Raw genomic sequence first — 72,089 nt, forward strand, 5'->3', positions numbered from 1 at the left:
TTCTTTCCAGCATTTTTTCATTCTTCATGTTTTCCTTGGCTGCATTCATCATTTGAAGTCGATGCATTCTTTTAGAGCTCCTGGGATTCAACCTCTTCGTGCATGTGGAATAGCCTTTATAAATTGTAGCTCATATTCAATTGAATCAATTTTCATGTTTTTGATGTTTAAATTATAACGGGTGAAAACAGACTCGTGGTTTTATTACATCTTTAATTAGTGATATAATTTACATGAAGTAACATGAAAGTTATTATCTTAACATTAAAACACTAACATTTTTAGCATGAACTTAATTTTACAATTAATGCAAATATTTGCATTTATATTTTAGTTTAATTATTCGTTTGTCTGAGTTGCAAAGTGTCAGTTGATGATGGCAAACGCATGGGCGACTGGATTTTGCAAGTGTTGTCATGGAAATGCCAGGTGAGGGACGAAATAGGGACGTTCGCAAACTGGCCCGGACAAATGTCCTCAGAACGTCCGTCAGCGAACGTTATAAAATGGACCAAATGCGAACGTCATCGGAATGTCCGTCAGCGAACGTTACAAAATGGACCAAATGCGAACGTTATCGGAATGTCCTTCAGCGAACGTTACAAAGCGGACCAAATGCGAACGTCATCGGAATGTCCGTCAGCGAACGTTACAAATGGGACCAAGTGCGGACGTCCTCCGAACGTCCGATCGGGAACGTTACAAAGCGGACCTAATGCGGACCTAAGGGGACGTTTGAAACGTCCGGGGGACGTCCCTTGTTTGCTGGGACGCTGTTCCTGCCCCTGTTCCTCACACAAATGCCTCTTTATACCCCTTATTGAGACTCACGTGCCGATCGCTGATCAACCCTCTCATTTCTCACAGCTGACACTCGTTTCTCAATCCACTTCTCCCGCGATCGGCCATCACGTGCAAAACCGGAACCGGCGTGGTGTTTCCCCGGAAGTGCTCCCCCGGGAGACAACGCGCCGAACCTTGGTTCCCGGCTTAGTCACCCGGTGACATTAATACATGAATAATAAACAAATGAACCTTATTGTAAAGTGTTACTATGAAATCAAAGATATAAATTCCTTACAATTTAGAGTTGGACATGGACTTAAGATTTCATTTCACTAGATGTATTTCCCCAAACTAATAACACTTGCTATGGCCATGGATAAAAACGATTGACATTGTCAGACTCAGAATGTGGCTGAAATCGAGTTATACTTTTATTATAGTTAAGCATAGCTCGTATGCTGCCGGAACTTTTACAGTATGGTAGGATAAATTTAACTTTTCCGTAATAGATTAACGTTACCTGCTGCTTGTGTAGTTTGAAGACTCTTGGCGAACTGCTGCGTATGTAGTGCTGCAAAGGAAACTCCCCCTACCACTTCACCTCTGCAAAATGCTCCCGCCAAAAAAAAATTGTATATAATATTTTTTTGTATTATTATTGTTAGTGGCAATGGTGTATACGTGTATTGATTGTTACATGTGCATGTATTTGTGATTTTCATCTGTTTTGTTATGATGTTTGTCCTCTAGGGGGCGAGTGTGTTTGTGTCTTCCTTTATTAGGGACTGATGGCCGGCACCTGTGGTTTCGTGTACGTTTGGCATAAGAAGTTCAAGCGGCCAACTCTGAGGGCGGGCGAGGTTCTCTGGCGGCGTTGTGTGCTCCCTTGTTGTGTCTGTTGTTGGTTTATTTTCCTGATTATTATGTCGATGTTGTGTGTTCGTAATAAATTCGCTATTGAGTTGACTTGAGTTGTGATGGCTTCATTGTGTTGCGGCTGCGGTCGTGAGGGGGTGAAAGGAAGGAGAGGTGGCTCTCCGATCAAAAATGTAAGTCCCTTCCTGAGTATATTACTGATCTTCGTAGAGTACGTGAATTGGCTAAAGAAAATCTTGATAAAGCGCAGGGTAAAATGAAGGTCTGGTATGATAAGAAAGCTAGAGCACGGAGTTTTAGTCCGGGTGACAAAGTGTTGGTTTTGATACCTGTGTTGGGAGGATCGCTGCAAGCTAGATATAGTGGTCCCTATGTAGTGGAAAAGAAACTGTCCGACCGTGATTATGTTATCCATGTCCCAGATCGCCGTAAAACTTCTAAAGTTTATCATATTAATATGATAAAGGCCTATCATTAGAGGAAGTCGAGTGTTGAGAGGTCTCGGAAATGTGGTTCTTCGAGCATAAAACCAGCTGAAATCACTGCTGTTCTTTGCTTGGCGGCACAGGAACCGTTGTGTGAAGAGGTGGGACCCTCTAGATGTGTGGTTTAAGGTCGTTTAAGAAATTCTGAAATGCTACTAACCTTGCCTAGTCAGCTTTCACACTTATCGGCAAGGCAACAAACTGACATCTTGGAATTGGTGAAGAACTTTCCGATACTGTTTAGTGACATCCCTAGTCAAACGTCTGTTATAGAGCACGATATAGATGTGGGACTTGAGACTCGACCTATTAAACAACATCCATATCGTGTTAATCCGACCAAAAGGTCAATCTTGAACAACGAAATTCAGTATATGCTAGAGAATCAAATTGCAGAGCCTAGTATCAGCCCCTGGAGTTCACCTTGTTTGTTGGTGGGGAAGTCTGATGGCAGCTATCGATTCTGCACTGACTACCGGCGGGTAAATGCTGTTACTAAGGCTGATTGTTATCCATTGCCAAGAGTAGATGACTGTGTAGATCGTGTAGGTTCAGGGAATATGTCTCAAAATTGGACTTGTTGAAGGGATACTGGCAGGTACCTTTGACAGAACGTGCTAAGGAGATTTCAGCGTTCGTAACTCCTGATGCGTTCCTTAATTATAGGGTAATGGCTTTCGGAATGAGAAACGCTCCTAGCACATTCCAGAGACTAGTCAACACCGTTTTGGCGGGTGTACCCGGTTGTGAAGCCTATCTAGACGATCTTGTTTTATACAGTTCTTCCTGGGATGAGCATGTGAACTTGCTTTCAGAGGTTTTTTCTCGCTTGGCAATTGCAAACCTCACGGTTAATCTAAGCAAATGTGAATTTGGTAAAGCCACCCTAGCTTATTTAGGTAAGGTGATTGGTGGCGGGCAGGTTCGTCCAGTTGCGGCGAAGGTTGCTGCAATTTGTGATTTCCCACCACCTGGCGACCGAAAACAGTTGCGACGACGTTTCCTCGGGATGGTCGGTTATTATCGAGCATTTTGCAGAAATTTTGCAACTGTGGTATCACCCCTTACTGATTTGTTAAGTCCTAAGCTTTTGTTTCGCTGGTCAGACTCGTGTCTGAGTGCTTTTGAGAATGTTAAGTCCTTGTTGATTTCAGCGCCTGTTTTGATGGCACCGGATCACTTAAGACCTTTTAGCCTCGCAGTGGATGCGAGTGACGTGGGTGCTGGAGCTGTCCTTCAGCAGAGGGGTTCTGATGAGGTGGAACACCCTGTGTGTTACTTCTCTAAGAAGTTCATTGCTGCCCAAAGGAATTACTCTACTATCGAAAAGGAAGCTTTAGCTTTAGTCCTTGCTATTTGTCATTTTGAGGTCTATTTGTCTGGGTTTCATCCGATTGCGGTGTACTGCGATCATAATCCTCTACTTTTCTTGAATTCAATGCGCAACACTAATCATCGTCTTATGCGTTGGAGTCTGACGTTACAACCATATGACCTCGATATTAAACATGTTCGAGGTAAGGATAATGTGGTGGCTGATGCCCTGTCCCGGGTGGGTTAGGGGCATAGACTTCGAAGGTGTTGAAAAGGTGATGGTTCACTTTTTGGGGGGGGTGAAAGTGTTACATGTGCATGTATTTGTGATTTTCATCTGTTTTGTTATGATGTTTGTCCTCTAGGGGGCGAGTGTGTTTGTGTCTTCCTTTATTAGGGACTGATGGCCGGCACCTGTGGTTTCGTGTACGTTTGGCATAAGAAGTTCAAGCGGCCAACTCTGAGGGCGGGCGAGGTTCTCTGGCGGCGTTGTGTGCTCCCTTGTTGTGTCTGTTGTTGGTTTATTTTCCTGATTATTATGTCGATGTTGTGTGTTCGTAATAAATTCGCTATTGAGTTGACTTGAGTTGTGATGGCTTCATTGTGTTGCGGCTGCGGTCGTAACATTGATATTTATTATAATATTTATAATAATAATAATTATTATTATTTACAATTATCAGAGAGGGGCACAATACATTTCGAGACAAAAAGGCTCATACACTTGGCGAGCACGCGCAATTTAATGCCACGAGACCGCAAGTCCACATGAAGTTTGCCATTTGGGATCCAGCCATAGTCCTTTCACACAACTTCCGTATTTTTGACCGGAAATACGCAATCGTCGTGGTAATCTTCTTCCTCACCAGTCAGGGCAACAGGTAAACAAATGGCGCAAGCAACGAGCAAGAGTTATTGTAGTGTACCGGGCTGTTCCCAAAAGCAGCCATATCTGTCGTTTCATTCCTTCCGTTGATGGTGAAGTTCGACGGAAATGGATTCAGGTTATCCGGCGGGATAAAGGACCAAACTTTACAATTAAAAAGGGGAGCATTTATGTCTGCAGAAGACACTTCACATCAGACGACTACGTTCTAAATTTAACTTTTGCATCGTCACTAAGCCTATTGTGGCTCGTGGTAAAAACAAACAAACAAAGAAAAAAGCAAACAAACATGAAAATAATTCTCGTTAGCAGTTTAATCAGCTCAAATAAATTAGGCTACTCAGATTTTAAAATGAGTCGAATAAAAGGATAAAGTCTTAAATGTGCCAAGTAAAACATCCAGGTTATTGTTCCCCCAAGTGTATTGTATTGTAACACACACCCAGCCATGAATTGTTCCCGTATTAATTTGATCTCAACAGTTATTTGGTGGATCACATCATATTGCGCTTTTGCGCTGCAACAGAGAGTTGCCCCTCCACACGGGGGAGAGCCAGGCCGCACTACTTACAGCACTGGGTGATAAGAGAAAGCAACCGGAGTTCAAACTGAACTTTGAGGAAGGTTCACGCTGCAATAAATGACAGCGCTTAATATAAATCACTTTGGTGGACTTTATCGTTTTGTTTAGATTTGTAATTAATTTGCAGTAGTGCATTTATTAAACTACCATTGTCCTGAGAGCACAGCTCAACCTTTCAAATAAAATCCACCTTCATTTCACTTCACACTGATTTTATTGTTCACTTGATTACCAAACGGATAGGCTATAGCATGTAATATTTGGCAAATCCGTTAGTGAAGTTGTGTAGACTCTCTGATCCATTTTCTCTTGCCTGGGTATGTTTTTCTGATGTGTTGACGCTTGACATGAACTCCGCTTCCGCAACGATTACGTATTTCCGGTTATTGTGTGAAAGGTCTATTCTCGTGGACTTTACGATCACAAGCATGCAGCGGCCATTCTAAGTCCAAAAGACCGTAAGTGCTTATGAAGTGTGCTATTTGGGTCAGGGCCATTTTGAAGGCTTTTTACCAATGCAAAATAATGGAAATGTATGAAAGCTTGTTTCCTTCACGGAATAGAACAATTTAAAAGATAATTGCAACTTTTTATCTCACAATTTTGACATTTTTTCTCAGAAATGAGAGTTATAATTAGATATAAACTCACAATTGCGAGAAATTAAGCGAGTTTTTTTTCTTCTCTAAATTTTGTTCCCGCAAGTGCGAGTTTATACACTCACCTAAAGGATTATTAGGAACACCTGTTCAATTTCTCATTAATGCAATTATCTAATCAACCAATCACATGGCATTTGCTTCAATGCATTTAGGGGTGTGGTCCTGGTCAAGACAATGGGCGTTTCTCAAAACCAAGAATGCAAAGAACGGACTTGTGTTCTTGGGGAGAATGCTCTAGCTAGTTGTTCTTGGAAGAATGAACTCACAAGGTGACGAGCACACAGAACACTGCTGACAGTTTGAGACGATGTGTTCTTGCTGGTATTGCGCAATAATACCCCCGCACAGATGCCGTCTGCAGTACCCAAACATAACGAGAATTATTTATTGACGATAACAGCCAGGCTGCAATGGTCTCTTGATTGTGTGGTAAAACGAGTCTGTGGTCGTTTCTCAATATGCGTTCTTGTCTGTACTTGTGTTCTTGTGGACTTGTGAAACATCATCAGTCACTGCCCAAGTACTGTTCCAATTCAAAGTTCACATCTAGCCAAGTCCAGTTCAAATCCCCGGATGTGTTCTTGATCCGCCCCGTTTACCGAGGATGCATCGAGAGGTGACTTGTGTGGACTTGAGACAGCCAGGTATCCCAGAATGCATCTCGCACCAACCAGCAAGCGTCAATAGCAGAGGAGAAAACCCGCGTAATATCAAAATACTACTTGTATTCTTGTGATAACGCAATGAAACATGCCAAATTGTGCTGACATATTTTGGCCAAGCTTGAACACATGCAAAAACAAAAGAGAACCTAAGAAATAATAATAACTGATTATGTTTCAGTAAATTGTTTCAGATTATGTTTTTCTATGAGCTTTTTGGTTTTCCTAATTTTTTTTTTGCATAGTAAACTAAAACCAGTAGCTGTATTTTGACTTTTTTTGCCAAATAATTTTGTCAGATAAATAGGCTGCCCTATGTTCTTGTTCTTCCCTCATATTTAAAACATTTTAAAAAAACTACACATTTTCCTCATATTTTCATGGTTTTATCGAACTTGTAGGGTCATTAAAAACAAATATGCCCTCTGGACATCACTTTTGGCCACTACTGTAGATGCAACACATAATGTACTATAAATTAATCAATATTAATCAATTCAGAAACATAATAAAGACCAATCAGAATTCAGTATGCAATGACTGTCGTTTTAATATTCAATCATGTAAGTCAATGGAAGATTTTTTTATTCAATTCAATTCAATTCAAATTTATTTGTATAGCGCTTTTCACAATACATATTGTTTCAAAGCAGCTTTACAGAAAGTGCATTTCAGAAATGTACATAGAAAAAACAGTTAGTTAATCATGTATTAATTTAGGGCATAACATATCGCCGGCATTGAGTCGTCTCTTCACAGGCGTCGAGTCGTCTCTTCAAAGGCATTTAGTCGTCTCATCGCAGGTGTTGGGGCATCTGAAGTCTCCGTGAGAGGCTGGATACAAACTGGAGCTGACGAACGCTATTTACCTCGGGACTAGCGTCCCGAGATAACAGCAGAAAAGCAGATGGGAAATAATTAGCATAACTGCTGTTCATAATATTAATGCATTCGATCTGATTCAACAGTGATATAAAATGTAAGCATTATGTAAATGCTTGGCTAAAGAGATGCGTCTTTAATCTAGTTTTAAACTGGGACAGCGAGTCTGAGCCTCGAACAATATCAGGAAGGCTATTCTAGAGTTTAGGAGCTAAATGTGAGAACGCCCTCCCTCCTTTAGTGGACTTAGATATCCTAGGAATGACCAGAAGCCTTGAATTTAGTGATCTTAAAGAACGCGATGGATTGTAGGGCGATATAAGGTCCATTAAATACACAGGAGCTAGACCATTTAGGGCTTTATAGGTCAGTAGTAATACTTTGTAATTGATACGGAACTTAATAGGTAACCAGTGTGATGATAAAATTAGTGTTATATGATCATATTTTCTTGACCTAGTAAGAACTCTAGCAGCTGCATTTTGCACTAACTGTAGCTTGTTTATTGAGGATGCAGGACAACCAGCTAATAAATCATTACAGTAATCTAATCTCGAGGTCATGAATGCATGAACTAACTTTTCTACATCAGAAACAGATAGCATGTTACGTAGCTTAGCAATGTTTCTAAGGTGGAAAAAGGCAGTTCTTGTAACATATGAAATATGATTTTCGAAAGACAAGTTGCGGTCTAGTATAACACCCAGGTATTTTACTGTAGTGGATAAAGTAACAGGACATCCTTCTAAATTAAAGTTGTATTGTAAGAGGTTTTGTGGGCAGTTTTTTGGACCAATAATACCTTTATCTGAATTTAATAGCAGGAAATTACTCGTCATCCAGCATTTTATGTAATCTTAAAATTCTTAAAGTTTACAAAAACAAAAATATAGCACACTTAAGACTATCTATAAAATAGAGCATGTATAAAGACTTTCTAGAAGCCTTCAGCAGAAACCGCAGAGAATGACATTCTATTCAAATATAAGATTGTTCTTGAACCTCCACATCATTTGCTTAACAGAAGACATGAGGGATTATTTATTTTTTAAAAAGCAAACAGAAGCTCACAATAGGATTGCCTCTTTTCTATATGGACCTACACTGCTCAGATAAAACACAAGGACAGAGTAGAATCACCAGAACCTCCCTGAGGCCCTGGGGAGCCCACTGCACTTCACATCGGCATCAAGGTTAACAATATCCCTGGATAAGTCTAGCAGGAGCAGGACAAATAACCCTATTACAGTAAAGTGGGAGACTGACACGAGGACACAAGCAGCAGAGTTCTCCTCCAGAGTTTATAGATTAGCTGAAACACTTTCTCTCTGCAAGGCTCCAGAAAAAAACTCTGGCTGTCAAATAACACAAAGGAAAGGATGAGGGATCAGTGGAAATTTATGCAGCAGCACAGCACGTCTGCAATTCATTTCGCATTATTGACAGATGGAATGAAAAAAACTAGATTACTACATTCTCCTGAAGAAAATGCAAACGATACTTAATCATGCAGAAGCCAGCGCCACAACACTAGGGTGGGTGGTTAGCAGGGCCTTTCAATGCGGTTACTAGGGGTTGTGGGTGGTCACCAGGGCACTGTAATATGGTTGATAGGGTGTTATGTGTGGTTATTTTAGTAATTTCATTCAATTCATTTACCCTAACCAAGTCAAAATAAAATGGATAACAAGTTTGCTTATTTCATTCATGGAGTGATTTTTTGAGCATGGTCACTATGACCTATGTTCTACAGTAAAAAAAGAGCATACAAATAAGTAAATGATAAAAAAACATTAAAAAAAAAAAACATGAGTAAGTGATGATATAATTGTATTCAGGTATATCCCTTTAAGCTGTGGAACTGTTTTTTTATGTTCACTTGCCATTTGTATTATTTTTAATGAATGGTTTAATTAATTAGTTCAAATTGATTGTATTTTTAACTCTATTTTTAAAAAAAATATATTTTTTAACATATTTCAGGTAGTTTCCAAGGCAGCATTTCTGCATTTGAAAGTTTTTCATCTAATATGTATACTTTATATCAGCTTTCGCTTTACACACACATTATATATTAGTGCTGTCAATTGATTAAAACATTTTAAACTACATTAAATTATGTTTTATTTAACAAGGTTCGGGAGGAGCAGGTGCAGATAATTAACCCAATCAGCACAAGTGGAGATCCAAGAATGGGTAATCAACTCAGGACAAGATAAATAACAGCAGAATCCACCTTTGTTCTTTGACAGTTTATCAGCATCCCACCTCCACCCCATCTCCTCACTTTTAGTTCCATCTCTAGTTCCATCTACTCTTACCAACGGGGGGAGTACTCTGGGTTTGGGCAGAAATTCCGAGCTCGGAGCCCTCCACCCGGACAGCACGCCAAGCAGCGTGGGAATTATACCGCGGCCATGGCCGCCGTTGCCCTACACTTTGGCCTTTATGCCCCGTGAAAAAAAAAAATCATCGTACGGCCACAGTGGCCTGTGTGCCCTGGCCCTGTCCAAGTTCCATGTATAAAGCGCCAGTGCGGCATAGTGGGCTTGCTTTGAATTACAGCGAGCCACCCAAGTAGTCTCTTAACTTCAATTAGTTCGTGGATGCGCGCAGGTGCAGTGTCATAATCACATCGATGATCTCACGCCTCAAAACAGCAGTGCAAGAAGCATGTAACGTCAGCACCAACAAGAACGACACTCAGGAAAGCATCGGCGCACTGAAGCGTTTTTTTTTAATAGTTCAAAGTTACTATAAGATTTAATGTTATTACCTTGACAAACTATACATAATTAAAAAGATATAAGACTCACGTTTCAGTATTTGACCACTATTGTATTCTGAGAAATTTATATTGACAGACAGTTATGTCTTAATTTGCGTCAGACGCTCCCATTCATAAAAAACTCCTGTGCTGTCAACATGACAGCGATTCACAAAACAACGTCCCTCACGGCTTTTAGCTCAAAAGTGTGCAGATTTGGAGAAATATTGATATATTCTCAGTTTACATCAGATTTCTATTGACAGGAATAATATTTTATTGAATTTATAGCCAAATGCGTCGATGTTATCATTATGAGCGCTGTATATTGATGTGCTGTGTTTTCAATTCATACCAGCAGCCTGAGGGCGCTCTACTGAACATTATAGTCCATATTTGAAACACATGAAGAAGAGCGTTCGACAATGCAGGAAATCTCAAATCCCCGACCACAAACAGAGCTAACAGATCGCTGTAACATGCAGATTATGTCGTTTTGAAGACAATAAACATTTTTGCAATGATATTTGACTTACCTGTGTTCTTCGAGCCATGTCAGGCATTTTCATAATAATAGATTATATGTATAATGTTATGCTAATCGATAGACTTTATCATCGTTGCATTATACATAAAATATTATATTTTCTGTCTGATTTTTTTTTATCTGAAGCCAAATCAGATCACAGAAGGTTATTTAGAACACTCGACTTGAGTTATAAAGTAAGTTTGGAGCACAAACATGGTTTTAATCTCATACATTTTCGTGTATTGATGGTCTGCTAAGCTAATAAATAAAGTCATATGACATGATCTTGAAAAACATTAACCTAAATACAGAGTTTTAGACATATCATCTTTAGATTTTAAGTATAACATGGTCAGACATGTGGCTTTAGCTGCAGTGCATTTCTAGATTGATACAATGCCAACTTCAATTTTATTTTCAAGAAGATGTTTCATTAAAAAAAATTCTCATAATTTCTGAATTCTCATGTTTCTGAATGCTTTTATTGGCATTTATGTTGTTTCTATTGTTGTGTGAGGGTGTATACTTTCTGGATGTAATGGCGCTCTCGCTCTCTCTCATAAATTTTTTTATTTTTTATTAAAAAAGTCATAATCCATGTCTTATTCCAAATTAAGATGTTATGGTATCAATCTGAATGGGAAAACCATCGAATTGTACTCAATGGCCTTTGTGCCCTGTCATATGGCCTTGGTGCCCCTAAAAAAAAAGAAAAGGTGGAGGTCAAATGGCCTTGCCCCTAAAATTACATAATTCCCACCCTGACGCCAAGTACGCATAACCTTTACCATAATAATTATATGTAGATGTGAACTCGTGAATCAAACTGTAACGTGCTTGGTTGTAGCAATGACTCACTCAACGAAGGAATATACAGGAACACGGTTTAATGGAAATCTTCACAGGAAACACGTAGAAAGAAACACAGGAAACACAAATAAACTCAAGATGACCAAACTCATGATTCTGTCCTCTAGTCCGTGAGTTCTCTAGTTCTGAGACAGGATCATGGCAGACCCATGTTTGTGTACAACACATGGTCTTTGGTTTGGGCCATGTGCTTGTGTGTCTCGTTACTTTACCCCGCCTCCTTGTTATCCTCATTTGTCATGATTGTCTAGTTAGCATCACCTGTTCCCTTTATTGGTTCTCCTATTTAGTCTCCTTGTGTTTGCTGTCTTGTGTCGGTTCATTGTGATCCTTACCTCTGTGTGATCATTGTGAGTTTTGAGACCTTGTGATTTCCTGTGAGTTTCCTGTTCCAGAGTATTGTCTAGTTATTCTTTGTGTTTTGTCTACATTTTGCCCCCTCGTGGGTTTTGTTTTCCCTGTTTGTTAGTAAATAAACTATTTGTTATACATCCTGTTTGCGTTTGGGTTCACCCGTATTTATCGTGACACAAACATGTGACACAAACATTTTTCTGTGATTAATCACAGTTAAATTCACTCAAGTTTTTATAAGTTTTTAATATGTTTTATAATGTAATAATTTCACACTTAATCTCCAAATTAATGTAGAAGCAACAGTATATTTTAAATACTTGTTTAATGACATCTTTTTTTATGAATGAAGGCCAGTATCACTGATACTAATACATCTACTGATGTCTTGATGAAAATGATTCCAATGATTCCAGTGATTCCCTCCCACCTTAGTGTCTCTTAGTGCATCTTTACACTCCCCGACAGTGAGCACAGCTTGTTTGGCTCTGGACCTCCAGTTTGTTGAAAAAGCTTCCTCCCACTTTGGTTTATCTGAGGCTGAGTTCTTGTTCAACACCTCTTTCCATCTTGTTGCAGCTCTCCAAACCCAGGCAATGACCCGGATCAGCCTGGTCAGGCTGCTGAATTTCTTGATGTCAATCAGATTGGTTACCGCAGAGCCGCTTGGTAATCTTTGGATCTGAGTCTTAGGTTCATCTAGGTTATTTTGCTGTGCCTCACTCTTGTCTATCTTGGCCTGCGCTCCTGTCAGTGCTGCCGAGAAAGCTTTTCCCTGAAGTTTGTTTTTGCCTTTTTTGGTATATGTGGCGACTTCTTTGGCTGACTTATGTGGCCATTCCACAGGTTGTCGCAGAAACACTGGTCCATTCTGCCACATGGAATCTTCCTGGAGGTCTTCTGGGGCTGCCCCTCTTGTTATAGCATCATCAATGTTCAGGTATCCCGGGATCCACCACCAGTCTTCGACTGATGTGGATTTTTGGATCTCCCCAACTCTATTTGCGAAAAAAGTTTGATATCCATAGTTGTCTCTCTGGATTGCACCCAGCACAGTTTGACTATCCAGCAGATGGAGCCATCGTTCAATTTCTATCCGACTGTGCTTCTCAACATAATTTCTCAGTCGTGCTGCATAGACAGCACCGCAGATTTCAGCTTTTACTGGTTCTCCCTTTTGGTCCAATGGTGTGAGTTTTGCCTTAGACTGAACCAATCTGACTTGGATGCCTTGCTCGGTCTCCCATCTGAAATGCACTATGGCTCCATAGCTCTTGTCACTTCCATCAGAGAATGTTATTCCCCAAGGTTTTCCAATCCAGTTGACTGGTGTGAGGCTTCTGTGGAAAGTGATTTAGCCAAGATGTGTGTATTCCTCAAAGAATTGGATGGCTTCTTCCCTCAATTTTTCTGACAAAGGTTTGTCCCAAGTGTCTCGGGTCAGAGTTTTGCCTCCAGCTTCCTGAAATGCCTTTCTGACAAGAATGGCACCCTTCTGTTTGGCAGGTGTGACGAGGCCTATTGGGTCATACAAGCTAGCTACTTGGCTCAGCAGTTCTCTTCTCGTCAGTGGGTTTGGAGTTTTCTCTCTCACCTCTTTATCAAGGAGTTTTTGGCCAACTCTCATTCTATTTTTCCTCTTTGAAAAATTGATTGAAGTCATGAGGTACAGTTTATCCTCTTCAACAAGGTATCCAACTCCAAGAGCTTTATTATCTCCTTCCCTCATCTAGTTTGGAAGAATAAGTACTGTGCTTGACTCCGCTCTTTGTTCTCCTGGTACGATCTCCTGCCTCCCACTTTGACTTGACCGGACCGAGGGCTTGAGGAAGAACCCGCCTGCCTTCAGGATCTCTTCAACTCTTTCGATGTTCTGGTCCAGCTTTTGCAAGTCATTATGGGAAGTTAGGATGTCATCGACATAGGTATCCTCTTCAAGAATCCTACGTTCCTCCTCCAGGCGAGCGAACATGGGTAATTTGGCTGTCTCTCTCATGGCCAATTGTGCTATGCACCCTGCTGGTCGATCGCCAATGTTGACTTTGGTGATCACATACTCTTCAATCTCTTCCTCCTCAGTGTCTCTCCAGAGAAATCTGTGGGGGTGCATCTCCAGATGTACATTTTCCTGATGTCACCAAGGGCAGCATGGACGCCTCTTCTGAACCTGAGTAGTACTGCTCGGATGGGATTGAGGACATCAGGCCCTTTCAGCAGAAGGTCATTCATGCTGATCCCTTTAAACTTCTGGCTGCTGTTCCATACCAGTCGCACAGGTGTTGTGAGAAAGTGCGGATTTGGTGCCACCAAGTGGCTGACACACCATACTGGCCCTTTCCAGCTGGCAATGATCTCTTTAGCGAGTTTCTTCGCTGCTCTTCTCTCCACCATCTCATGGACTTGAGCAGTGTATGCTATTTTCCACTCTGGCTCTTTTTTGAGTCGTTTTTCTGTTCTCAAGAAGGTGGCTTCCACCCCACTCCTGTTGTTGGGAAGGGAACTTGGATCTTGAATCCACGGGTATCTTTTGCCCCAATGGGGCTTCTCACTGTGAGTATCTGCTTTGATGTAGGTGAGGCCCTTCTTTATGACTTCTAATTCTCTTTCTTCATTTAGAGTCATCTCCTTACCTCCTGGCTGGCAATTGCCGCACCGGCATCCTCCACACTTGGGTTCGCAGGCTGCTCCAATGCTGTCCCATTTCCACCAGTTTAGAAACTCTTTACCAGCTACTTTGGTTTCAGCTTTGAACTCTTGTGCTTCTGTGATCTCTTGATACCTCACTGCCGATGCTCTCATGGATCGAGCAAAATGCGTTTCAGATTTGTGCATCGCTATATCTATCTCTTCAAAAAGATCTGGATGCGCTCCACCAACAATCTTTCCCAATGGGCCTTCCCATAAGACAAGGTCTCCAATCACCTTCACTCTTTGCGGAGCAAGTCTTCCCTCACGGTGGCTTACCAGTAGCTCAATACTCTCCGGTCTCCCAGAGATGCTCACAAGTCTCTGAACTAGAGTCCAAGTCAAGTCTCAAGTCTCTGAACTAGAGTCCAAGTCAAGTCTCAAGTCTTTGAGCTAGAGTCCAAGTCAAGTCTCAAGTCTCTGAACTAGAGTCCAAGTCAAGTCTCAAGTCTCTTGTGGTTATAATAAGTGTTGCATCACGTACAGCGACCCATCCAGGCTGCTTAGAACACTTCATAGCTATATATAAGGAATTCAAAGCATGTAATGTTATTATGACTCCTTTATCTATTGGCATACAGTATCAGCTTTGATTTAGGTATATAATCAGTGTAAACAGGCTATTTCAACATGACAAAAACACCAAGAATGCTTTACTTTTAAGTTAATATCTGCATCTGTAAAAATTGAGGTTCTGAAGAAAAAGGACTCTCATGTCTGTTGCTGAATTATAATGAAAGGCCTTGGCTCCTATTGTGCTGGCTCTGTGGAGCTGGAGCCATAAGACCAAATATAGAAAATGTTATAGCCTACCTCACAGCACTAAAATTGACATAGTGCAAAACATCACAGTGTAGCTAAATGCAAAACACTATTGGAACCAAATGATGTGAAATACATGGTTCCTCATACGTTCATATATTTGTGGCGGCCCGCCACAATATCAACACTGGCTGACCGCCACACATTGATTTTCGATTTTTTATTTTATTTTTACTAAGCCTATTTAAAATCGTATTTGATTGCAGAGCGCCGTAGCGCATTCGCGCCGCACTACCTCTCGCACGTCCCTCTCTCTCTCTCTCTCTCTCTCTCTCTCTCTCTCGTTCACCCATACCTCTCGCGCTCTCTCTCCCTCATGGAACACCATGAGGTGCACGCGCGCAGATACCGCATATTTTGCATTGAGCGCTTCTTTTATTTGGCCTGTCTTGTTTGAAGTTTTTAAACCCAAAGCTTACGATAAATGGCACAGCAGCGGCCGGTGCAGTCGACATGTTTGTTTGTTGTCCTCTCATGTGTGGCCACGCGCACATAGTACATGTTATGTAGGCAGGTTTTAGGTAACGGGTCGGAGGGAGGGGAATAACAGAGAGCTCATCAGACGTTTCCTAAAAATAAACATTGTTCACGAGTCCCGCAGCTCGAGTCCGAGTCGAGTCTGAAGTCTTTCGAGGACGAATCTCAAGTCGAGTCTGAAGTCACTGTGTGTGCGACTTAAGTCGCACTCGAGTCCGAGTCTCAAACTCGAGTCCCCATCTCTGCGGTCTCCTCAGATCTCCTAAATTGACTTCTGGGAAGAACCTCTTGAGTTGCTCAGGCTTGATGACTCTGTGGATGTTGGCAATTTCATTCAAACCATAGCAGATAAGCTCATGAGCTCTCTCTGTGCCCATAGGTGTCTTGACCCTTACTCTAAGAAAGTATCTTCTAGTTTTAACATTCATGTTCATTCCTCCAACTCCATGAATAATTAAAGAAATGTGTTCACTTCGAAGATTTAATCTCCTGGCAGCTTTGTGGGTGATGTAGTTTGTATCTAAGGCTAAGTCGATCAGAGTTCCAACCTTTTCTCCTGAATTAGCAGTTACCTAAAGCAGCATTAGTATAACTGGCAATTCTTCTACAGCACTTGAATCAGTCACTCCAAACTGACTCTTCCCACCACAGTTTGTCTTCCCAGTGATGTTGGTGAACGCTTTCTTGAATTTCTCTGCCATCTCTGGGGAGAGCTTAGATACAAATTCCTCTTGCTCCTCTGTAAGCTTATGCCTTCACACATGGAATTGTCTTTTGTATGAGTCACTCCTCTTGAAATCTCCCTTCAGGCAAAGAAAGAAATGATGATCTCTTTTAGTCTCTGTTCCTGCACAGGTAAGTGTCTTTGCATTCATCATCTTCACCATGACAGACTAAACACCTTTTGCAGGCACCCAGCTTTTCTACAGCAGCCAACTTTTCCACAGGCTTCAGTCCTTTGAAACGCTTGCAAAAGAAGATGTTTTCCCCATGCTTTTCATCTCCACAGACAACACAGCCGCCTTTCCTTGTGGAACGTGTGGACGCATATCTTTCCATACAAGCATATTTCTTTTCTGGCTTTTCACTCACTCCCAACTGCTCTAACTTCTCTAGAATTTCTTCTTGTGTTTTCAGAAATTTTAGAAGATTCTCAAAGTGATTGTCCGGCATTACGCCATTTGCTGGGTTAACCATGAAGACAAGCCAATCTCTTTTCATGTTGTCAGGTAACTTTCTATTGATTTGATCACCAGAGGGTTGTTAATGGCTCTTGTGTTTCCAAGTTCTGTGAGGTCATCCAGGGCCTTCTCTATATTTTGGATTAAATCAATGACTTTTCTCGGCTGATTTGCTCTTAAAACGGGAATCTTCTCAAGATCTTCAATTATTTCCAAGGCAATTGTGGACTTGTTTCCATATCTATTCAAGCACTCGGAATATGTCTTCAGCAGTGTTGTAGGTAGACAAACGGAACTCTCTGCACATTCTGTCATCTATGCTGTCAAAGAGTTGGATCTTTTTTACTTCAACTGAGCCAGTTGGCTCCCCCTGCTTTTGCAGACTTTCCCAGTCTCTCCTCCATCGATGGAAATTCCTTTTACATCCACTGAATTTGGGTAAACTGGTTGGCTTTATTCTCAGTGTTGGTTGTGGAACTGGCATGGATATCTGGGGAACCCTCGCTTTGTCTCTTTCTTCTTCTGCTATTCTTTGTGCGATGATGAATTCCACCTTCCGTGCTTCAAGGTTGCTACTGCATCCTTTCAGATCCTTCACTCTAGCTTCCAGACTGGATTTTTCTGCTGCTGGAATCCACATCTCCCAAGCTGCTAGGCTAGTGATTACACCTTGGATTATTCCGTTTGCGCCATTGTAAGACTGGAAGAACTGGTTGAAGGAATCAACCTCACCACAGGTCTATAAGACAAAGGCCCTTGCTTGCAAATTAACCCTCTGGGGACCAGAAACGCGCTCACGCGTTTTGCTCCTTTTTTTTTTTTTTTAGCAATGCAAAATAAACTCAAACTGCTCTGTTAATTTTGATCTTTCATGTTCGTGTTATACATCAATCGATCCTGTTCAGTTTCTATTTTTTTTCTGTATACTCACAATAAAAATAAAGTGTTTTGCTTTTTGCCAAATAATGAAAAATTAACATGATGCGAGTTCTTCACTCTCTCTGTCAGCGAACTCCAATTTGAAACGCGTTCGGAAATGATCTGTAACTCCACGAAAATTCAGTCAAACAGGCAAACATACCCACGGGCATAAAGCTAGAGATCGCATCTTTTAAATGAAGTCATTTATATTAAAAACAAATATTCTCAGCTTCTGTAATCTGTATGAAAATAGAGCGATTCCAGTCGAGCTCATTACGAGCTCATTCACTTTAATTCGTTCACGCCTACTCCCGGAGCGCACTATTCACAAGATAATGTGTTAAGCCATCTATGGAAAACAGGTAAACGCCCCCAAGCAAATGCATTAAAGGCTTCAAGTTTCATCATTCAGTTCACCTGCGCGTTAGGAAGATGGCACGATACACCGGTGTAGAAGCTCTTCAGCTCGTCCTGGATGCTCGACGAAAAATCCACATTTTCATCAGAAGAAGAGCGCGACTCTGATGACGACCGTTTGATCGAGCCGTGGATAGAATTTCGTATGAGTAAGTATTTAGTCTTACTTCCATTAGTTGACAAGCAGTCTTACTTCCATTAGTTGACAAGCTATTCAATATAAACATGTAGCTTACATATTATACTGGGTGGACTATTTTCCACTTGCCATCCAGAGTATTGACATTTGATATATTCAACACGATCTAATGAAAGTGCATATCTATACCATGAATTTAATATCTCGTGTTAAAGAGAAAAATGTTTTTTGTTTTTTTTTAGTGCATGCTATGCACTGTAAACCCCAGTTAGGAAATTTGTATGTGTAAATGATATGTTTAGATCATTGTGTATGAAAGCTAGAATGTAGAAGTTATTTTAGAAAATAGGCCTACTAGATGTTTAGATTATATTTTGACTAGTTTAAATGCTGCCTCATTATTATCATTGACGATGCATGCTCGCAAATTAATGCTCCCAGTTAATGACTTGCGCAAATGTGTTTTGTTTGCGGTGTGCCTCTCCGGCAATGGCCCATTGACACGCATATTTATTGCACTCGCCTAAAATTATTTACATCAGTTATTCATTATAGACTAATGCTGCTATGGTTATATTTATGTAATAATATTCCTCAACTTAAAAAAAAAAAAAAAGGAATGTAGTTTCATCACTACCTCCGCCTGCAACTCGGAGTGCGCTGAGCAACACAGTCAGAAATCAGAAAGAAAGTACATATTTACCTACAATTTTACAGATGTTAGTTCAATTTTGTTTATACTTAGTGTTAATACAATATGAGCCTGTATGACTTCACAATTGCTTTGTTTATAGCCGACTGATTATTTATTTATTTTACTCACATTTGATTTGCTTAGAGCAAATTTAGAACATTTAGTTTCTCCATATAGAGGAATTACAATAAAACAGATTGAAAAACTTTTGAATCTCCTCTCATTCTTGGTTCAGGCTGCCTCACTTGATGGGCCATTAGCCATTGGGAGAGTGTCTGTCACACCCCTGGTCTGAATCTCATTAATATTGATAGGCCATTACCACCCCCTCGCATAAACCTCTTCTGACCAAAAAACTGTCATACAAAGTATGAATTCATGTTTTGCTTTATGTGAACTGTAAGGATTCAGGGCGGATCTAATCCGTGGGGAATTTGCATAAATTAATTAATAATTGGTAATTAATAATTATTCATACATGTTTGGATTAGATCAATCTTACATTGAATTTACTCTCCCTCTAAGGGAGGATCTGTCATTTTACCTGCATGCATACGTGTATCCTTGCATTTTAACTACAAGTTGATTGCATAGATCACGTTTTACAGACAGGTAAAATTTAATTAGCTCAATTGTCAGATTAATATTGGGGAAATCCCACATATCATCTTACTTCATAGGATTTCAGGAAACGCAATTCTCTGGCCAGAAGAACTGGGTTTTCTGCCCTATAAACACATACTCTTTAAAGTATGTTTAATTTATAAAGCCGTAGCTTGATCTATTCATTTCAGAGACCTGGAGTATGAGCAGGCACAGTAACATCAATCAAAATGAATATAATGGATTTAATAAAGGCATGACTACTTATGTATTTACTACGGTTACATGGGATATATGTATTTACAAACACATAGACAACAATGAACAATACAATAAGACATCAATGAACGAGAAATGCATAAAGTTTGGACAATGGATAACGTACACGCGTGAGCGAGTACGAGAGAGAGGAAAGGGGATGGAGAGAGAGAGAACAGAGAAATTGGGAGAATTTCATTGGCAGGAAGACATTCACCTCTCTGATAACAACACGAAACATCATCTTAAAACTTCTTAGAAGCTCTATAAAGAGATAATACCTGCAATCAACTTATGTTATGGTCTCTCTCTGTGTCGAAACATTCCTGTACGGCCCTGTCTGGCCGCGTGAGCTGAGTCCTTTGGGTGTGAGGAAGCGTCACGTGGGCTGCTTGGCGCGCGTGTTGAACGGAGGTTTACAGTCTTTGTTGTAACATTTCCAAAGGACTGGGCCAGGGTGAATCTGAATAACTAAATACCTTCGTGCTAAAATCCCAAAGCCTTTAGCCCCAAAAGGCCTGGAACTTGAAAAAACACACACAAACACACACACACACACACACACACACACACACACACACACACACTCCCCCACAAATGAAGCCTGCTCAGGACAGAGCGTGGTTTCCTGTTACGAGACACTTGTATGACTGACTTGGAATTTGATGTTCAAAGAGTAAGAAACTTCTTTTCTTTAAAAGACATTTAACCCGATATATTCTATGTGTTTTTATGTGTGTCCATTTGCCCATGTCACATTGTAATGACTATAATTTGTCCGTAACTTAAAAGTGAATTATAAATACCCTAGGTGTATTTTTAATTCACTTTTAAGTTACGGACAAATTATAGTCATTACAATGTGACATGGGCAAATGGACACACATAAAAACACATAGAATATATCGGGTTAAATGTCTTTTAAAGAAAAGAAGTTTCTTACTCTTTGAACATCAAATTCCAAGTCAGTCATACAAGTGTCTCGTAACAGGAAACCACGCTCTGTCCTGAGCAGGCTTCATTTGTGGGGGAGGTGTGTGTGTGTGTGTGTGTGTGTGTGTGTGTGTGTGTGTGTGTGTGTGTGTGTGTGTGTGTGTGTGTGTTTGTGTGTGTTTTTTCAAGTTCCAGGCCTTTTGGGGCTAAAGGCTTTGGGATTTTAGCACGAAGGTATTTAGTTATTCAGATTCACCCTGGCCCAGTCCTTACAGAACAATAAGGCAGGATGGTTTTCACATCATTTTGAAGCCAGAACTCGAAGCGACAACATCCATTAGTCAAAAGTCTTGTGGACACATATTTAGTATGTGTTTTGTGGTCTTATTTCAGCAACTTTCATTTTTATTTTTTTCAATAACCACGCATAAACATTATTCTCTTAAAAATACAAACATGTACATACATGTTGATCATATATTATGGTAGCCCCGTATGCGCTATATAGAGTGAATTTACACCTTTGCCATTAACATGTTTATAAATAACTGACAAAAGCACAAATGTTAGTGCTTGTCAAAACATCCCAAGGGCCCCAAAAACACCCTGGTCCCCTAAGAGTTAACATCTGAACACCTCTCACACACACACTCCCGCATCCCCCACTCTTGCAGAGATCACCCACACTCACACAAGAATTTATATGGTTTTAATTTGAACAAATATCATATAGTTTTATACACTCACCTAAAGGATTATTAGGAACACCATACTAATACTGTGTTTGACCCCCTTTCGCCTTCAGAACTGCCTTAATTTTACGTGGCATTGATTCAACAAGGTGCTGAAAGCATTCTTTAGAAATGTTGGCCCATATTGATAGGATAGCATCTTGCAGTTGATGGAGATTTGTGGGATGCACATCCAGGGCACGGAGCTCCCGTTCCACCACATCCCAAAGATGCTCTATTGGGTTGAGATCTGGTGACTGTGGGGGCCATTTTAGTACAGTGAACTCATTGTCATGTTCAAGAAACCAATTTGAAATGATTCGAGCTTTGTGACATGGCACATTATCCTGCTGGAAGTACCCATCAGAGGATGGGTACATGGTGGCCATAAAGGGATGGACATGGTCAGAAACAATGCTCAGGTAGGCCGTGGCATTTAAACGATGCCCAACTGGCACTAAGGGGCCTAAAGTGTGCCAAGAAAACATCCCCCACACCATTACACCACCACCACCAGCCTGCACAGTGGTAACAAGGCATGATGGATCCATGTTCTCATTCTGTTTACGCCAAATTCTGACTCTACCATCTGAATGTCTCAACAGAAATCGAGACTCATCAGACCAGGCAACATTTTTCCAGTCTTCAACTGTCCAATTTTGGTGAGCTCTTGCAAATTGTAGCCTCTTTTTCCTATTTGTAGTGGAGATGAGTGGTACCCGGTGGGGTCTTCTGCTGTTGTAGCCCATCCGCCTCAAGGTTGTGCGTGTTGTGGCTTCACAAATGCTTTGCTGCATACCTCGGTTGTAACGAGTGGTTATTTCTGTCAAAGTTGCTCTTCTATCAGCTTGAATCAGTCGGCCCATTCTCCTCTGACCTCTAGCATCAACAAGGCATTTTCGCCCACAGGACTGGATGTTTTTCCCTTTTCACACCATTCTTTGTAAACCCTAGAAATGGTTGTGCGTGACAATCCCAGTAACTGAGCAGATTGTGAAATACTCAGACCGGCCCGTCTGGCACCAACAACCATGCCACGCTCAAAATTGCTTAAATCACCTTTCTTTCCCATTCTGACATTCAGTTTGGAGTTCAGGAGATTGTCTTGACCAGGACCACACCCCTTAATGCATTGAAGACAGTGTCATGTGATTGGTTGATTAGATAATTGCATTAATGAGAAATTGAACAGGTGTTCCTAATAATCCTTTAGGTGAGTGTATATGGGTTTAGTATTATTTGAAATGTCTCAGTGCGAATGGTACAAGTGTTCTATTTCCAAATAAGTAAAACAAAAGGTAATAAGGTTTTTAAGAGTTTAGGAATAACTGGCACACAAAGGAATGTGGTCTCTAGGCACTCATCCCAAAGGTGTAAATTCATGAATGCTAATTTCCACTGTTCTTAGCAGATGGTCAAACTTCTACCCCCAGTAAGTATGGAGGGGGAACACAGTAAATTTCCACTAAACTCATGTTTTACATATCAAATAAGGTCTGGCTATATAAGGAAAATGCAACGAGAGCTCAGGGCTGTTTTCTGTATTCAGATTAGCCAGTCTCACGACTCTCAGCTCACGTAGCCATACAATGTCGGGTAAAAGATTTTCCTCTTTGTTCTAGAACATTTGATGGTTTGCATTGATTATCTTTCAATTGATTATGGAATTGTAATAATACATTTACCTGACATAATAAATTGTTATATTTTATTATTCTAACAGACTTTGACTTTATTTTCATTGGAGTTAAAAGGAATAGTCAAACATTAACGTATATTTAATGATGCACAGATATCATTGAAAAACCATTTCATTTTATGGAGTCAGATGAAACGAGCTAATACATAAGATAAAATGTATTGCATTTAATTAAAAATCCCTTTGCCATGGGAAGAGACGGAACACGCGTGAGACCTTCACCGCTAATCGAGTACCCCCATTGGATCGAATTAGACGGCCTTACAAATTGGTGACCCCGACGTGATGTCGCAACAAATGAATTTCGCGAGCAACGTCTTTTCCAGCAAAGTATGGGGATTTTAAAATCAACACGAGGTTTGAACATCTCTTTCTTCTGCCGCTGTGGTAAGTCAACTTTTTCTGCCCTTTTTACAAGTGTTGAGAAAATGTTGTTTGCATTGTTACGGGTCGGAAAGCCCTTTGTTTAGTCCGGAACTGAAATACGTGAGGACGTGATAGCGGCAGCGCAGATGAAGAATGAAAACCCTTGTTAATAGATTAAAGATATCCTTGTTTGCCTAAGCAACAAAAAACGAAACCTAAAATCGGAATAACATCTTCCAAATGTTTTTCGTGTAACGTTACTTGATGAGGAGCTGTAAAACAAACCCTAAAAGTTTTCAAATCAGCCGCATGTTTGTCGCCATTGTTGTATTGGCTTTGTTGAAACAAACCAGCAACACGTGAAGAGAATCAGCAAACAACAGAAAGAAAAATCTAAGTTTGTAAACGATCGGAAAACACATGATTTTACAAATAAAAGGCAGGTCGATGATGCATCGTTTATAAAAAGCTAAATTTGGAAAAACAGGATGATATGATTTACAGGCTAAAATCGGATCTCAAGGCTAAGCTAAATGCTATTGTCCATGCTGCTTCCAAAATGAGGCTAAGCTAAATGCTATTTTCCATGCTGCTTCCAAAAGGAGACTATGCTAAATGCTAGTACGGTATTGCCCATGCTACTTAAAAAACGAAGCTAATGCTAAATGCTAAAGCCATGCTGCATTCAAAACGCTTAACCCTTTGTTTCACCGTCCCACCGGTGGGCCCAAAGCCACATTAAAAACATCAATATCCTATACTAAACTTAAACTAATCTTGAAAAACTCTATATTGCATTTAAAAGCTTAAACTTTAACACCGATGGAACTAAATTATTTAAGTTCCTCTGAAAAGTAAATCTCTAAAGTATTTGATATGCTACATAGTTGTGGGAAAATTAGAAGATTTTGCTTGGTTATCACTGTTAGGTGGTTGGGGATATGGCGAGACTGCAAAAACGATGGCAAGGTAATCTCTAAAATATATCCAACACACAGATACAGGAGCTGTTGGAGCTGTTAGGCCTACATGTGGCGAGTCTGTAAAAACGATGGCAGAATAAACTCTAAAACATTGTAACACGCTGGAGTAATACAAGTATAAAAAGGCGCCATTGTGACATATTCAAAGCTTTAGAGAACGTAGACTTTACATCTCCACTCTATGGGAGCTGTTTCGCATACCAAATTTGTAAATCGTTACGTTTGAATTAATTCTGAATGACTCTGAAAGACTGTTTTTTTCCATAGATTATTGGATTTGTATATTTCCACATCTTTCGCGTCAGATTAGCGACGGCTAATATCCGATACCATTTTAAGTGTACTTGAATGAGGGGACAAGTTATTTCCGACTAGAATCAGCAAACGCTGTTTAATCAACCTAGGTTTGGGTGTGTCCATATCCACTGTTTTAGGTCAGTGATCGCTTTGGATAAACGTGCGTGGTTTAAAGACCACGGGCTTGGCCTGAAACCATTTTAAGGGAAGTTGAGTTGATAAACTGTCCTCTTTCTTGGTGGTCAATCGTCCCTACTAAAGTGACACATTGATTTAATTTCTAGAGGAGGCATTCAAGGGGACTTGTAAAGATATCTCTGATTGCACGTGTGAATACGGCAGATCCCAGATATTTAGTCAAATTACCTCTGAATTGGTTATTGGAACTGACGGGAGTGTGCCGTGCGGCCTTGGGAGAAGGAACGCTGAGCGATATAGATTCCCTGATCTAAACGGATAAAACTAAAATTAAGAGTTCAAAAGAATAATCAAACGTTAAAATGGCCATTTAAAAAGACTAAATGAGAAAAAAAGGTATTCGAAACCTAGCAAACAGAAAAGAGAAACAGCGAATGTACACCTTATCAGCCCTGAGCCAGAAAGCCTTTTCATATTCAAATGTATTGACATGCGAACGAGCAGAGACTCTTCAGAGACCAGAAATAATATAATTTCATTTATATTCTTAAATATAATGTAATTGTATTATAACTCAAATTATAAAATACATTATATTGTAATCGCCAAGCAGGGCATTAAGTGGAGAAGTGTGACAATCCTTACAGTTCGATTTTGTTAACCTGCTACCCAGTGCCAAAAGGGCGGAGGTGTGTTTTAATTTTTTGCCTTTAAAAAACACTCCCAGAAGTGTGGCACAGGTAAGCAAATTTACAAGGAGGGTGTGAACTAAACATCAGACAGACCACAGCCTTTTGCAGGTAACTAGAAACCTGCACTAACCAAACGTGTGAATGACACCATGAACTAATTCATGCCCACAGATCTGGCTGTAATGAAAGCAACTTGTAAAACCCGAAAACGTACTCGGTTACTAACGTAACCTCGGTTCTCTCTAGAGAGGGAACGAGTATTGCGTAAGTTTAGCTTACGCTACGGGAAAGATTCATCTTCTCGAGATATTGAAGCCAAAAAATTATCCTTAATTTTGTATTCATTGTCAACGCAGTGCAGCAGCTAGCAGACCTAGAGCAGGCAGTCTTGCGTGCTCATTGGCTGCCCTGCGGGCATCTGCTGCAGCCTACCAGTGAGCCCCGCGTGACGTCACGCCCAATGAAGGGCGGTCGCGCCTTCATAGCGTCATAGCCCGCCAGAATGGCCGTGGCTTAGCGTATAAAAGAAGGGGCTGTAGGCTGAATTCCCTGGTTTTCGTCGACTGAAGCGAAGTCGCTCGTGGCGCGAGCACGGCCGGTTACGCAATACTCGTTCCCTCTCTAGAGAGAACCGAGGTTACGTTAGTAACCGAGTACGTTCTCTTACGAGAGGTTCTCTCGTATTGCGTAAGTTTAGCTTACGCTACGGGAACTTTTTGTCAACGCCGTGCGCGCCAAGCAACCACCCATGAGTCGCCGAGGTTTCTCGGGGAACCCAATAAGTGGAAAAAATAAGGTGGCCAGCCACGCGGTCCATCACTCGTACATAAGCACACATAGGGAATACAGAGCAGAGCACTGGTCTGTATAAGCATATAGCACATCCCTACTAGTGCAGCTCAACCAGGAGAGCGGAGTCACGTGAGAGTGGTCTGAGCATGATATATCTGGGCAGAACGCACAACTCGCTTAGACTGACAGAAGTTTAGCCCGCAGGGCGGGAACTTCTAGGTTATAGAACCTGACAAAGGTAGACGGAGAGCTCCAGCCCGCTGCTACACATATGTCGTGGATAGAAATCCCGCTGGACCACGCCCACGATGAGGCCATGCCTCTAGTGGAATGATCCCTGTTGCCCATAGGGCATTGCAGACCTTTTGACGCGTAAGTGGCCGCTATAGCGTCCACTATCCATCTGGACAGAGTCTGTTTCGAGGCAGCGAGACCTTTGGTGCGCCCACCAAACGAAACAAACAGCTGCTCCGTGCGCCTGAAAGAGGCGGAGCGCGTAGTGTAAAACCTCAGCGCCCTGACCGGGCAAAGGAGATTCACGTCTGTCTCACTGTCTGACGCTGGCAGAGCCGACAGTGAAATGACTTGCGCTCTGTAAGGAGTGCCCATCACTTTTGGAACATAGCCATGTCTAGGTTTGAGGATGACTTTGGAGTCATTCGGCCCGAACTCAAGACACGTCGCGCTGATTGACAGCGCGTGCAGGTCCCCCACACGTTTGACTGATGACAGTGCAGTCAGAAAAACGTTTTTTAGTGATAGGTATTTTAACTCCACGGAGTCAAGTGGCTCAAATGGCAAGGCTTTCAGGGCCTCGAGGACCAAGGAAAGATCCCACATAGGAACCGACGAGGGGGCGCGGCGGATTCATCCTTCTAGCTCCCCTAAGGAAGCGGATGACCAGCTCATGTCTTCCCAGTGACTGGCCGTGCGTCGATTCTGCGAACGCCGCCACGGCCGCCACATAAACTTTGAGCGTGGATGGGGACCTCCCTTTATCCATCAGCTCTTGTAGGAAAGTGAGCAGATGCGCAACCTCGCATGTCCGCGGGTCCAGATCTCTGTCGGTGCACCACTTGGAGAACACCGACCATTTAGACGCGTAGAGCCTTCTCGTGGAAGGAGCTCTAGACTGCGTGATCATGTTCATCATTCTTTCTAGCAGGGCAATGAGTACCCATTGATCAACCATGCGTGCAGAGACCAGCGCTCTGGATGGGGATGCCAGATCGAGCCGCGAGCCTGAGAGGGGAGATCTGCCCTCACCGGAATAGGCCATGGAGCTGCACGCCGCGTCCATGCACTTCCTAAATGTATGGGGTGCTAGAGACAGGCCGAACGGCAGGACGGTGTATTGATTGACGGGGTAATATCTGAATCTGAAAATAGGCATCCTTCAGATCTAGAGAAATAAACCAGTCCCTCGGGCGAACGTGCGCGAGGATTTTTCTGGTCGTAAGCATTTTGAACGGTCTCCTTGCAAGCACTTTGTTCAAATGTCTCAGATCTAGGATAGGTTTGAAAGCTCCGTCCTTCTTGGGTACGAGAAAATATCGGCTGAAAAAGCCTGACTCGCTCAGAGAAGGCGGTACTTTTTTTTATAGCCCCTTTGCACAGCAGTTTTGCTATTTCTGCGTGAAGTAGGTGTGCTACTTCCGCATTCACTATCGTCGCGGTCCAGGCTCGAAAGCGCGGGGGACGGCGAATGAATTGAAGTGTATAGCCCTGCTTATTGTGCTCAGAACCCATTCTGAAATCCCTGGGATAGTTTCCCACGCAGCTATGTGAGCCGCTAGGGGGCGAATGGCCTCCGGGTTCAGATCGCCGCCATTTGCGGGCTTGTGAAACTGAGCCGGAGCCGAAAGCGCGGCGCGCGCGCTCTCGGTTCTGGGCAATGGCTGCTCGCTGAAAGCCGAGACCGTCTGATTTATGTGAGGTGTCCCAATCATAAGGGATGGGGAGCATTTTATTCTCACTTTTTGACGCGCGAGCAGCGCTTTGGGCGGAAAAGCTTTCTGTAAGCGTGAGCGCGGGCACGAGACTTACAAGTGTATTTGACGCCCCGATCATAACGGATGGGGAGCGTCTTATCAATGCCCTGCGTTTTGTGATAACATTTAAACGCGCGGGCGGCGCCCGGGGGGAGGTGTGTGTTAGTAAGCGTGAACGCTCTCCGGCGGGCACGAGACTTACATTCATAACCTGTTTTATTGACCGTGTAACAGAGCGGGCAGATAGTGGGCACAGACCTGTGGACACATTTCTTATTTTCAACACTCGAGCGGCTTTTCTGCGCTTTATGAGAGTGTGCTCTGTGAGTGACACGAGATTTGATGTGCTTGTGTGTAGGGGTGAACACTGGGGCGTGGGCACTTTCACTACACTTAAAACACCAACGGCGTGAGCCGGACCAGACATTATACTCTTTTGAGATTTCTCTGGGTGCGAGAGGGCAAATGAACCGGCTCGTTGGCTGCTAAATGGACCACTGCAGTAGCCTGTTTGAAGGGGACTGACAAGGAAATAAACTTTGACGGCAGTCCGGCCGCAGCGGGACACGCGCGTCTTTCTCTCTCATAGTTTGATATGAGTCTTCAGTGATAGAGCGGGCAGAAAAATAGGCGTGGGCACAAACTCGTGGACACATTTCCTACGTTCAACACTCGAGCGGTTTCCCGCTTTAAGGGAGTGGGCTCTGTGAATAACACGGGAAGTGTTGTGCTTGTGTGTAGGGGTGAACACTGAGATGTGGGCACCTTTCTACATTAAAAACACCATCCGATCTGGTGGATCAGCCGATCTGAATACGGCGGCTCGCTGAGGAGAGCCGCATAAATTTTATCTGCTGCGGGAGCCGGAATCGAACACGGGTCTCTGGCGCGAAAGCTTAAAAAACCACACTCTCTCCTTCTTTCGCCGGTGATGCATGTGCTCGGGGGCGCGCGCTCGCTTTCTGTACGTAAGAAAGCTGGTCGCGAGCTCAGAGAGGAGAGCTGCATAATTTTTTTCTGCTGCGAGAGCCGGGATCGAACACGGGTCTCTGGCGCGAAAGCTTAGAGTTTAGCCACTGAGCCACGGGGGAAACTACGTAAGCTTAAGTAGCGCAAGCAGATAACTAAGAGCTAGCCGCGGTTAGAACAGCAGTCCCTTGTGGCGTGTCCCTCAACCTCATCCTCAGACGCGACGGCAGTGAGGCTCGTGAGCGGCAGCTGCGCGTCGGTGAAGAGAGGCGGGGAAGGCGAGAGCGAGGCTCGAGGGAGGTTCTCCGGCGAGCGCGTCGCAGTGGCCACAGGTTCCGGCTGTCTCCGGGGCCCTACACGAGCCGCAGGAAATGCGAGGCATCTTTATAAAGGCACTCGCGCTCTTTTAGGAGAAGCTAGAAGAGAATACAACAGAGTAAAAGGATACGTCGCCGGATAGCGTAGCTCGCACGGATGGCTGAAGGTGGCGAAGACGGCCGGCTTCCTCAGCGCTGTCCTAAGCTGGCTGTTCGCTGTTCGACGGCGGCGGCGGCTTCTCTCAGATCCAGCGATGCGAAAGGCTTCGTTGAAGAGACGAAAATCAGGGAATTCAGCCTACAGCCCCTTCTTTTATACGCTAAGCCACGGCCATTCTGGCGGGCTATGACGCTATGAAGGCGCAAGCGCCCTTCATTGGGCGTGACGTCACGCGGGGCTCACTGGTAGGTTGCAGCAGATGCCCGCAGGGCAGCCAATGAGCACGCAAGACTGCCTGCTCTAGGTCTGCTAGCTGCTGCACTGCGTTGACAATGAATACAAAATTAAGGATAATTTTTTGGCTTCAATATCTCGAGAAGATGAATCTTTCCCGTAGCGTAAGCTAAACTTACGCAATACGAGAGAACCTCTCGTAAGAGAACTGGGATCTCTAATGCTGTGACACAGCAGACTGTGAAGGCTCGACTGCAAGAGCAGCTTTAAGGTGTCGCACACTGCACTGAAACAACAGCAATAATTCAGACCTGGTCAATGAAAACTCGGTTTCATGTGACAGCTGGAATTAAAATTGCAATGGACATGATAATGGAGCAAGCAAAAGAATTCCACATGTCTGAATTTGAAACTGTTGAAAACATCAGAATTAACTGTGGTTCTCTCTGCATTTGTTTCTGTCAGGTTTACTTCTGCAATTCCTCGGAGGATGGATGCCAGGACGGGCCGGACCTCACGATTGTTAGAACATAACCTGAGATTCGGGAGATGGGTGAAAAGACCATTCAAGAGGCCATTTACATCTCTCAATAGCACATCACTACATTAGCATGGCCTCCCAGTTTAGAACTGGAACTAAAATTGCAACACAATTGTTATAGAGTAGATTCCACCCATCTCCTAGACATGAACACTGAACACACACCTCCATCACTACACCCTCACAGCATCATCACCTGGAATAGATCAAGTCTATCCAGGCTGAACACTACACATCATGAGAAGATAAAGATGACATAGAATCCAAAAGTGTCACTTCACTAAAGATCTATTGTGCATCTTCACACTCACAGATCCGGATAGCTTCACACACATAGAAAGCTGATCCCATGACATAGCATACGCTATTCACAACACTCTGCCAACTCATGGGAAAAGACTGGAATATACATATTAATGGCTACAGTCACAAATCAATGCAATGCATCAAAAAGCAGAGGCAGACCTGCTATTAAATTTCAAAATATTTAAACTTTCTGGTTGTTGTTAGGGTGGTTGGAAAGTCAGAGGGCCCCTGATTTCTCAACAAACCACTAATAACAGAAACATCATAACTAAATAGATCGCTTCGTGTGAGCGCTTCGATCAATTACAGAATTTACAATTCAACCCCGTCATTGACTGTGACTTAGCCAACAACACACACACACACACACACACACACACTCTCTCTCTTTCTCTCACACAAACTCTCACACACAGATGCACACACACACAATCTCACACCTGTTGCAAGGAATGAACAATCTCCATTCTTGAATACATTTGATCATGTTCCAAGTCACTTCTTAGATTTGCATAAGTGGCTTGCATTGGAAGACTCCTGAACAAACACTGATTATTATATACATATGCATTTATTGAATAGTATTGTTGTTATTACATGACTTCTTGATGCATAGGATCTATTTGATTGCTTTGATTACACTGACCTCTTGCTGCATTTCCTTTGTATAATTCAGACCAAAAAAATATATATATATAAGAATTGGATATTTAACATGAGACATCCTTACCATTCAGGACCTTGAGAAACATATGAGACAGATGTACCATTCACACTTGCTGACAAGAACATGGTATTTTACATTGAACATGACATGATTTTGTTTTGTTGCATTATGCGTTTCTATGCATTTCTTCACGAGTTCAAGTTCATATGTGGTCAATCGTGAAGCGGACATTTAAGATGCTTTTCAGGTGTCTCACACAAAGCAGTGTGAAGCCAAGGAGAGCCCCTTTACCCACTGAGGTCTGTCCAGACAACCGCACCACTGGAGGTGACAGGATTGGTCAAGAAGGGACAGATTATCGCCCTGGGGAAGGTGCCAGGGAAACGGAAGTTTCTCCATTAAGGAATGACACGTCAACTGAACAAGTCAAAAGGTCCAGATTGACTCTATGAACTTTGCTCACATCACAGGATCACCGGAAGAAAGCCTGAACGCCTCATCCACCTGCTGGACCCAAGCTACATACACCTGGTAAGGCCAGGTGTTCTGCAGGTGAACACAGCCCTATGAGCTTCTACAGATGTTAACATTGCAAAGACAATTGTTGAGTTACACCAATGATTACGACAAACGTCTTACTATGACCCCTTAAGTATCTGAATGTGACCCACGGGGTCAAGGAGGGATCTGTAAGACTGGAAGAACTGGTTGAAAGAATCAACCTCACCACAGGTCTATAAGACAAAGGCCCTTGCTTGCAAATTAACATCTGAACACCTCTCACACACACACTCCCGCATCCCCCACTCTTGCAGAGATCACCCACACTCACACAAGAATTTATATTCATATTCATTCTTTATTGTCCTCAATAGAGGAAATTTGTTACCACAGTCTGTACCAGGAGCAACATTCAACACTTATAACATACACATATACACATATTGTACACATAAATTAGGCTTTCTGTGAATTCAACGCTCTTATGGCTGAAATTACAAAGCTCCTCCCTAGCCGTGATTTTTTATGGGGTAGCTGTCTATATCTACGACCTGAGGGAAGAAGGGTGAAACATGAGTTAAGCGGGTGGCTCTGATTTTTTATGATGGTGTTTGCTCTGCGAATGATAGCAGCGTCAATGAGAGCCGGCAAATTGGGTGTGGGAAGGCATATTATTTTTGAGGAAGTGTTAGTGATTTTAAGAAGCTTGTTTCTATCAGTGATTGAAAGCATAGTGAAATAGCAGGTGGCACAGTACAGAAGAACGGGTTCAATGATACTACGGTACAAAAGTAGAAGAAAATGTGGTTTTACTGAGAGAGTCCTGAGTTTTCGTATGACAAACAGTCTCTGTTGACAGCGCCTGTGAATGTCTATGGTTTGATGGCGAAAATTCAGTTTATTGTCCAGAATAATGCTAAGATACCTGAAGCTGTCAACAATGTCTACTGACTGGCCACTGATGGAAATATGGCAATGAGCAGAGGAGAATTTTTGACGTGTGTCCAAGATAAGTTCCTTTGTTTTAAGTGGTATTGAGAAGAAGATGACTGTCTGTACACCATTGGGTGAAATGGGGAACAGATTGGTGATATGCTGTGACTGATTCCGTGCCAGTGAGGAGGGCGAGTATGGCTGTGTCATCTGAGTATTTGAAATACTTTGTGATGTCGGAAGGGCTACGGCAGTCGTCAGTATATAGTGTGTATAGGAAAGGGCTGAGGACACACCCTTGAGGGGCTCCAGTGTTGACAGTAATGGTGGGGGATGTTATACTACCCACCCTTACTGCCTGTGGTCTGTCGCTGAGAAAATCATAAATCCAGTGAATGAGAAGAGGTGGCACGTTAAGTTGTTGAAGTTTAATTATCATGAGGTGGCGTTGTATCGTATTGAAGGCGGAGCTGAAGTCTATAAAAAGAATCCTGGCATAATGGCCCGGAGAATCCAGATGTTGGAGGAGAGTATGAAGGAGGCATGCAACAGCATCCTCTGTTCCTCTTTTGGCTTTGTAGGCAAACTGGTAAGGATCCAGCTGTGGGCAGACAACCGGAAGGATAGTGTTTAAAACCAGTTTTTCAAGACATTTTGCAATTATTGAAGTAAGTGCTACTGGTCTGTAATGGTTCAATTCACAGGGGCGAGATCTTTTGGGTACAGGAATGATAGTGGCGGTTTTCCAGAGGGTTGGGACAGTTGCTGTCTGTAGTGACTCTTTGAAAAGTGAATGGAGAACAGGAGATAGCTCCAGGGCACAATTCTTGAGCAGCCTCCCCGTGATTCCATCTGGGCCAGGGGCCTTGCCGGTATGGCACCTCCTGAGCTGCTGATGGACATCTCCCACCGTTAAGGGGACAAGGTGTGGCTCTTCAGGAGTGGGTAGGCTCCTGAGCAGTCTCTCACATTCAGTGGTGCAATTCAGGGTGTCAAACCTGGCATAAAATGTATTCAGGTCCTTGGTGAACGAACTGAGATCAGTAGATGTAGAAATGCTGGCATTCGAAGTGGTTCCAGCAAGTGTTTTCACCTTCTGAAAGGCCTGTCTGGTGTTCATACTACTGAAATCTTTTTCTAATTTGTCCTTATATGCAAGTTTTGCCTTTTTGATTTCATTTTTCACAGAGCGATCAGCAAAAAACAATCTTTACAATTAAATGCTTGTTGTTTCTCCTTGAGTTTAAGTTTTATTTGGCTGGTCATCCATGGTCTCAGTTGGGATATCTTTTCACAGTTTTGACTGGAATACTAGTTGCCATGCAAAACTTGATGTAAGCCGTTATTATCTCCGTTTTTTTATCTAGGTCGCCATCAAAAATATTCCAGTCTGTACATGCAAATGACCCTTGGAGTTGTGCGGTTGCTTCCTCTGTCCACTGGGCGATGCTATATGTAGCTGGCTTTTCTCTCTTCAGCAGTTGTCTATATTGCGGGAGTAAAAAGACGATGTTGTGATCCGCGGAGCCTAGTGGGGGTTGCACGCGAGCAGTATAAGCATTGTTTATGTTCCCGTAACACAGATCTAACATATTTTCTTTCCTAGTGGGGGAAATCAACATACTGCTTAAAAGATGGAAGAACACTGTCCAACTTGCAGCTATTAAAATCCCCCAAAATAAACACCGGGGCCTCAGGGTATTTATTCAACATAGTATGAACATTCTGAGCTGCTAGCTCGGCTGCCGTGTTGGTATTAACACCAGGCGGAATATAAACACAGCTGATTACCAGCGTGGGGAATTCCCGAGGGAGATAGTAGGGGCGAAGCGAGACAGTCAGCATTTCAATGTCAGGTGTGCAGATCTTATCATGGATCTTGATGTTATTGCACCACCGATTGTTAACATAAACACAGACACCTCCGCCCCTTTCCTTACCGGAATCACTCGTCCGATCTGCTCTGATAATGGTGAAGTTATCCAAACTAACCTCCTCATCTGGGATGGAGTCCTTCAGCCACGTCTCGGACAGCGCGATGATGCAGGCCTCACGAAAGGATTTTTCCCCCCGGCATCTGGCATGTAGGATGTCCATCTTGTTCCGGAGAGATTGTATATTAGCCATCACAACTGAGGGAAGAGGGGGGTTAAAGGGGCGCCTCCGTAGCCTGACGCGAACCCCTCCTCGCCTTCCTCGCTTCCCCGGCTTGGTTAGGATGTCAGCTGGTATCACATCCATTGATATTGGGCAGTGAGTGGCAAAGTCTCGTAGAGAGAGGAGATCTTGACGGGAGTAAGTTATTTTGTTGCTGCTGTGCACATCCAGATGAAATGCTGCGCACCTGATATCGCAGGTGATCAATAGAAAGATCGCAATGATCCCTAGCATTTTTCCAACATATATCGTGTTATCCATAATGTTTATGGACTTACACAGTACAAAACAAAGCGAGAGGACAAACAAACAAAAGCGTCGACGCGGACAAGTGAGCTCACGACGCGTGGAAGGGTACAGACTGTGTTGTCGCAGCAGAGCATGCGCCAGCGGAAGCAAATGATGACATCACATGACATCACACCACTAAATAAAATTCACCGTTCATATATGGTTTTAATTTGAACAAATATCATAGAGTGTTATATATGTGTTTAGTATTATTTGAAATGTCTTAGTGCGAATGGTGCAAGTGTTCTATTTCCAAATAAGTAAAACAAAAGGTAATAAGGTTTTTAAGAGTTTAGGAATAACTGGCACACAAAGGAATGTGGTCTCTAGGCACTCATCCCAAAGGTGTAAATTCATGAATGCTAATTTCCACTGTTCTTAGCAGATGGTCAAACTTCTACCCCCAGTAAGTATGGAGGGGGAACACAGTAAATTTCCACTAAACTCATGTTTTACATATCAAATAAGGTCTGGCTATATAAGGAAAATGCAACGAGAGCTCAGGGCTGTTTTCTGTATTCAGATTAGCCAGTGTGGTTGAGGGTCTCGCGACTCTCAGCTCACGTAGCCATACAATGTCGGGTAAAAGATTTTCCTCTTTGTTCTAGAACATTTGATGGTTTGCATTGATTATCTTTCAATTGATTATGGAATTGTAATAATACATTTACCTGACATAATAAATTGTTATATTTGATTATTCTAACAGACTTTGACTTTATTTTCATTGGAGTTAAAAGGAATAGTCAAACATTAATGTATATTTAATGATGCACAGATATCATTGAAAAACCATTTCATTTTATGGAGTCAGATGAAACGAGCTAATACATAAGATAAAGTGTATTGCATTTAATTAAAAATCCCTTTGCCATGGGAAGAGACGGAACACGCGTGAGACCTTCACCGCTAATCGAGTACCCCCATTGGATCAAATTAGACGGCCTTACACCATCCAGCTGGAACTCATAACCATCTCTGTTTACAGCGATAACGGGTGTTGCAGCTGCTCTATCAAAGGCTGTTTCTGCTTCCTGGATTGCTGTTCCCATCTCATCTTTACCATATCTTGACCATAAGTTGAACAGGACAATTTTTCTGACCTCTTCCAATCTTACCTCACATTCATGGATTGTCTTCTCGAAATCAGTTTGCTGCTGCTTATCAAGTTCAGCTTCTTCACCACCTGCCATGTCCGCTTCAATGTCTGCCAGTAAACCAGCTCTATACTCATCGTTTGTCTCGCCGACATTCCTTGCCTCAGAAATTAGCTTTTTGAACTCCTCTTGTAGTTCACTTTTCATCAAGTGTTTCGCTCCTCTGTTGAGGAAGTTTGCCTGCCTGGTGAATGCACTTTTAGCCAAGGTCCTCTCTTGCTTCAGCTGCTTCACTGCTTTTCCAAAAGCTTCCTCTGCCATTGCGAGACGATTTCAGATGATTCTCTTCTCTGCGTCAACAACTTTCTGAGACGTTTAGGCCTTTGATCCTTCTGTCTTCATTGCCGCAATGATTATCAACTGTCAAGTTTTCCGGCTTTTTTTATTCTGCTCTGCCCAAACTTGAGATGGCGTTCAAACAATGAAGGACGCAAGAAGACAACTCACTGACTTGACTATTTATTTTCTTCTGTTTGCAGAGGTATTTCCAGAAGCAATAGTCCGCAATAGGTTGATAATCTTTAAAGATAAAATTGGACAAAATAAACACACATTAATATAATAAAGATGTTATTTAAACTAACATTTAACGTCTCATTCACCATCACTATATTACCTACAATATAAATCAACTAAATCAAAATGCTTTGACAAAGAAATAATAAATGTTAACAAACTTGAACACCTTTCACTCAAATCACACCAAATCATACAAATCTTAGCATCAATCAGTACTGTAGCAAGCAAACTAGCAAAATCCATCAAATATGCTGAAACACAATACTGATCTCTTACAACTTATAGTTTACATCAAAAAAAAAAAAAAAAAAAAAATCATGTTCATACCAGTTGCATCTTCAAGTTTGAATTTTTTTAACTGAATGTGTGTGAAAGTCTTTGCAAGTCCAGCAAGAGATCCTCTCCAAACTTTTCACCTGCCTGTGCTCTCAGAGGTGCACCACTTTATTGTTCCCCCTTGGAAACACACCCTCTCAATGGTTCCCGCCCAGTCACCACACTACACTGCCCTCTACAGGAATTTCTTCTTCTTCTTCTTCTTCTTCTTCTGTGAATTTTATTGGCAGTTTGCAATCTATGTGCATTACCGCCATCTACAGGAATAAGGTGTGATCACATTGGTACAGGAATTTCTGAGTATGATGGAACTTAAAGTAAAACCTCATTATTGTGACGAAACAGACAATGAAAATTAGCAAATTGGCAACGTGCAGTATCACAGACCAAAACAAAAACAAACATTCCAGCCTGGAAACGCACATTTCAAAGTAAAATAACTGGCTGTAGAAGTGTTTTTCAGAGAAACGAGTATGTGAACTTAGCATGTTTCCTCAATATATGCCAACAAATTATGGTATTTTAATGCTTTAGTAGAGTGAAAAAGTTACATACAGCACCTTTATTTAGCCATTCAACATTAGTTTAAGTGAAAGCAATACATTTTTTAACACTCATTAGGCTTCAAAAAATATAACAACTTTTAATTTAAGTGAACTTAAAACAATCTTCACATAAACCCATAATTAATGTCATATGCATTGCCCTTCCTGTCTAACAGGTAGGAAATATACAGAAATTGAATAAAGTTGTCAAAAAGTCTGTACTCCAGCAATTAAATATAGATTAATACTTATTAAAGCTACAAAAGTTCTTTAGTCAAGAGCAGTGCATAATTTTATCTGTTACCTTTGTTCTTTGATTAACATTAATGACATACAGAATTAGTGGCTGCTGTCACTTTCAGAACAGCCGCTTCTAAACATGATGCGGATCTCTTCTCATTTTCTCACAACTCTTTACGTTCATTTAAGATTTTATTAACTCATTTAAGATTGCTCTTATGAGGATACTCGACAAAACTAACATAATTGTGTGTATTATTGTTCGTTCAAACACAAAAGATAACTCAACACGTCAGCATGCGTCTTTCTGTGCGTCGTGTGTGTGTGTCACAGAGGACATTCAAAGACAGCACGTTCTCTTTTGTATTATCGCGCATGAAGAGCGTGATCATACTGTAACGCTAGCCAGGATGACAGAAAAAACGGATGCTGCGTTAATAGAGCTTGGCAACGTGATGTCAGCCACGGAGCGTCGCGGTGGCTGATGGATAGTGCCGCCATATTGTGATGCCACCGCCGTTCCGCTCTTAATCTGTCAATCTGGCAGACGCGAATCCGGACCGCTAATATATAAAGTAAACATTGATATTTCAGTTAATTTTAAAGTTATGGGAAGAACTTCTTGTGTTGTCGGTTGTAATGTCTGTTCACACGACCGACAAGGTAAAAAGTTAGACAACGTATTGTCTTTCTTTAGCTTTCCCGCCTGGAGGCAGAATCAAGGAAGCTATGTGTCTGATGTGACAAAAAGACGCCGGCTGTCTTGGATATCAGCCATAAGACGTACAGACATAAAGTTTTCAAGCATCCCAAGATCGTTAAAAGTGTGTTCCAGACATTTTTATTCAGGTGAGTGGCAAAGTATTAGTATTAAAGTATTCATTTTTTTAATAAAACACATTTTTAAAATGTGTTTTACATTGCCGTTTTACATTGCCAGGACCTGTCAAATAGTATTTTCTTATTGATTACATCCCCGATTGTATCTACCATGGTATTGTAATTTCTATAAGAAATATAAGCAATGTTTAGTTCAAATGTAGCATGGAAAGTCCAGAATAACTGCCAGGCCCTTATATAGTTGTAAAAAAAAAAAAAAACTACTTTAACATAGGAGATTTTACAAACACATAATGGTGGGTATATACCACCACCTTCATCTACACAGTTAAAAAATGAATTAATCAATATTATCTCAAATATGACATTTTTATAGCATAATATTTAATGTGACAGGACTGACTGTGGTGGCATGAAAGGGCTGACGTGTTGGGCACTGACATTTAGGACAAGATTTGTTTGTGTTCTTTAATTAAGTATTGGTAGACATTCCTATTTTAATTTCTTATTATGATTTTAATGTTAAATAATGTGTGATTTCTTTAATATGTATCTTAAAATGTATTTTCTATGTTGTTTAAAAAGAAGTTGTTTCACTGCAGTAGTTTTTTTTTGTTTGTTCTGTATTTATTTATTGATGTCTTCTTAAAGTTAAACCAGCATATGAAATGAATGAGTCCAATCCTGACTGGGCTCCAACACTGCACCTGGGACACTCTGAAGTGCGTGCTACCAAGTCAGACCGGTATTCTCGTCGATTACAACGACAACAAATTACCATGCCAGTAGCAGGAGACGACGGTGAAAAGGAAGGTGATGACCAGGCAGAGGCAGAAGTGGCAGCAGATGCGGGAGGTGGTGACCAGGCAGAGGCAGAAGTGGCAGCAGATGCGGGAGGTGGTGACCAGGCAGAGGTGGGAGCTGTAGAAGATGAATGTGGAGAATGGGCGGATGTGGAAGGAGCTGTAGAAGATGAATGTGGAGAATGGGCGGATGTGGAAGCCGCAGAGGATGAGGAAGGTGGAAACCAGGCAGAAGATGAACAAACAGTTAAGAGACAAAGAACAGAATGTCAGTTCTGTGAGTGCAACAGTACAGAAATCAACCGTCTGTTGCAAGAGAACAGGGAGCTTATTTGTGAGCTGAACAAGAGAACGATGGATGAGGACTTCTTAAAGGGTAAAGCAAATAAGGTCAGGTACTACACAGGAATTCCATGCTTTGCCATTTTATTGTCATTGTTCACCAATGTTAAAGGGGTCATATAATGGTACATGCACTTTTACAAGTTGATTGTACTGAAATGTGTGTTGGCAGTGCCTGTACACAACCATCATATAATGATAAAAATCCATCCAGTGTTTTTGTTTTAATCTCCTTATATGTTTTCCCCTGCCTCAAATTGAGCCGTTCGTTTTTGTGACGTCAATAAAACGGACGCCCCTCCCACGATTGTTGATTGACAGCAGCGTTTCAACACAGACCCGCCCTCGCTCGTGAGCGAGCTGTCAATCATACTCCGCGCGGACTGGCGCGGTCATTGTTGATACTGGAGCACTGTCTATGAGCAGAATGGAGTCTAAGCGAAGTGGTGTTCTATTCTATTCCTGGGTTTAATAAGGAACACAGCAGTCATTTTAATGTTCCTAAATCCGAACCGCTGAAGACGCAGTGGCTGAGTTTGTTTTCGAAGGGAATATTCCCCACGAGCAACGTCAATGCTTTTATGTTTGCACGAATCATTTCTCACCAGACTGCTTTATAAACGAGGGTCAGTATAAAGCTGGTTTTGCTAAGAAGCTACTCCTGAAAAAAGGATCGGTACCAACTATTCGTGTTCCTGCAGCTGCTCCAGAAGAACTGAAGTGAGTGTAACGTTTTATTAACCTTTATATTAATATTTATATTAATCTTTGCAAATCGCTAGCTGCACGGTTCACGATGAATGCGGCTAAGGTTTACACTCAGGGTACATTACGGCATGTTTTCTACGACGTTCTCAATATAATTCATAATCCCACGTTTATAATTAACAACGCGTTATGGTTATTGTGTTATTGTGTTACAAACAGTGTACGCACAAAACAGAGAGGCGGGGTGAGCAAAGCTCATTATCATTTAAAGGCATATGCACTGAAACGGCGTGCTGAAAACAGAGCTGTTTTTGACCAGGTAAAATAAGTGTTTTCTTACAATACTAATGAGAATTTTTAATTAAAGTATATTACAAACTTTTAATTTAGACCCTAAAGAATCATATTAGCTTGTACAGAAATGGCATTATATGACCCCTTTAAGGCTTTCCTGCCAGTTACCAAAAAGTTGTCATCCTTTCAAATGCTTTTGTTGACACTCATACATCTGAGGCTTGATCTTCCTGTACAGCACCTTGCCCATCTCTTTGATGTGTCACGTAAAACTCTTTCCTCTGCCTTTTCTGACACCATAGATGTTTTGAATGCACAGCTTAATCCATTGGTGTGCTGGCCAGAGAGGCATTGCTTACAAGCTACAATGCCACATCAATTTTTGGAAGCTTTTGGGAAACGTGTTGCTATTATAGTCGACTGCTTTGAAATATGCACAGAAAGGCCATCAAATCTAAAGGCACGTGCACAGGCCTTTTCTCATTACAAAGGTACACACACCATGAAATACCTCATTGGTATTACACCACAAGGTGCCATATCATTTATTTCCAAGGGATGGGGTGGGCGTGCCTCTGACAAGCACATAACTGAGAACTGTGGCCTTCTTAACAAATTGTTACCTGGTGACATAGTGCTAGCTGATCGAGGCTTCGATATCAAGGATAGTGTGGGGATGATGTGTGCAGAGGTCAAAGTTCCTGCGTTCACTAAAGGAAGATGTCAACTCGATGCTAAGGATGTGGAAAACACATGAGTGATAGCGCACCTGAGGATTGACAGTCTGCGCAACAAGTACACAATGTTACATAAGAGAATACCAATCAGTTTGTTACTGCCATGTGAGGGGGAGGAGACGACACTTCTTGACAAGATAGTAAATGTTTGCTGTATACTTCTAAACGTGTCCCAGTGTGGTGGTAAAACCAGATGAAAATGAAAAATGTGCATGTTAAAACTGTTTCATTTTAATGTTGTAAATCTGTATATTACTGTTGTAGACGTATATTAGTTTTGATGACATGTTTGTATACTTAAATACTTCTATTGAAAACAGATGACACAATATGAATTTGTAAAAACTGGTTTAATAAAAATGAAATTTGCAAGTACAAAAAGAAGTTTTTTGGGGGTGGAAATTTAGTTGAATTTTTCCAGCGCTAAATGTAAACATGTCTGTGTAAACCTCTTCAGAAACTGCTACAAAAAAGCTTACAACTTGTTGCAACGTATCAACCACATCTATATAGATGGGGCGGCAGTGGCTCAGTGGTTCATGTAGGTTGTCTACAAACCGGAAGGTTGGTGGTTCAATCCCTGGTTCCACCTGGCCCAGTGTCGAGGTGTCCATGAGCAAGACACCTAACGGCTGACACCGCCGTCGGTGTATGAATGGGTGAATGTGAGGCAAACTGTAAAGCGCTTTGGTGGCCATTGGGTCTGTGAAAGCGCTATATAAATGCAGTCCATTTACCATTTACCATATAAAATATAATTATAATTATATACAGTGCAATCATGTTGAGAACAAACTTAATATAATGTATTATATAAAGTGCAATCATGTTGAGAACAAACTTTATATATCTATTATATACAGTGCAATCATGTTGAGAACAAACTTATGTATTATATAAAGTGCAATCATGTTGAGAACAAATTAAATATAATGTATTATATAAAGTGCAATCATGTTGAGAACAAACTTTATATATATATATATTATATACAGTGCAATCATGTTGCAAACAAACTTAATATATATCTATTATATACAGTGCAATCATGTTGAGAACAAACTTAGGTAACACTTTAGAATACGGTTCCTTCGTTAATGAATAACTACACAAGAACCAATGAGAAACACAATATTAACAATCTAGTAACTATTATTAACTAACAAGAAACCCTGATTAACGAACTAGTAAGTAATAGCGCACAGATGAAAGTGGTAGTTCACTATTAACTAATCAATAACTACTATTTTTTTAATGCTTCCCAGAGAACTACTGAAAAAGTTTATTAACAATCTAGTAACAACTATTAACAAAAAAGAAACTCTGATTAACGAATTAGTAAGTAATAGCACACAGATGAAAGTGGTACTTCATACTTCTATGGGAATTACTAATTATTTGGATCCATATTCTAAAGTGAAGATCATGGGAACTAACTAGTAATGACTCAAGTGTTACTACATGATCTAGTCATGATTTGTGCAACCAAACACAAAAGTCATTTCAAGCGTTTGAGATATTTGGTGAACTTTTAAATATACTTTTAGAAAATTTCTTTAGAAGTATGTAGTAACATAGTCATTACTAGTTAGGTCCCATGATCTTCACTTTAGAATACGGATCCAAATAATTAGTAATTCCCATAGAAGTATGTAGTAACACTTGAGTCATTACAAGTTTGTTACCATGATTCTTACAGTAGTTACTAATGAAAAGCCAATAAAGTGTAGAATCTTCTAATCACTCACAAGATATGCACACACACAGACACACACACACACACACACACACACACACATATATATATATATATATATATATATATATCGTCGCTGTCCGATGAAAACCGCGTATGTCCATTTTGCCGATTTTGAGATTTTTCGACGGATAGAATGTCCAGGTTCATTTCCGTATACAGTATGCTTCACATTATCTAAATGACCAATGAAAAGTTGTGAAATCATGTCATCTGATTTTCACGTATATCCATTTGGTGTCAAAGCTGTCAATCACGCCCCGTATCTCCCACCCTGTGGATGCATCTCGCCGGTCTCGTGAAGTTTCATCTTAAAGGAACACTCCACCGTTTTTTGAAATTGGGGTTATTCACTGTCTCCCCTACATTTAGATAGGTGGGCAAATGCATTTTTGTCTCAGTGCATGTCTTAGTCTGGCAGCGCCGCCGCTAGCTTAGCTTAGCATAATGAATGGAATCCTATGTTGCCAGGTAGCATGTCGTGAGTAAAAGTGATAAAAATAAATAAATAAATAAAAATAATTACTTTGTGTGGCCTGCTTATTCACAACGAGTACAAATAGCAATGCAGATTAAGACTAGGTGATTTCCTAGGCAGAGATTGATTTGGGACTATATGGGGGGAAGCACAGGCGAAGCACTGCTACTTGGGCGCAGAGATATCACGCAACACCTGAAATAAAGCTTGCCACAAAGAACCGGGCGAAAGTAATGATTATGCATGAAACATTTGAATTGTTGATAAAGTTGATAAATTGAAAAAGTTGACGATGCAGACTCGCCATCTTCGCAGTAGTGAACGCGCCTATAGAGAGAAATGCACACTTCATATGAAGTGTGCACGCGTCGGCGCCTCCGTGTCCTGATTATATGGTCCACTATATTTGCTTCTTATTTATTAATCCAGGCAAATTTGTTGATGAAACATTGATTAAAATGAAGATTGTAAACCTTTAATTGTCTTGTATAAAAGTATACAAGACAAATGTAATATGTAATTTTATTCAAGTGCTGTAGATTCAATGGTACGTCATTTGTAGATGTAAACATTTCTACTCAAGCTCTTACTGCAGTCCTTTTATGCTTGATTTCTGTGCATTTATTGCAGAGTTTTTGTTACAGAGCAGAGCCTTGAGGGCAAAATGTCTGCTGTTCAGATTTAAAAAAAATGGGAAAACCTGAAACAAAAATATAAAGTAAGATTTTTTGTAGCTAAATTATTATTACAGTTCACCCCAAAATGAGAATTCTGTGATGATTGAATCATGCTCATGTTTGGCCCTGTAATGCAATAATTTAACAAATGATATGTTTTACAATATAATTGACTGTCTTGATATTCTGTTTTCAAATATTTGTAGGATCTGAAATGTCCACAGACTGGGGTGAGCACTGAGGATGGGGATGTAACAGCAGCATCCTAGAAATGGTATTCTGCCATGGATGAGGCAGAATATGAGGGGGCAGACCCTCATATTCTGCCATGGATGAGGGGGCAGACCCTCCATCACACCACCCACCCTTATTGCCTCATCTGGTCCAGATGTTGCTGTTACCTCTCCATCCTCAGTGAGGTCAGAGCGTCAAAGAGTAGGGAGGAAAAGAAAAGAAGTTGAGGAGCTGATCCGAGAGATGGAGGAGAGGGAAGCTGAAAGAGAACGAGATGCCATTGAAAGGGAGGAGAGGCACTGGAGAGAGATGGAGGAAAAGGAGGAAAGAAAAGAAAGAGAGCGACGAGAGCATGAGAAGAGACTAGAACAGGAGGCCAGAGAAAGAGAAGAAAGAAGAGACAGAGAAGTGAGAGAGAGAGAAAGGGAGACAAAGGAGAGAGAGGAAAGATTTCTTCAGCTGCTAGAAATAATTGCAAAAAAAAATAATAAAGAAATTAAATGATACACACTCTCTTTACATTTTTTCTTTACAAGTTTTATTACAAAACACTTAATTCCCAGGGATTTACAGTAGCTAGATTGTCAGTTGCAAAGTCCTTAATATGTGGCATTGAGTAATTAATTAATAACTAAAAAGTGTTGCGTGTGTGTATTTTGTAGCAGATTCCATGGCTGTTGAAACAAGTAAATTGCAGGTATATTTGCAAACTATATTTTCTGACTATGAATGCCGCACTGTAGAGAAATACCCACACACTTCAGACACCTTTAAAATGTATTTGCTTTATTTTTGTGTATTATTTAACTTTTAAATGGATACAGAAATACAAAGCTTAAAACAAAATCACATAACTTTGGCATAAAGTAGTATAATAGAGCTTAAAGCACCCTCAAAAGGAAAAGTATTAAAACATTTTTATTATGGTGTCATCATGAGGAAAGACAATGAACTTCAGCAGCTTCAGTAAGGTAATTTTGACAGGTTTCTAAAAGATCTAAAGGGACTTTGATAATATCAATCTCATTTGTAGAGCATCACTTTAAAGCTGCAGTCTGTAGCTTTTTTGGGGGGGGGGGGGGGGTAAAAAATTATCCAAAATACATATTTGAGAAAATACGTAAGTGTAAAAAACTATCTGCTTGCCTTAGCACGATTCAAAGTGGTAAGCTTGTAATAATGTTTTTAATTCCAGTGGACAATTTTTGGATTTCCACTTGAAGAAAATAATTTGTAAAACATTAAGCTCAAATATGTGTTATGTAGTTACAATTTTAAAGATTTGGTATACAAATTCACACACTGCCTAAGGCAGTGTGCCAGTGGTTGGTGGGTGTCACCTCTAGGGACCACTGTAGCTCCAAGATCCCCTGTCGATTAGCCTGGGTCTGCAATATCCCCAGTTACCATGTGCAGCCGCTTTGTCCAGCGGCAGTGAGCTGTAAGACAGAGGGATGCACACAGATAGCCATGCACCTCTCTAACTACTACTACTGCACTGTACGCATCACAGCACCCTGTGGGCTGTGCCCACACACACACACCTAACTATTTACAACATAACTAACATAGACAAGCTGGAACACTGTCAATCTGAGAACAAGAACTGATTTTTACTGTCTTAACCTGTTACAGGTAATCGTGCTCATGAAGAGCAGGCACACAGTTGCCTGGTGCAGACACTGCTGCAGCTAGGTTGTCCCGCACGTGCTCTCCTGCGCTGGCTTCTGTGTTGCAGGGTTCAGGTGGGTCATCGTCATCCTCCGCAACTTCTGGATCAACTATGTCCCCGTTGAGAAGACAGAGGTTGTGGAGCACCGTGCAGCATGCAACAACATCTGGTACAAAAGCAGGGCTGACTTCCAGGGCCTTGAAAAAAATGGAACGCCAGCGTGTCTTCAGCATCCCGAAGGCCCTCTCGACGATGTTCCGTGCACGAGAATGCTTCCTGTTGTACCGCCCCTGTACAGCATTCTGTACAGGCTCTCTGTATGGGGTCATGAGGTAGATGGGCGCACTCAGGCAAGGATACCCACCATCTCCAAGGATGCACTTTCCTGCAGGTGGAAACAGGCGGCCAGTGTACACAGGGCTGTTCTTCAGCACCCTGGCATCGTGCACCGACCCAGGATACCCAACAAAAATGTCGAGGAACTTCCCCTGGTGGTCAGTGATGGTCTGCAGCTGTACAGAACTAAACAGCTTCCTGTTGAAATAGCACTGGCCGTCACTTGCTGGTGGTTTGATGCGGACGTGACAGCCATCTATTGCTCCAACTACAACATTGAAAGCTGGAGACCCTGCCAGCTGTGCGAAACCTCCCACTGCCTCAAGGTCATCTGCGCTGGGGAAAGCGATAAGCTGCCTTAGAATGCCGATGACTGCCTTGCTCATTCTGTGCACAATGTCGTGCACAGTAGACTTCGGGATGTCAAAGGCGAGTGAGACTACCCGGTACGATGCTGCATGGGCCAGCCAGTAAAGGAAAACCAGCACCTCCACGTCCTTTTCCCAGCCATGGTCGCAATCCGGTTTCACCGCAGCAATCAGGGACTGGATGGACTGCCGTGAAAGTCGGAGGTTGGGGCGGAGGTCAGCTCCATCTTCAAAATACAGTCGAAGAATTGGCACAGCACCATTCAGGTGGCAGTAGGTTGTAGGGCTCACAATCTGTAAACGTTTATATAGTTTTAATATATTTATATATATTTCTTATGCATGACATATTCTTATATATATATATATATATATATATATAAAATTTGATTTCAGATTTCAAAGTTTAACTTACATGAATTATAATTCTTATCAAGCTTGTATATTTGTGTTCAGTTATTTCACTGTAATGGCAATGAAAAGAACCTATTGCCATAAAATCTAAAAAATATACAGTACATGCATACACACACACAAGCAAACAGGCATACTGCTTGTGCTAGTATTACCATTAATGAATGACTCAGTAGAGATACACAATAGAGATACACATACACGCATGCATATATGTTACTTATCTCTATTGATTCATTCATGTTTATTCATCGATGGTAATATCACAAGCAAATAAATATCGTTTTCCTTGCCAACACCTGTCGTTGTTCATAGGTTTGTGTGTGTTTTCTGAGGTTAAATGTATTAGGTAAATAAATGCTACTTACGTTATGTGAGAAACTCCCCAAAAGCTCTCGATGAAGGCGTGATCTGCGAGCAGCTGACCGACGCCTCCTCCGGATTGTGAGCTTGAACGACGTAAAAACGCCGATGAAAACTGAAAGCAGAACTAAAAACATAGCGCGACGTTGGTGCAGTCAGTGGAATGGGCTATTTAAATTTTAGCGCTGTAATGACAGCGTATGTCACGTGACAATAACAACATGGCGCATGTAGTGCGTCCGGACTCCATTCATACAACACGTATTCATACTATATAGAACGTACTTTTTTAACGGTCGCGAAGTACGTTCTTATTTAAATGTAGTACCTACTCACTTAGTACGCGATTTCGGACGCAGCCTATGACTCTAGTGATTCAATGCCAGTCCAGAGGAATGCCGGAAAACTGCATTTAAAAAACCATTTCTTTAAAATTATTCAGTTGATAAATAGACAGCATAGGCCAATTATTAACAGCTTTCCCAAATCAAAAGTCTGCTATGCTATTACATATTGATAATGTAAACAACCTTGTGTATTCGTTTACAGTAGCAGTTAAAATGTTAATGTAGTGCTAGTCATTTGTACTGCATTGGTTATTGATTAGTTTTGCATGAATTATGAAACTTTTTCAGTAGTTCTCTGGGAAGCATTAAAAAAATAGTAGTTATTGATTAGTTAATAGTGAACTACCACTTTCATCTGTGCGCTATTACTTACTAGTTCGTTAATCAGAGTTTCTTGTTAGTTAATAATAGTTACTAGATTGTTAATATTGTGTTACTCATTGGTTCTTGTGTAGTTATTTATTAACGAAGGAACCGTATTCTAAAGTGTTACCCAAACTTAATACATATAGGCTATACAGTCCAATCATGTTGAGAACAAACTACATGGCTGTGCAAGTGAGCTTATAGTACCTGTGGTGTATTCTTTGTGTAATATTTGGCTACAAGCTCTGGAAGGCAAACTTTCTCAAAGAACTTTTGTGCTTTCTGTAGACGTAGATCTCAGAATTCCTGGTCTGGAAAGACCCGTACTACAACAAAGTCCTCCAGAGTCCAAACAGCAAGGTCACAGTGGTTGGATCCAGTAACGAAGATTTGCATTTGTGTCTGTGTGTAATAACTATGTGTTTTCTTAAGCTGAAGCTTTTCACAGGACAACTTGAGACAGAAGTCTTTGTCCTTTGTTTCTAAGGCCTGTTTGATGCTGCATGATCTATATTTAAAGGGACACTTAACTTCAAGGCAGCCTTTCCCACAGCAATCACACATTGTAAGTCCATCAGGAGAGGCTCCAACTTCTGGAAACCTGGGGTTGATTTTAAACCACACTCTTCGACTTTCAGGTTTGTGTGATGCGGGGCTCTGGTGTGAAGGTAGGCCTTTTGAGCATCAATCTCATGCTCTATACCCCATCTGGTTTGTACAGTGGACACTGTGTGTTGTGGGTTGCACACCTTTTTAATAACAGTCAGGGCTGGCTTTTCCATACTGGTGGCAAAGACTGCATGCATGTTTGAGGCAGTAATTATTCCAGTCCGACTTGCATACCAAGCAGAAGATTTATGCTGTTGTCTTGTGCACATCTCAATAGCTGATGCCTGCTCATCAGTCACATTTGCAGCATCCCTGTATTTCTCACAGTGTAGTTGGATAGCTGAAAGGTCATGGGAATCTATTATTTTATCATACAGAGATGTTGCAAGGGACTCGGGCACTGCAGAGGGCTGTACTGTGTCTGTGTACAGTGTGTAATACTTATCCATCCCTGACAAACCAACAGCCTTGCTATGCTGCAGCAGTGTGTCAAGCAGGGGTGACAACTCATCAAGTTTAGCTAGGGGAATTTTCCTTTTTTTGACACGAACTCCTAATGCCTGGCGCAGTGGAGGGTGCAGTTATGCGCTGGTCAAGAACTTTTTTTTGCCTAGCAGATGAGGTGTAGTCTATCTTGTATCCCACTTCAGCTGTGATCTTGCTCAAATTGCTGGGCAAAACCCAGTATGCTGGTACGTCGGTGACAGTTTTTTTCCCACGAATCCGAAAAGTAGCCTCCACTTTAAATAACATAGCGCCTACATGGGTACATGTCTCCACTACTCCTGCCATACATGTACAGTGTGCACACTCCACCTTTCCACTGCTGCTGACGATCACTCATGGCTTTAACACTAGAAGTGCCAGAATTCCATAACTACTAGAACTGCCACAAGCGGTCATTTTGACCGTTAGATTGCAAACTCTATATCTTTAATGATAAATACCCAATTGAGAGATTAATGCATTTATTGTATTAGGATATCTTTTAAAAACAAAACAACACCAAACTGTACATTTAAAAAAGTTTAATTATACATTTATAAATAATAATATCAGTAGCCCGTAATTATCGCATGGGGCCTATTCACAACAGATAGCTATATTTCCATATCCATTCAACATTACTCAGAACAAGATATCAGAGATGGGGGACTCGAGTCACATGACTTGACTCGAGTCAGACTCGAGTCGCAAATTTAAGGACTTGAGACTTGCTTGACTAAATTAAGAAAATGACTCGACTTGACTTTGACTTGAGATCCAATGACTTGAGACTTGACTTGACTTGAACTGTATGACTCGAGAATGACTTGATATACATTTTTATATAAATCATCGCAACATCCATTGATAAACAAAATGAAAGCAACGGAACCATTGACGTCATCAGATTCTGCGCGATTGCGTGACGCTGCACAAGTCCAGAAATAGCCTACATCGCGGTGAGCGCGCTAAATACAAAAACATCTCCCTGCATCGTATCTTTTTGGATATAAACACTAGAAAATGACCATATTCATGCAAGAAGATTTGTTGTACGCATAATAACTGGCAAGGGATATCGGACGACCATCACAACCTCGAACAGTCGAACTTCATTCATCACGTCTAAAAGTAAGCTATGCTTGTTTAACCTGTTTGTTATAGTTAATTTGACTATCTTTAAATCTAGAGAGAATAATATTGGTCAAAACAGCATGCCTCTTTATACACAATTATGTTTTCAAATGTAGCTTAATGTTGTCAATATTCAAATGATAATTAATGATGGTATATGTTTTGTATAACATTTGCCACATTTCTTTTTAAATCATGCTTTAAAGCCAAAAATGTTGTTCTTTCCAATGACGAAAAACAATATAGAAAACTGTTAGTTTTGTTGTTTATGTTTCTCTTAATGTTATCAGGGGGTTGGTGGCAAAAAATGCCAGCAGAATTAATATGCACCCAAAATTCAAAATGTGGTGGAAAAATGGCCCTAGTATGAGTTATTTTCATAATTATAACATATATAAAAAATATTTCCAGATTATTGGCGCGATTGCAAATGTGATGATTTTATAAAACAGTTCAGTAAACAAAGAGTGAATATTGTGATGTGACATTTTAGACATAATATTCCAAATATTTTCTGTTTTTGCTCGATTTCTCCAATGACAATAGTTCCAAACAAGCCACAGAAAGAGTTGTGCGTATTTGTGATTCAGTGACCTACTGAAGTTGCTTAGTTCCAGAACGAATCTGTCATTTTGAACAAATCAGTTGACTGCTTCTATGACTCGTACATTAAGACGGTGATTTGGCGCCACCTATTGGCGGTTTTAACTTCATAATAGGCTAAATGCCAACGGCTGTTATATAACTTATATAAAGGGGATGCCAGTTTGAAGAATGCCATTTGGTGGCATAGGAACCATTATACTTGAATTGTGAATGGTTTAATACCTTTTAATGGTCTTCTGCAATGTTTGAGGCATATTTATTTTTTCATGCTTTAATGTTGGCCTAATTTCAGTTACATTTACATTTTAGGCTATGTAGTTTGAAATTGTATTTATTTTTTATTTTTTAGATTTTTATTGTAGTAACCACTCAGCTGTATGTGGAAATGCATATTTAAAAAAAATATGTTGCAAATAAAACCATAGTCCACAACTTATGTAGTTTTAACTTATTTTAATATATAAATTCAGTGAAATCATCAAACGTTTGTATGACTTGCCAGTGACTTGTGACCCAAGCTACGACTTGACTTGACTTGCTTGACATAAGGCAGTGACTTGACTTGACTTGCTTGCTTTTATAAAAAATTGACTTGGACTTGCTTGAGACTCGAAGGTTAAGACTTGAGACTTGCTTGTGACTTGCACATGTGTGACTTACTCCCACCTCTGCAAGATAATAACAACTAAAAGTAGCTATCTTATTTAGATATTCTTTTGACAGTGAGAGAGACAATGTCACGGTTTATGAATTCGCTGTCTCCGTTCTCGTCTTGTTGTGTGTGTGTGTGCGTGGTCGCTGATCATTGCAGCTGATCAGCACGCCCGCTCTGATCAACGCGCCAGCTGCAACTGATCAGCGATTCGACCCTTTTCAGTGTTATACTGTTGTCGCCTAGTCTTTGTCAGATCGTTGTGGATTTTTCCTGCGTGTTTGTTCCCTGCCTGTATCCGTTTTCCGTGTGTCATCCCGTGTTCAGCACTCCTGGTTCAGCACTCACTCCAGCGTCCCTGTGCTGCCAAGGGCTTCATACCGGACATTTGCACACCTTAACTCTCCCAGCATCTGACCAGCTCTCAATCAACGTATCTGTCATTTTGCAATAGACCTTATTCGCAAACACCGGAAGTAGCTAACCGCGGCCATATTGTTGACATGACATCTGTCCTGCTGCCTCTAGCCGCGCGCAGATTTGAGTTGAGGGGAGCAGTAACGTTAGCCTAATGGCTTCATCTCGTCGGTATCAAGAGAAGATAAGCTTGATTGGTGTGGACCCACATCAAATAGACCCAATAGCATTAAGTAAAGATCCGTCCTTATTGCCAGCCGTAACTTATCCGGATATTTATAACTAACTTATCTCGTTCATACAGTATCCGTATACAAACTACAATTTACCTCAACAAGGCAACAATGATCACGACACTCGTCTCATTCGTGGAGGTGGAAAAACAAGTTCTTGTGACATACAAGATTTGTTATATTAAAATGTAAATGCAAAAGAAAAGGCATGAGACATTGTTTTTGTCAATTTTAAGTTTTCATTTAAAATGTTTGCGATTTTAATATAAGTACATGGTTACATATTTGACCACTTGCTTGAGCAACTAAATATATAGAAGTAATGCATGGAATAATTGGCTTACGTTGTTAAAATAGTGAGTATGTGTTAAAATAAAAATAGTGAGTGTGGGTGTTTGTGGTACAGCCGAGGATCAGTTACGCACTGCAAACGCAGCATATAAAGTATAGCGCGTCCTGCTTCTGTACCGTATACGCACCGCACACGCATTGCACACGGATTATGTGTGAAACCTGTGGTAAAATGATGGGAACAGACTTTTCTGTGGGGAGTTGGCTCAAAGTTTAGCCTATTTATCCTAGCTATAGCCTCTCCTGCGCTGGCTCAACTCTGTCTCTTTCCCTTCACGTTTTCTGACAGTCGGTAACTTATCGCATAAAAACTAACTCCGGGGTTCTTATTGCTGTTGTTAGGACAGCTGTGTATTACACAACACACCATCACGCTGTTTAAAAAAAAAATACAGTGATAATACCATGGATAATACCGACGCTGCCTCGCTTGTCAATTGACAGACTGACAGTTGCCGTGGTTTCTATGTCAACAAAATGGCTGCCACAAACATTGATGACGCAGATCGAATAACATCTATTGAATCTTCTGATTATTTCCTAATAGACAAAGGTCAACCGCGAGAAATGTAACAAAAGAATACCGCGAAATTCAGTGCGGTCAATATGACCGTCTATGGCCGAAATAGGTAAATATGTTCATTTGTTTGTTTGCCTTATGTGTAATTTATATTAAAAACATTTTAAATGAAAATACAGACACTTTTAGGAAAAGTCAGGTACCAGCAGGATTTTATTTATTTTTTCAACAAAGTTATTGCAGATATAAAATTCAAAACGGTCAAAATGACCGTCATGGCCGTTCTAGTGTTAAAGGCGGTTCATTACCTTAACAAAGATAAAACAAATGTGAATATTGTAAAACAGATGGATATTGTAATGTTAATGTATTCTCTCTCTGCTTTTGCAACCGGAAACGCTTGTAAAAGCAGCAGCCGCTAGCTCGTTCAAACTTCGCTAACGTTACACTTTGTCTGTTTAAGGCTTTATTTATTTATTTGTATCGTTATACAAGCTTGTGCTGTACAATGACACATACACAACCTTATTGCCGGTGTCGTAGTCTACAACTATGCTAAAAGAACGAAAGCCGGTCAAGTTACCTTCGTTCGGACGGCAGTGTTTTAATCGTTAATTTATTTATTTATTTTTAATTATCGGTATACATACAACCCTGTCTTGTATAATGACAAATAAACAACCAAATGGCCTAATACCATTGTAACGTTGCCGGTTATAGAAACATGCTAAAAGAAAGAAATCTGGTAACTTACCTTCGTTCGGATGACAGCGTTTTCACAGTTGACAGACTTAAAACATTCCAGGTCATGTACTCAACCATTGGTAAACTGAACGTGGGCTTCCAGAGACTTATAATTACGAAACTGCTCAGCGGTATAGGCACTAACACCACAAACAAAATAGGTAAAAATATCAGGAAATGTGACGGGAGGTAAGGCGTCAGGGTCGCGGATCCACTGATCTTTTGGGACTTCATAAGGATCGACATTTCCAATAATTTTAGAAAAGTTAATTTTTTCAAGATAGCGTTTCTTGGCGTCCGGTAGGAGTTTGTCTCTGTACAATCCACCTTGTTTTAAACTAGTTTTTTAGGATGCTCAAATAAATAATTCATACAGTCTAACTTACGACATAAACATTGTGTGTTGCTTGGTTACCGGCTTGTGTGGCCTCACAATATGGCGGATACTCCCCACAATACATTGCGTGATGACGTCGCAGTGACGTCAGTTGCCATTCTCTATTGCGTTAAATATTTTTAAACTGGAAAAAATAATCGCATGACAGCATTAATACAGTATTTAGTTAATGGTAACGACACTGCTTGGATTTTATTCAATGCAAAACTGAAGGAAATAAATTTTAGTTATAGTAATTGTGATGCCTGCCTTGGCAAAAAGCACTAAAACACATCAGAAAAACATTTTCATTTAGAGGTATTCTGTCTCAACAGGAAGTTCATCCGCTGAGCTAAGAAGTGCTTGTAATTGTCTCCTCAAGTCTTCACAATTCAGTACCCAAACAAAGACTTTTTGTCTGGGGAAGTCGAAAGTGAGAAAGTCTTTCCTCATTTATCTCACCTTTCCTCTCTGAGAGATGTATTTTTGTTTTAAAAACAGATGGCAGAAGCTTTTGGAGGTCAACATGAAAGAGTAGCAGGTGGCCTTGAGTCTCAAAAACACATTCTCAACCTCTACAGCAGGTAATTGTATGCAGATGCAATTTGCGTATAAGCGTTCATTTAAATAAAGTATTCATAATAAAAATGAACATCTTAAACACCCTGTGGGACACATGCATTACGGCATGCAGGTACGTTTTCATTTGTTATCGTTTGGTCCCTCAAATGTGAAAAATAAAGTTATTTCTACCATAAACAGAACAATGAGTTTGCCATGTACAATCATACTCTGGTACTAACTTTCAACATGGGACATGAAATTCGGCTTCCATAATACATACGCACTTACTGTAAAAGAAAAAGGAATTCAATGTTAATAAATAAAACAGACTATTGGTGCATGTTTGACAAGAAGATACTATTTCAGTCTTTAAAATTTGTGGGGGGGGGGGGGGGGGGGGGTGGCGGGGGGGTGATGTCACTCTTGCCTGTCTTCAAAACTTGAGAGCCCTGTAACTTATATCAGAGTTACCTGAGTAACTGGGTGTGTTAATCCGTATCCCACTCCACACCGGACAGCAACCATAAGACCAGATCATCCCCCGGTGGGCCGTTCTAGATTCAGACAGGTGATCAGCTGCACTCCACTGATCAGGAACTGACATCAGCCAGGTGAGGCCACTTCCTGTGACTGAGGTATGCAGGGGAAAGAGATCAGTTTCAATGTAATAACAAAATTATGCTAATTTTGGTGGTTAATTTTTGTTTTGGACAACAAGCGATAATGGCGAAAAGCAATTATTTTGACAATAATGACAATAGCTCCGCTCCAAAATCTAGTAAGCTGCCAACCACAACAGCATGTTACAGGTCCAGGGCTGCGTTTCCCAAAAGCATCGTAAGCTAAAGTTGATCCTAGAACCAATGATCTCAACAATCAACTTAGGCTTGCAATGCTTTTGGGAAACGCATCCAAGACTGCTTTAAAAGACAGGCAGTATAATTACAAATTACCTAATTTTGGTCCAAATCTAAAGGCAGTATTGCATGCATCCTTCACTGACAATGCAATCCCAGAATGCACTGCAACAAGCTGAATAAAAAAAGTTAATTCAAGAGTATTCATACTGCGGGAGTATGGGGTGAGGGGGCCCCTTCTCAGGGCTATCCAATCCCTGTACATCCAAAGCGAGAGCTGTGTCCGAGTACTCGGCAGTAAGTCGGACTCTTTCCAGGTGAGGGTTGGCCTTCGCCAGGGCTGCGCTTTGTCACCAATCCTGTTTGTGATATTCATGGACAGGATATCGAGGCGTAGTCGTGGTGGGGAGGGGTTGCGGTTCGGTGGGCTTGGGATCTCGTCACTGCTTTTTGCGGATGATGTGGTCCTGATGGCATCATCGGTCCGTGACCTTCAGCTCTCACTGGATCGGTTCGCAGCAGAGTGCGAAGCGGTTGGGATGAGGATTAGCACCTCTAAATCTGAGGCCATGGTTCTCAGCAGGAAACCGGTGGAATGCCAACTCCAGGTAGGGAATGAGCTCTTACCCCAAGTGAAGGAGTTTAAGTACCTCGGGGTCTTGTTCACGAGTGAGGGGAGATTGGAGCAGGAGATTGGCCGGAGAATCGGAGCAGCGGGGGCGGTATTGCACTCGCTTTACCGCACCGTTGTGACGAAAAGAGAGCTGCGCCGTAAGGCAAAGCTCTCGATCTACCGGTCAATTTTTGTTCCTACCCTCACCTATGGTCATGAAGGCTGGGTCATGACCGAAAGAACGAGATCGCGGGTACAAGCGGCCGAAATGGGTTTCCTCAGGCGGGTGGCTGGTGTCTCCCTTAGAGATAGGGTGAGAAGCTCAGCCATCCGCGAGGAGCTCAGAGTAGAGCCACTGCTCCTTTGCGTCGAAAGGAGCCAGTTGAGGTGGTTTGGGCATCTGGTAAGGATGCCTCCTGGACGCCTCCCTAGGGAGGTGTTTCAGGCACGTCCAGCTGGGAGGAGACCTCGGGGAAGACCCAGGACTAGGTGGAGAGATTATATCTCCACACTGGCCTGGGAACGCCTCGGGATCCCCCAGTCAGAGCTGGTTAATGTGGCTCGGGAAAGAGAAGTTTGGGGTCCCATGCTGGAACTGCTGCCCCCGCGACCCGACCCCAAAGAGTAATGATGATTAAAAACATTTTTATGAGTCAAGTCAAGTCATCTTCATTTATATAGCGCTTTTAATAATGTAGATTGTTCCAAAGAGGCTTTACAGTGATAATAGGAAATTAAAGTAACAGATTTTTTTGGCTTTATGGCAGCTCTAGAATAAAGTTATTTTCCAGTTAAAGTTAGTTTTGATTGATTCACTTTCTTCGCAACGATCATTTGTTATTAACTTAGGGGCCGCTAACACGACACCGTTTTAACAAAAAACTCTTAAGTTCAAACTTTAAAAACGCGAACCTGTGAGAACGCTGATAGCGTGCGCGTGCGTGATATGTGCGCAGGCATGTAGTCCTTCCCTAAAAAACAAAACAAAAAAAAACAACCCTCACCAAACTACTTGTCTGGCCTTAAAATTTATAATAAAGAATTGTATCGCTTCGGCATAGCCACGTGAACCGGAATTATCCCGACAACGATTATCTGTACAGAGGTAATGGGAAGGAGGCCTTGACAATACATTACAATAATTCAAAGTTATTGTCAATCAAGTAATTTTCATTACATAAATACCCCGGTATTGCAATTGTGCATGGTTCGTTTAGCATTTAAAACTGACCTGATGTAAGTTTTCAGTATATTTTCCACATTATTTCTAAGTTGCGCTGCCATTTGTAACTTGAATGTGCAAGTCGTCTCAGGTTACGACTGTAACCCTAGTTCCCTGAGAAGGGAACGAGACGCTGGAAAGGATAAAAGCACATCCGGTCTGACCGGCGTTAGCTTCGATTTAGCCGAAGCAAGTCGATCACAGGGATGCAGGAAGTATGGCAGGGCGATGCAGCATCTCGTTCCCTTCTCAGGGAACTAGGGTTACAGTCGTAACCTGAGACATTCCCTTTCGAGGGAACTCGCGCTGCGTCGATGACGCTTTGGGAACGACAATGAGAAACTGTGGCAACTAAGTCATAAGCAGGGCCACACGGAATCTGCAGACTTTTTTTTGTGATTTCTGTGCTGAATTTTTGGAAAAATCGCCGGAATTATGCGGAATGGTTTTAAATGTGTAAAACAGATCTTAGAGTATTGGAACTGAAAACATTACAAAATAAAATATAAAATATTCACTTCTTAATTTTTATTTAAGGTTTACAATACAGATTCAAATAGAACAACAAAACTAGATCTCTCTTATCCTCCATCCACTAAACGACAGAGAAAATATTACTTTATCAATTGTATTGTACACAAATCATTAAACAAACAATTTCATATCATTTAAGAATAGGGCAAAATAAATACCTGAGTAAATAAAGTAATGAACTACATTTAATAGCTATAAATTACTTTTAAATAAATAAATAAATACTGGTGTGACAATTAATTACAGAACAGTTAAATACATTTTACTATAATTATAGTAATTTTCTATTTTACTACTAATTTAGCATCAGAAAAAGTATTTTGACATCAGAAAAACTATGCGAGTTTGTGAGCTTATTTTGAGTCTGCTGTTGAATTTAGCAATCAGCATCATTTTAACATTGTCCTCGGTTAGGCTGTGTCTGTGCTGTGTTAGAAGTGCAGAATAGTGGGAAAAAAGTCTCTCCACATCCACTGAAGTAGTGGGGAGATGCAGGTACAGAGCAGCCAGTGGGGCAAGTGTTGGCATTCGATCTTCCCTTGCAGCCCACCACTCCACTGCACTAACCTCACCTGCATCACTCTTGTCCATACAGATGTAGCGATGCCACTCCTCTGCAGATACCTTGCTCAAAGCAGGGACAACTTGGACATAATTCTTAATATCAGGTTTTAAACCAGATACCTTGGATGGATCAAAGATTGGGAGGGCTTTAAATAGTTCAGTGCAAGGATGTCTCTCCATCACAGCCTGAAGCTTGGTAGAACATTGTGCCATTGCTTCTTTAAACAGCTCTGAACAAATACCGCTCATCATAATCTAACTCCTTCATCTGCTCTCTGGTGCGGGGACGCCAGTCCTCAGCCTCTGCGGTGCGCCCATATGCAAATAGCATGCTGAGGTCCTCTAGCTGGCTGAAGATTGTGGCAGCCACGGGTCTGGAGGTTTCTTCAAGCTTGACCAGGGTGGCAAGTATATCAGAGCTGTGCTCAACGATGAAGGTGGCCTGGATTTTCAGGAGTTTTCCGTTCTCCTCTAACAGAACTCTAAGATCCTGCACAGCTTTAGAGGACAGTGGCAGCGTTTGGATGGCAGCTTTTATCCAGGAACCCCATCTTGTCTGGACAGCAAACACTGGCATGAGAGGAGACAGACCCTGCTGCATCATGAAGGCCCTCAATTCAAGACGACGCTGGGGTGACTGGCAGAAAACACGCTTTACCAAACCACACATCTGGTTCAGTTCTTCAAATGTGTCTGGAAACACTGCTGAAACTAACTGCAGAAGATGTGCAAGACAGGTGACATGTTCTGCATTGGGAAAGAGGCCATAGAGAATCGTGTTATATGCTTTTTTCATATAACTTGCAGAATCTGTGACAAAAGCCGATACATCATTGAAATCAATGTTGTTGGAGTTAAGACAGGAGATGACAGCCTGCGATACGGTGCTGAAATTAACCCGATCCAAAAAAAATGAGATCTGTTGCAACAGGTGGCTTGCCCACTGGCTGGAGGAGAATAGCAAGAGCACAACGGCCACAAGCATCTGTCGTTTCATCTCCAATCACATAAACAGGACTTCCATTTACAGCCTGCTTGATGTCCTCCAAATAATGAGGAAATAAGTGTGGAAGGTAATCAGAGCGTAGGTGAGATGGAGCTGGAATCGACCCTCCCTGTTTGCAGTACTTCTGTAAAAATGAGGAAAATTTAGAGGTTTTTTTTCCAGAGGGATGTACGCTTCAATAAAGGTCTTTATGAAATCATAAATGAACTCCTTTCTTTCAGCTGTAGATGGAGTCTTAGACATACAGGAGGCCAATGTCTGTGTTCTGAATGATGCTGGGGGGAAAAATTAAGTATTTTAATTATAATTAAATTGAAAAAATAATAATTGGTTCATTAGACACATTAAAAAAAACAATACGTTCACCAAGCTCATAGTCTCCAATATTATACTATCCCATTCTATTAGGCTATACTTTTCCCATAATAAAAGAATCCTGAAAATGCCCCACATCATCACTTCACCATACCTAGAGATTGGTATGGGGAACTTATCATAAGATCATCTCTCAATGCAAATCAAATTAGGCTAACAGAAATAAAACCATGCCAATCTCTAGGTATGCTGAAGGGCGTGTGATGATGTGGGGATATTTTAATTCCAAAGGCCAAGGGAACTTTATCAGGATGCATAGTATCCTTTAAAAGAAAAAAAATCTGCCTGCCTCTACAGGGCTCCAGACTAACTTTTCCACTGGTTGCACTGGTGCTACCAACTTTCTCAGTTGGTCGCACCAGCATATGATTTGGTCGCACCTTTTTTTTTTGCTACATGCCATGGGATTAATCAATGCATGCTGATGAATAGTGGTCTTAACCTGCATACCATAGTTTTGCACTGATGTAAAAAGACTGACAGTGACACAAGACCTCATGTTAACAAAATGTTTTAATCTTTTAACTATCAAATCAAAATATTCTAAAAAAAAACTATTAAAAAGTAAAAAGATGACTGTGAAAAAATAGTAGTATTTAATTAAATGCATGTATGGTGAAATTACTACATTTTATTTAATTAAATGCATTATGATGAAATTCATTGTCATGTCAATTTGTGCTCATTTTGACCACGAACTATGCGCTGTCACTTTAATTCAGCGTGTGCAGCACAGCAAAAATAGACTCGGTGTGTAAATGATCTCTGCACTGCTACGCACCGCTCCTGGAATGGATGCAGTGTGAAAATACCGTGTCAGGCTACACAAATATTGATCTTGACATTGTTAGCCTCTTGTCTTTATTACATGTCGTACACTGTACATTTAACGGTAACACTTTACTTGAAGGGGTGTGCATAAGACTGACATGACACCTTCATAACCATGACATGACATATTTCATGAATATGAAGTAGGGTTTATGAATGTTTATGACAACTGACATTAAGTGTCTTTCGCTCAATAATGACATTTTGAATGCAAATATGACATTGTTTAAGATGTCTTTGTTATGACATCTTGACATAAACCATAACATCATAACCTGTCAGTGTCTTTGTCATGACAACTTGACATTAAATTAAATTAAACTGTCATGTGGTTGGTTTTGACACTGGCTGTCATGAGGCCATTATAACTGTGTCATGAATATTTTTCGTGACCTCAACTACAGTGGTACAAATTGAATTTGTCATTAAAAAGTTATAATGGCTTCATGACAGCCAATGTCAAAGCCAACCACCTGACAGTTTAATGTAATTTTAACCAATAAAGCTAAGTGGTTTCTTAAGTTTTATAATTAATCTGCTATGTCATGTTTATGACAGGTTGTGTTGTCTTAGTAATGTCAAGTTGTCATGACAAAGACACTGACAGGTTATGATGTGTAAAGTATTTGGGCCATTGGGGAATATGTATTCAATATTTAGTAATTACAAATTAATAACTATTGATACGGGTTTGACCCAGATAACAATACATGTTAAAAATCACCCGGCAAAGGGGGTTACGTTGCCAATCTGTTATGAACGACTGAATACAATGGATGTATAATCAATTATTCATACAGATCGGCAAGATAGATCAATTTTATTTATCAATAATCAAATCATAACGAATTATAATTCAATATTCATATACAAATTGTCTAGAATATATAGATTCTCAGGATACTCCTCAATGGAATTAATTAGTATCGAATAATCTGTTTGTCCAGCAAACTGGTCATGGATCTTCATCAATTTCCACAGAGAAATTACCTTTAAGAGACTCGCAGGAAGAGACGATCTTTACGGCCGTAAAAGATAGCTTTCCTGTTTGTCACAATACTATTTAAAGTATTATACCATTTCAAAGCTTGTAGCTGATCGAAACATTTAAGTGATTTGAAGTATGAGCACAGGCAGAATCAATCAATAAATATATGTATTTAATAAAGGTGATTACGTATACGGTTAATAAACGTTACAAGGAATAAATGTATTTACAAACACAATAAAACATCGAGGAAGGAGAATGCATATAGAAAGAGAGAGAGAGAGAGCTGGTGAGTTTGGCAAAATTCATCAGACACAGAACCGTTAAGAGAGACAACTAGTCAAATCGTACCCTAATTAGGGCAGGCAATCTTAGCAGTATTTAGATCTCGGTAGGAAAACGAATACTTGCTGATCATGTTCTCTCGTGTGTGTGTGCGTGTGTTCCGGACCCGGTCAGAGGTCCTTTCCGGCGCGCCCGTGTGGCGGGATGTTCAAATCGTCCGTTGAAGGTGTTGCCAAAGAAATGATTCAAACTAAGTTCATTTCACTCGCCGGTGAGAATGAACAAAGGAGAATACAAAAAGGAAAATAAAACTGAACTAGACAAACAAAGGAAAGATGGGTCATCGCATGAACACGAGGTCCCGATGGACCAAGGAGTCACATGATGAAGGAAGGGAGAGTCCAGAGTATGAGTGAGCGAGAGAGTCAAGCGCGCGTCACATATTGGAGGAAGAGCAGTCCAGGGTACCAGCCAGAGAGGGAAGACAGGCGCAGGAAGAGCGAGTCCAGTTCTCTTTAAAGGAACTGGAGTCCACACCTCTGAGGTGCGAACTGGCCAATGACATTCAACGAAACTCTTGGCGGCAAAATTCTCTTTGTCTTGTCAAAGCTAAATTATGGCCGCATTCACAGGTTTTACGATCAGTCAGAATTTGTTCAGAATCATTCCAAAGATGGTAAAACATAGTAAAATACATTTTATGGCTTGTTCAATTACATAAATGACCTTGTCAGATCACAAGGATTCTGAACATAGGAAGAAAGACATTTAAGGAGAGTTATATTGCAAAGTTACATTAAAAGCATAATTAACTGCCCTTGCAGTTTGTTTTAAACTAACACACACTCATAGATCCCTTCATAGGACCTGGGCAATCGACAAACATAACAACATATCAAATATACCTCAGTAAATGTCTTTAAATGAGGAGAGTAGTAAAAGTTCATATATGTGTGTGTGTTTGTATCTGCGTGCATTGAGCACCCAACAGGGGGGGGGGGGGGGGGTTCTCTGGAATTCCTTTGAAGCTTGGACTAAGTGAGTGGGAGAATGTAGGGTTAGTCTCTGGCGAGTGTCGCAGGGTCGTAAAAGTGTTAGGAGCAGACTTGTTGGCACCAAAGTCCAGTAATTTTCATTAATCCTAAAAACTTTGGGTTTTAGGAAGAATGTGCTTTATTTGCGTTCAGGACAGAGTCAATGATTTACCCCAGATACCTTACAGATGTATTGGTTTATGTCAAGGTGTCATAACAAAGACATATCAAACAATGTCATATTTGCATTAAAAATGTCATAACTGAGCGAATGACACTTAATGACAGTTGTCATAAACATGCATACAATTTCCTTCATATTCATAACATGTGCCATGTCATGATTATGAAGGTGTCATGTTAGTCTTATGCACACCCCTTCAAGTAAAGTGTTACCCATTTAACTTACACTTATTATGACTTAATTCCTAATTGGCGCGTTTCACCATCAGTGTGCAATGCGCGTGACGTGTACGTTCGTTAATAAATAAACTGCAAGTGTCTTGCGGAAGAACATTGTAGCCGGAGCTACTTAGCTGTACAAAAACAGTCCGTTATGCTGCTTTATAATGCCTATTTGTAATCATATATTTTTTATCATTATCCTGTACACTGGTTTGTAGCACAAATAGTTTAACCATTTACTGCACTTCTTCTTTACCTTTAGTGACTAATAAATCATGAGTCTCACATTATACAATTAGATGGATAGTGAAGTGTTTTAGTGCTAGGATGCATGTTTGTGGAAACCTGTCTGGAAAGTGTTGTTTTTGCAATTGCATTTGGTGAAAAGAGTGATGCAGAAATTATGCAGAAAACATTTCACTTTTAAATACAAATGTGCTTGCAATGAGGATGAACGCAACAAATATGCATGCGGTTGCTAATTATTCACTGCAGAGAGAATTGGAAATTAAATCGATTTTTAGAAAGTTTATAAACAAATGAATACATTTCAATGTTTCACCTTAAGTGTTTGTTTACTTGATCAACAAACAATTTTGAGGCTTGCCATTTGATGTCCAATGAAAATTATGGGTTCTGCAGCAAATCAATTTGAAGACTCTCTCTCTGCCTTTTTATTACAAGTCCCTTTAAAGCATCAGGAGGAGTGCATGTGCCCTCATGTTTTATTCACAGCAGGGAATCTCCTCCAGGAGCAAATACACAGAGTCACAGAGAGAAAGACGGTGAGATATCAAAACATGGCTGTCAGTCTAACCTTCCTCTCGACTCAAATACCTCCTACTCCTTCAGATCCTTCTTAAAAGAGCAAAGTTTTGTTCAGCCAGCAGAGGAGACATCTCACTGTAATAACACTCACTTTTAATTGTCAAGAAGAGTCATTCCCTCAACTCAAATTACCGCCAGAGTCTCCTTAGGAAATGCTAAGCAGATGTGAGTCGCATGCAGTGGATTAGCAAAGGACAAAATAAGCAGCAAACAGAACAATCATCAACACATGCTTTACACACACCAATGTCCAGTCTTGTAGTCGATCTCAACTCTTTGATTACTTTTTTGAACATAATGCAAACACTTAGTTACATCCTTTGATGTGATGGTGGACATCCAACGTGTGGCTTCTATTGTTTGTGTGGTATAAAACTGCATTTGTTCCATCCACCAGGCCATACACTATGTGTAAGAAACACCTGTGTAAAAACCCTCTGTGCACATACTGCCCCCAACTGGTGACAGCCCGAAATACATTTACATTAACATTTTAACATTTGATTTTCACTTGGGCTAGGATGCAGCTACTTGTTACCTCCCTAGCAACCACTGCATCACAATTTCTTCAGAAACCTTAGTGTTATAAGTAACATTCCTCCAAAACTCCACACAACTTTTCCTATTATTTCCAATTAGTTAGTCATTCCTGATTCTGTTCCAACTCATCCTCTCTAGAAACTGCCATGTGTGGGTCTGAGAGCCAGAATATAAATGCATGCAAAACAGCGGCAGAGCAAAATCCGTTTTCTTAATACTCATATAACACTGACAACATTCAATAATCTCAAATAGTAACAAATGAACCACCTGCAACTCAGCAGACGGGTCCAAACTTTCCATCCGAACAGTAATGATTCTTGCTCAGCAGAAACCTTCCTAAAATTCTGTTCGGTGTAGATTTATGAGGTGCGAGAGGCCTCCGAGCTCCGGCAGACTCCAGCCTGCGACAGAGGCTCATACGGCTAACAGCGCTCTGCTGTCTTTATGATGATTAATGACCCGCAGGGAAACAGAGGATCCAAACCAGGACAAAGAAGCACATACAGCCTGCACTTCTGAGACCTTCACTGATGCTAGTGAGAAACTCTACAACATCTTAGTTAATGAGGGACAAATTAATGAGTTATTGTTAATGACTGAATTAAGCAGACCCCTCCACAGGTCAATATATCATTGAATGTACAACTGCTGCTCCGAAGAATAAATAGCAGTAAATAACGGGGTGAATCTCACAAAGAAAATGTCAGGGTCATAAAAAAAGAAAATGGAAATTATGCCTTTTTTTAGGAACATTCATATTTTTTATTAAGACATTATTTTGAGGACAACCACATTGTCGCAAGTCACTCAGTTTGGACATTGTTTACATTTGCACCTTTTTTTCCCTGCCTTGTTTCACTGCCTCCTCTAATGGGCCTACCCTTTTCGCCACCTTCTCTGGGCCAGCATCCTCTAACCTGGCCTTTTTAGGGGGCTTTCCTCTCAGGGCGAAAGAGGATGCTTAATTGCTTTTTACCTGACATCTTTGAAAGACAGATGCAATGATTAATGCATCCATGGCCAGGATATAATTATAAAATATGACATGATTTTAAAAGTGACCAATAACATCGACTATGCAATACACTTTAATTTATTTAGTGCTAATAAAATTATTAAGCCTATTTGGAGAGAGAGATGTTTATAATGTGACTATATGTCGGTCATTGTGTGATAACGAAAATATGACTAGGCCTAGACTACTTGTTCTGAGCAGGCGTTGTCAGTGAACAGGCTGTAAAACTGTTGGCTATGTTACAGACACTCATGAAAAACTGATGCTAATTATCTGGGAAACATTCTCTAACAGCAGTCAAGTTGGCATTGTTTGTGTCAAACAAGTTGTGAATTTGTTGTAACATTAAAACAGGAGATCATGACTTACTCTGTGCTCAAAGTGATGCTTGAAGCTCCAGTGGTTTCCTCTGTGGGTGAACAAAACTTTCGGAAGATGTTGTAGCAGAATCACGTGAACAATTCCAGGATATGCTTTTTTTTCCATTGGTTATTGCGTTAAATCTTACCCAGATACAATAGTTCTATTTTCTGATTGGCTATTGTGTATCCCCTATCTTTTTTTTGATTGGCTGGTAAGTGGCAGGCTCGACAAAGAACTCCAGGGGAGACGCGCTTGATTCCTGCCGGTTCCATAGTGAGAGCGGCGAGGCCAGAGAAATTTTGGGCGCTGCGGCATATTAAATATATTAGAAATAGTTTTTCCGCGTGAGAAATACAATGTGTGGTGGGAGTGCGTGACAAAAGACCGAAATGAATGACTGTCACACTCAATGGGTGACACTTGAGAGCCCTGCCTATATCACCTTAATTTGCACCTGTATTTAAGTTCCCTTGTTTCTGTTCATTATTGTCGGTCTCGTCTATGTTGGATGTGTGTTTCGCTACTCTTACTCGGTGGATTACCCTGTGGATTTATTAAAGACTGCCTAATTATCTTCATCTTCGTGTTCATTATACCAGCAAAATCCGCATACATATTTCTCCCCAAATTCTCAATACCGCAATGTAATATGTATACATAACATGTACATTATGTAAATAAAAAAGGAAATAAGAAATTATATTTTGCTTCTTGGAAATTTTCAGGACCATTTATATTTTTTGGTCATTACATTTGGTCAGACATTATTTTCATGACAAACATGTCTCTACCCAAATTCTCATGAATGTAATGAAAAATATACTGTAGTATAGTATAGTATAGTTGTAACGGTCACCAGCTGGAGTGCCCTTGAGCGCCACCAGAGGGCACTCCACACCAGACTTTTATCACTCCATCACAAACTACATTTCCCATAACTCACTGCCCGGACTCATCATCACTGATTGCATTCACCTGTGTCTCATTACCCTGTTAGTCTCAGCCTATTTATACCATGTTCACTCATTCACTCATTGCGAAGTTTTGTATGTTGTTGCACTGCATTTCCGAGCGTTTTCCCTGGTTTCATGTCTCTTGGTTTTTGGATTTCTTGCCTGTTCCGTGGATACTCTTTTGCCTCTGACCCCTGCCTGTTTTGTTTGTTTGTTTGTTTGGAAGGCCTACCTGTGTTTTGACCTATTGCCTGTATATTGGATTACGTGTCTGGATTGCCCCTTAATTAAAGCTGCATTTGGATCTCAACCTTTGTGTCTTGGAGCAGTTTGTAACTATAGTATAGTATAATATGGATAGTATGGTATATTGTACTGCCTTTATGCTGATTTTAATAGAATTTGTATTATAATTGTTTTAATAGTATGACTTTACTTATTGTTTTAAAGCTATGTGTATATATATATATATATATATATAAACAATGGAAGTGTTTATGAATATGTTTATGGTGTGAGATACTAAATATAGATACAAAGTGTTTGTCTAAGAATAATGCAGGTCTCAATCTTAACACATTTTACAATGCATATCTCTGAAAGCATTTCGAGCACTTTACATTGTTATATGTTATATTGTTATATAGAACAAAGCTCTGAGACAAATCAGCCCCAGTCGATTTGCATTTGTCACAGGGAGAAATATTTGGAAAAATCATATGCAGTCCTGTGTCTGAGTAGTGCAACAGGCACGTGCAGAGGGGGGCTCGAGTCCCTGTCCTTTTTCAAAATTAATGAAAAGTGCCCCTCTCAAACAAATATCAATGATAATATTGTGGTCAATAAAACAAAATAGATTTGATTATAATAAGGCAATGTGTACAAAATTAAAGTAGCCTAAATTCACGTTTATTTTTACATATCTGTCAGTCTGAGGTGTCGTTGCCATAACGCGTTGCTATGGGTTGCGTCACTTGCGTGTCTTGCTTCGGACTTCACTGGCGGGGTCAAAAAAGTCTACGTTAGTCTCCGTTTTCGAGGGTCTAAAACTCCGGAGTAGTGTGGACGGCAAACATAACCGTAGCAAAAGTTGTTCGTTTTAAAACAAAAATGCACTAGTGTAAACTTAGGTATTCCACAGTCTGCTCGGGAACTGATGCTCTCGAGCCAAATATGGTTCCCTTTCGAGGGAACTCGCGCATGCCGTTATTCTGACAAAACGGGCTTCGGGAAAGAAGTCCTGATGGTCAGATCAGGCCTCTGAGGGCGCTCACTCTGGGGGTGGAGCAAATTACACCCGCTCCTCCGCGGAGCCCTCAGGAAATCGATTTGTTAACCCCGCTGCTCACGGCGCTTCGGGGCGCAACGATTTCCGACGAACACAATCCTTCCGCTCCTCAAGAAGAAAATAGCGGTCGCGGGGAGTTTGTTCTCCATAGAGAGGCCTGTAGAAAAATTTGTTTGGTTAGTTCCTGCCGGGAATTCACTTCAGGACACCGAAGTTGCTCTTCAAGATACTCTGAATACCAGCCCCGAGAGGCTGGTTTCGCTAACAAATTTCCTCAGTGGGTAGTGCGCACCATTCACAAAGGGTACAGACTTCAGTTCGGGTCTCGACCACCCGAAATTCAAGGGAATTCTCGAAACAGTGGTAACCCCCGAACGCGTGCAGATTATGGAGCAGGAAGTTCAGTCTCTTCTGGCGAAGGAGGCCATAGATCTCATTCCTCACGCAGAGAGAAACACTGGGTTCTACAGCCAGTACTTTATAGTTCCAAAAAAGGATGGAGGGTTACGTCCCATTATAGATCTTCGTCACTTGAATCAATCTCTGAGGAGATTCAAGTTCAAGATGCTAACGATTCCCATTATCGTGAGCCAAATCAAGTTCGAGGACTGGTTTGTCACGATAGATCTAAGAGATGCGTATTTCCATATCTCCATCCTACCGGAACACAGGAAGTTCCTGAGGTTCACTTTTGCAGGCAAAACGTACCAGTATCGGGTTCTTCCCTTTGGCCTAGCACCAGCCCTGGCGCCACTCAGACTGAAGGGTATAAGAGTTCTCAACTATATAGACGACTGGTTGATACTAGCTCAGTCTCAGGAAATGGCGGCACGGCATCGAGATGTCGTGCTCGACCACATGACGTGTTTGGGGCTGAGGCTCAACGCGAAAAAGAGCGTCCTCACTCCTGTCCAAAGGACGACATATCTAGGAGTAGTGTGGGACTCGGTCACGATGCAGGCACAACTGTCTCCTGCACGTATCGAGTCGATTCTGGCCATGGTGTCCAGAATAAAGCTAGGCCAACGCATCACTGTAAAACAGTTCCAGAGACTGTTAGGGCTCATGGGCGCATTTCTAGAGAAAATTCGCCAGGGCGGGGAAGTGGAAATGTGAAGTGGAGCGATAATTTTCCGGTCATTCATAAATCGTCTGAAAATTACATGGACAGATGAATTTACATTTATGAAGCGATCTGAATCTGCGTCGTTGAAACAGTGGATGTTAATTGACTACAAAGCACCACACAAAACCAGCACCAAAAGTAGCATTAATGGTAAGTAGTATTCAAGTCACTTGTGTTTAGTCTATATACACTCACCTAAAGTATTATTAGAAACACCATACTAATACTGTGTTTGACCCCCTTTCGCCTTCAGAACTGCCTTAATTCTAAGTGGCATTGATTCAACAAGGTGCTGAAAGCATTCTTTAGAAATGTTGGCCCATATTGATAGGATAGCATCTTGCAGTTGATGGAGATTTGTGGGATGCACATCCAGGGCACGAAGCTCCCGTTCCACCACATCCCAAAGATGCTCTATTGGGTTGAGATCTGGTGATTGTGGGGGCCATTTTAGTACAGTGAACTCATTGTCATGTTCAAGAAACCAATTTGAAATGATTCGAGCTTTGTGACATGGTGCATTATCCTGCTGGAAGTAGCCATCAGAGGATGGGTACATGGTGGCCATAAAGGGATAGACATGGTCAGAAACAATGCTCAGGTAGGCCGTGGCATTTAAACGATGCCCAATTGGCACTAAGGGGCCTAAAGTGTGCTAAGAAAACATCTCCCACACCATTACACCACCAGCCTGCACAGTGGTAACAAGGCATGATGGATCCATGTTCTCATTCTGTTTACGCCAAATTCTGACTCTACCATCTGAATGTCTCAACAGAAATCGAGACTCATCAGACCAGGCAACATTTTTCCAGTCTTCAACTGTCCAATTTTGGTGAGCTCTTGCAAATTGTAGCCTCTTTTTCCTATTTGTAATGGAGATGAGTGGTACCCGGTGGGGTCTTCTGCTGTTGTAGCCCGTCCGCCTCAAGGTTGTGCGTGTTGTGGCTTCACAAATGCTTTGCTGCATACCTTGGTTGTAACGAGTGGTTATTTCAGTCAAAGTTGCTCTTCTATCAGCTTGAATTAGTCGGCCCATTCTCCTCTGACCTCTAGCATCAACAAGGCATTTTCGCCCACAGGACTGCCGCATACTGGATGTTTTTCCCTTTTCACACCATTCTTTGTAAACCCTAGAAATGGTTGTGCGTGAAAATCCCAGTAACTGAGCAGATTGTGAAATACTCAGACCGGCCCGTCTGGCACCAACAACCATGCCACGCTCAAAATTGCTTAAATCACCTTTCTTTCCTATTCTGACATTCAGTTTGGAGTTCAGGAGATTGTCTTGACCAGGACCACACCCCTAAATGCATTGAAGCAACTGCCATGTGATTGGTTGATTAGATAATTGCATTAATGAGAAATTGAACAGGTGTTCCTAATAATCCTTTAGGTGAGTGTATATTGATACACCATTTACCATTTGATCAAACTATCATAGTTGGTTAAATGAAGCCCAGGCGCCACCTACAGGCCTATTA

At 41.1% G+C, this 72,089-nt stretch overlaps 1 protein-coding gene and 1 pseudogene across 1 annotated transcript; both read left to right on the plus strand.

Annotated features, from left to right (window-relative positions):
- The first annotated feature begins 41,462 nt into the window (after window positions 1-41,462).
- On the plus strand, window positions 41,463-42,456 carry LOC130100463 (uncharacterized; annotated as a pseudogene).
- Window positions 42,457-57,171: 14,715 nt separating this feature from the next.
- On the plus strand, window positions 57,172-57,873 carry LOC130100464 (uncharacterized). The gene has a single exon (XM_056265940.1). It carries the CDS (start codon window positions 57,172-57,174, stop codon window positions 57,871-57,873), a length of 702 nt encoding a protein of 233 aa, XP_056121915.1.
- The last annotated feature ends 14,216 nt before the right edge of the window (window positions 57,874-72,089 follow it).

Source organism: Rhinichthys klamathensis, unplaced genomic scaffold (genome assembly GCF_029890125.1).
Source record: "Rhinichthys klamathensis goyatoka isolate OS25496 unplaced genomic scaffold, OSU_Roscu_1.1 h1tg000242l_1, whole genome shotgun sequence".
NCBI lineage: Eukaryota > Metazoa > Chordata > Actinopteri > Cypriniformes > Leuciscidae > Rhinichthys > Rhinichthys klamathensis.

What these genes read in the sequence shown, in the direction of transcription:
- LOC130100464 (XM_056265940.1), top strand. Translation starts at nt 57,172, where the DNA reads ATGAGGATTAGCACCTCTAAATCTGAGGCCATGGTTCTCAGCAGGAAA.